Raw genomic sequence first — 66,897 nt, 5'->3', positions numbered from 1 at the left:
TGACTCAATCTTTTATCGTATCATTCATCTTATTTCACATTTCTTACTTTTCTCTTCTTATTTCATTTCTAGTTAAAGAAAAAGTTGTAAAAAACAGGAGTAGGAATAAAAAATATTATAAAAGTGCAAACATAATATAAAATAAATTCACGATACACAAATCCAAAAAATAAAAAATTTCAAGGTAAATTACAAAAACCCACTTCTCTTCTCTCAGCTGAATAAAGGGTTAATTTTTGGTCACTTTCATATCTTCTGTCTCATGTGTTAAATTACAAACGTAGAATTCATTATGCAAGTTGACTGCGAGGAATAAAGTCTTGCTTTCTGTGTGCCACGTGTAAGTAACTAAAGACAATCGAGCGGTTGTTAATGATGTGCTATTTATATGAAGAATCACTTTTATTATTAATGAGTGGTTTTAAAAAATAATTAAATAATAAATAAAAATTATTAAAATATATGTGAAGGTTAGCATAAGTTAACATATTAAATAATTCACAAATAAGTTAATAAAATGATTTGTTATAGTAAGTTTTAAAAATTCAAATATTTAAAAATTAATTCTTATTAAATTTTAGAGATAAAGGATATTAATCTCTTAGATATTTAAAAATAGGTCTTTTTTAACGTAATTTTTTTAAGATTAAAAAAGAATATAATTGTTTATTCACGTGAAACTATATCATATTATCTCAAACTCACTCTTATCTTTGATTTTGAAGAAGTCAAGTAATTCTCTCTTGTAATTTTGTAGTAGAAGTTTGTTCAATTTCTCTTTATTCTATTTTAATTCTTTCTTATTTTTCTTCCTTATCAGTATGCAAATTCGTTTCTCATATCTACCCTAAACTTACATAACCATTCTTCCTTTCAATTGTTATACTTTCAATTGTAAGATTTTCTTATTTGAAACATTATATATTCATCCTAATTATCTTAAAAATCATCATTATTGTTTGATCAGAATAAGAGTAATGACTAAAGAGATTTTGTTGAACCAGAAAAAATGTATGAATTCATTTTGCAATAAATTTAGCTTAAATTAGAGTTATCTGCTTAAGCTAAATTTAGACAAAGATGAATCTAATTTGTTCGTCAAATTTATTTAAACTAACACATATTCGCTTAAGCTAATTAAAGACCGTGATGAATTTAAATTTTTCATCAAAATTAGCTTAAGCCACAACCCATGAGCTTAAACGAATTAAAGACATATATGAATCTAACACACATTCGCTTAAGCTTATAAGTTATGGCTTAAGTTAATTTAAGACAGAAATTAATCTAAAATTCTCATTACAATTCACTTAAGTGTATAATTTAGTTAAAGCAAATTACAATTCAGTTAAAGTGATATCTCATTTAAAAACATTAATTATTTTTCTATAATTAGACTTAAATCAATGTTATGATCAATCACAGTAATAAAATATACTTGGCAAACACAAAGTTGCAAATATTTCATTGTATATGATAATATTTTATGTTATCGGCTTTTGAGGCAAGAATATTGTTTAATTGAATTTAACTTTTAATTGTCATACATCTCCTACATCATGTTAGTTTCTAAAAGATTAATCATCTTATTTATATAGGGTGACATGATTTGGATTTTGTAAAAAGTGTTCAGAACTTGATAAATGGAGAATAATATGAGCAATGTAGCAGGAGGTAACTCGTACAATAAAAGTATTACTAATAATGATTTCACTTATCTTTGATTATTTTCTTAGAATATGAAATGTCATAACTTAGTATGGTTTCTGTAATGAGTTGGGTGTAAGGTTACACAATCCCAATACTACAAGGCTGTTCTTGAATTAGCGAAGAATGTGTGTGCAATTTTGCAACTTACTATTACATTTTTTTATTAAGCTCGTACATATTCGCTTAATCGCATATCATACATAAAGCCTTGAGTATAGAAAACAATCCACTTCAAGCAGTTCATCTCCACTTCAGCGATTCATATGTAGCTTACCTCTTTACTCTATTTCAAAACAATGCTTAATTTTCACACAAGCATCAGCTAATATGTTCTGCATAAGCATATATGGTAACTTTAAGGTTCAGTTTAAACTTATCTTAAGTGCGCTATTTTTAGCTTAAACATGATAGTTTTAGCTTAAGTTTGATATTTTTACTTTAACCTAAAATTTATTCGCTGAAACTCTATTTAATTTGCTTACGTTGGACTTATTTTGTTTAAGCTATATTTATTTTGCTTAAGCTTTAACTTGTTGGTTTAAGCTAGTATTATAAGCGATACACAATCTGTTTAAGTCAAGGACGTAGTAGCTTAAGCTTTATATCTAAAATTTAAGCGATATATGTTTAGCTTCAGTGAAATAGCAAGTCTCTATCATTTACATAAGCGAGATAATAAATTATTAACTACTTTATTTTATGAACTCATTCTTATCTTTACCTAAACTATATATTTAAATTTAAAAGTAAAATATATTTTTTCCTATTTGTTAATCACTATAAAACACAAGTAGTCCAACTAAATGCAATTTAATTAATTTGATATTATGTTACTTAGTTAAGTCATATGTTACAGTCACAAATCTCAAACTCAAAATAGCATAGTATAAAAAGTATATTTGTTTTGTGAATTTTAATCTTTTTATTTATTATAATTTTAATTTGGACATACATTTTAATTTTAAAAGTTGACATTAACCCAAAGAATGTATTTGGTAAAGCTTTTCAATATTCAAAATCTTAATTAAATAGCTTAAATGACTATTGTATAACACATTTTTCATTTGTTAATGGTATAATTAGTATTTTTTACAATAGTATTGAACCTTTTTTACAATTTCAGCAATAGTATTTGAAAGCTTCAGACCCGATTTTGAAGGTAGTTTAGATGTGCGATCGCTTAGGGCTCAAGCTTAAAAAAGGCCCAAAATAAAAATTGTGTCATACTTTTACTTGAAAAAAATTTCAGCTCTTACAATTTATAGTTGGAAAAAATAGAAAAATAAAAAAAACTTTTTAATTTTTCACACTTCACTTGCTATAAATGTAGTCGATTCATTGACCTTTGTAGACTCAAAACTTTATTTAATTCCAAAATTTTACTATTCTTAATATTAAATCTCATGGAGAATTTTAGTTTTTTTTCAAAAAATTAAATAGTTATTGAGTTTGTCAAATTTGCAGATTGTTATTTAAATGTTTTAATCAATTATAGAATTTTTTTTACGGTCTCAATGACTATATCATCAACTGAAAGAAGTTTTTTAAAGTTAAAATTAATCAAAACCCACCTAAAGTCATCAATGTTACAAGAACCGTTGAATTGTCTCACAATTTTATCAATCGATAAAGAATTTTTAAAAAACATTAATGCAAAAACATTAATGATTTTGCATCTCAGAATGCTCGTAAAACTCATTTTTTATGATCTTCTATGTTTTTGTAGTTAATTATAACATAAGAGTTGGTTGAATGAAAGAATATTTTTTTTTATAATTTTATTAGAAAAAATTATAGTTACTTAAGAAAAAGTATTATTTTAATAAAATTATTAATATATAATTTTATTTTGTTTATTACATTTTATAATTTTTTTAAAGGGCCCTAATTTTTTATTTTGCCTAGGGTCTCAAAAAGGTTAAGAACGGCCCTGAAGCTTAAGCTAAATTATCATAAAAACAGTTAACTCATCATTGGATTTATTAGAACAATGAATAGAATAAGATGGAAGGTCATCAAATTTGTTTTAATTTTTTTATGATACTATTTTTAAACATTTTAATTACTTAATCTTATTATGAAAATTTCAAAACAAATTTCTTAAATTGATTCCAATAATTTTTTAATTTTCAAAAGCTTGCGAATATTTATAACTATTGTTGTTTTATTTTGTACTTATTTCAGTAAGTTTTTTAATATAGCTCATTATATAAAATTTCATAAACAAATTTAAGGTAGAATAAAGTATACAAAATAGTTTATTTAATAATAGGTTAATTAAGGTGTGTTCCCAAACAAACCTAAATTTATGGCAAAAGTCTCAACATAAAAAAAATATATTGATTAAGTAATTAATTAAACTATATACTTCAAATATTACTTTTTATCATACAAAAACGACTTGTGACATTAAAATTTGCATTCTCTTACAAATGATCTTAACAAAATTTTCAAGAATAATGTCTGTCATTGCATGAGTTTGCTTAACAAATTCAAATACTTTTAAAGGTTTCTTTAATAGCTTGATTTCTACATATTATAGTCTCCATTGTCCATCCATCCGTGCGATAAAACTTATGGAGAGACACACTCAGAGACCTTGACTGAACTCTTTTTCTTTCATATGGTAACTTTTTCATATAATTACTAATGAGAACTTTTGATATATATTAATTTCAAAATATATTTCATGAATTCATATAAATATTTTTTTTATTTATAACCTAAAATATTAAGAAGTTAAAATTTAGTCATTGTTGTCAACTCTCCTTCTGTTAGTTTCAGGTGCTCTTTTAGTAAGTTCTGTGCATCAACTTCAAAATTCTTAACAAGATGCAAATGCTCGTTGAACTTTTCAAGTTTCAAAAATAGAGGAAGAAGGAGAAAGAAGAGAGAATTAAAAAACATATTTCATATTTCATGTAAGCTGTAGTAATTTCGCTTAAACTATATTGGTTATAATAGAGAAGAGCTTATTTACCTTGAAGTTTGCTTAAGATAATATTCACTGCTTAAGCCGTTATTGTATTGTATTTCACGGCTTAAGCTATTTACGTCCTGCTTAAGCGAATTACTTTCAGTGAGTAATTTTTTGTTTTAAACAAAAAAATTCAGCTTAAGCAAAAGTTGCAGAATTTGCGGGATGTAAACTGACTATTATACAGGGAGAACATGGAAAAGATTTAAAAGAGCATTAAATAATATATCAATACAAATCTCATTTTCATGATAAATTGAGACCGTAAGAGTGAATGTAAAAGTCTTAATTCTAAAAATCATTAATTTCATAAATAGGGTTTGTGAAGAATTCTATAGATCTAACATAGCATTCAACATTCAATTGATTTAAAAATTATTTTTTCTTATATATTCAAACTGCATTTAAATGAGCATCTAAATGCATACTCTCTTAAAATAAGGTTAAAAGATCCAAAATACATAAAGGTGAAGAGGGAAAAATACAATGTGTAGAGTTTTGAAGACAAAAGATAATAGGTTTTCAAGATACAAAATAAATAGTTTTGAAGGTCTAAAGAGAAATTTTAAAAATTTGTACGAAGTATTAAATGATAAATATGCATAAACTTATAGTATTAAGTTATAGATAAAAGATTTGGACCGTTTATAAATTTTAAAATACATCCAACGGTTTAAAAATGATTACTGACTCATAAGTTACTTAATATGCTAACTCATGCTAGCCTCCATCTAAAATGTATTAAAAACTAATATTTTTGAAATGCTAGTTAGTTAGCATTTGTCAAATTTTTTTAAACTCAATTTACTTGGTTTACAAAGCTACACATTTGAGTGGTTAAATTGTGTTTACTTTATATCTTGTGGTATATTTTTCTTTTAACTTTAATTTATATACCTAAACAATATTTATATTTATTTAATTTTTTATTTTTCTTTGTGTACACTGAATAGAGTAAGTGTCTATAATCTTTTTTTTTGTTTCTTAGCTGTGAGAAAAGAACTTAAGAGCTAACAGGGCAAGAAAAAAGACAAGGGGAAAAAAAAATAGAAGGGAGACAAAAGAACAAGGAGCGTGCAAGGTGTATGTGATGGATTGAAAGATTTGGAACTTTATCGACACTCCTATCTATATATTTTTCCATCTTAATTTCTTTTCGAGATTTTGTTTTTGGGTTTTCAGCTAAAAACAAATTAACTTGTATTTAGAAATGTTCTTAATATAAACTAGTTAATTAGGACCAGCCCATACGTATATACGCGTGAAGTGGGCCCAGAAACATAACATGGGTGATGAAGCCAAATTCTGCATGTCACATATTTCCCTCCATGCCTGTTTATGCAATAAAGCTATGTCATTTGTCTCTGTTCCCTTAAAATTTACCCCTAATTATAAATTCACATGTGAAGATTGAAACACCAATGAAAGACAGTGTTAGCTTTTAATTGGAGAGAGAAGGATTACATTTGGTGAAAAAATGATCAACTAATTATTAAAAGATAAAAATTATATTTTGGATAATTATATTTTGAAAAAATATTAACTTCAGTCTTTAAATTGAATTTAAGAACTTCAGTCTTTTTTTTATATATAAAAACTTAGTTAATCTATTTAGATACTTGAACTCAATTCTAAGCATTTATGTTAACAAATCGAATTTTTTTTATTTTAATTTCTTTGATTAAAAATATTTTTTAATAAAAATAAAAATAATCATAGGAGTATTAAATAAAATAAATTATTAAAACAAACAATATAATGTTAAATGAGATAGTCAATGAAGAATTTTGCTAAAATGTTGAAGCTAAAATGGAGAGGGGGGGGGGGGGGAGTATAAACTATAGGTTTAAACACTAACGTATAAAAAATGTTATAATTAATGAAATATATTCATTGATACAATCCAATAAAATTATAAAATAATGATCAAATAAGTGATAAATGGGTTGAAATGACTTGTCCTCAAACACACTTGAGGAAAGAGACAAGAAATTTCAATCTATATTCGATAAACTAGTCTTTCAAAACGTTTCCATCATCTTATAACTTTCACAAGCTCCATATCCAGTCCATGTCACAGACTCTATTCTCCTCACACCACACATGCCTCACACACAAAATTGCCAACATGTATAACATCCATTGAATTCAACTATGAAAATAGTGGGGGTGAGCTTCATGGTCTGGAGACAAATATAACATGGAAATTTCCTATCAATATAGTGACAAATTAAACCCTTAGGTCCTTTTCTCATTTTTCTTTGTTTAGTCCTAACTCTATTAATTCACACACATGACACATGCCTGCATGCATGGACATAGAAGATATTCATTCCCGTGCATCAATTGTCTTTTCTTTTCTTTGTTTTATCTTCGTTAGTCACTATATATTATTATTGTTCAATGAACATGAATCTGATCCAGCACTTTTACCTATAAATCGACCCTGAAATTCTTTTCTTGGACAAAGCAAAGTAAAACTTTTCATTTTGACCATTGGTATAGTCTGGTATACATCTTTATTTTTGCAAAGTGGGTTACATTGACAACTACTTAATTCATACCCATTAAACTATTTTCATTCATATTTGACCATTGAAATTGGATGGAAATGAGATTCACAAGTTGATGTGCAAGCTGACATTACAATTTTGTTTCCTATCCACAATTTGACAGTCAATTTGAAGAAATAAAATTCATGGTCTAGTTGATATATGAATAAACATAATTGATCTTGAACACAGTGGGTGAATCGTGATAGTGATAGTGATAGTGATAGCTACGTTTTAACCTCTAGCTCCCTCTATACCGCACTCCGTGGGATTTTGTCTAAATATTTTTTAAGGGCAAAATCATATTTACACTTCTAGAGATTTAATAAAATTTCATTTAATATTTTGTAAATTAGTTGTTGATATCTTCTAATTCTTATAACTGCTTAAAAAACCAAAACAATTTGTATGATTGAGAAAGGTACATAGGATAAAAAAAAAAGATATTAAATAAAATTTTATTAAATTTCATTTGAGTGTGAGTCTAAGTTGTCCCATTTTTAATGCAATGAACTAAATGAATAAATAAATTGAATAATTGAAAATTAAAAAAATATTTTATCAAAGTTGATTGGATTTATATTTAATTTTAAAACACAACTCAATTTATTTATAAAACTCATCTATACATTGTATTTTAATTGATTGATAATAATATAAATTTTTTATATTTAAAAAATTATTAAAATTTACTAATAAAAAATTAATATTAAACTTTACATAGAATAAATAAGAAATCATCTTTCTCTTAACACAATAAAGTTCCTTTCTTGATAACAATCAAATAATTATTTAGAGATAGAATTTAATATAAATTATAATGAAACTCTTATTTCTTTAAGCTCTTCTTTCTTTCTTTTTAATCTGCCCACTTTTCAAAAAATATTATTTATTTTTAAAATTTGAAGACAATGTTGTTATCTTTTTAGCAATATTTTTTATCTCTATCTGTTTTTCAAATATTTTACATGCATATAAAAATTGAAAAAATTAACAGTAAAAGTCATATAAGAATTAAAAATATTTTTAACACAAATTAGGAGATTAATTATATTTCCTAACAGCATGTCACCCTCGTAAGTTGATAAAAGAAAATAAATGGAGTAAAAAAATATTAAACCACTTTTTCAATTTATTTTTTTATAATTCATTATCTTAATTACATCTTTTCTTAAGATGTACTTTAGTTTCATTTTGGTATTTATTATTTAAGAAATGTTAAGATTATTTTGATTAATATTTATAATTTAGATGTGAAGGTTGATATTTTAAATTAACTTTTTTAATCTATTTGAATGTCTTACTATAAAATAGGATCTCAAGTTAGGTTATGCCTCTAAAACAGTTTGGTAAAATTTTAAAAAATATTCATATTAGACAAGTAGGTCTGGTTCTTTTAAAGTGAATTTGTCTGTAAATTAAGAAAGTGAAAATTTATTTATTATTAATTAATTTAAAGTATATAATAATATTAATTTATTGAAAATTAAGAATAGATAAACTATTTTTTTCTTTTTTATTTTACAAACAAAATTATTTTAGAGGAATTTTTTAGGCAATTTTTAAGCCTTGAAATTTAGAGAAATTAGACACAAAGCTTGCAATAGTTAATTATTTAACCTATTTCCACTCCTAATTACATATTAAAAATAAAAATATAAAAATTAAATCATCCAATTCATTTCAAACTGTCCTTAATCAATTAGATTAGATTAAATTTGATAGTCTACTCAAACCTATTCTAATTGTATTGCACCTATATTTATGATTGAAATGGGGCTAATAATTTTTAATTTAAATCTTTTGTTATTTATTAATATTTGATCTTTCATTTCTCTCATTCAAATTTTGTTTCTTCATCGTCATTCTTCCATTTTTTGTATTCATCTAAATAATATATATATATATATATATATATATATATATATTATTTTTCTCCTATTTATTATTATTTTTCTTTTTCCTTTCTAAATTTTCCATCCTAGTTCTTTTATCAACCAAACAGAGTGGTAGAGTTTTTATGTCATTTAGTTTGACCTTTGGCGCGTGTCCGAGATTTTGTGTCATGTCCAACATATGTATCATTGTCCATGTTTCATAAACAGTACTCTCACTTCTTCTTTTTTTCTCCTTTGAAGTTAAAGATTTTATATAAAAATTAAAAGAAAAAATTATAAAAAAATATTACTTATTTTTTTATTATACATTTTATCTATTATATAAATACATTATTTCTTTACTATTTTTTTTTATTAAACACCCATATATTAATTTTATATAATAATAATACAAAATAAACAAAATAAAATTGCTATGAAAAAAAAGGAAAGAGTATAAATTAAACTCGCATATTGATCAAATGGCAAAGATCTCTGGTGGAAGAAAGACTTTTCCCATCTCTGTGAAAGGACTCTCCCTATCATAGTCCTTTCAATTTGTGAAGCATAGGCTAATACTGAACCTGTTGACTAGCCAAAATAACTCATCATCATTGGCTTGAATGAAAAAGATAAATGCAACTACCATGTGCGTGCATGTTCTTATTTAATTTCTCTGTAAGTAACGTGTGTTTGAAGATGTATTAAAATGCTATTTCTTTACCAAACACCCATATCAAAAGTACAACAATTCCATGCATATTTATGTTTACTATCTCCATCTTTAATATGATTTTAATGAAAATTAGTTTCGAACCTCACCATTGTCGCATGATTAAGGAGTTTAGGTCACCAAATTGTTTATATCAACATGTTTACATAATGTTTATTTAAAGGTTTAGTTGCTACAACAATAAAATAAGGAAAATGTTTATTGAATAATTTCTGGAGACAACCTTTTTTTATACTCTTGAGTGTATTTATAAGATGCGTGTGTGTATATAAGTAATTGTCTATAATATTAATTCTTAGTTATTTAAATGACAAAACTGATAAAATAATAATAGCACGGCCGTGCATTTCCTTTCATCAAATGTGATTTGTTTCAGCAAAATTTTAAATAAATAGAGGTTTAATAGTTTGGTTGAAGTTTTGAGACTTCACTTCACAAAATGGAGGATTTTATTTTGTAAGATATAAAGTGTGTTTGATAATATATTGTATCTAACTAGAAATTTATTTAAGTAAAATAGCTCTTTTAGAGTACCTTCATGCCCTATTTGATTAAGTAACTTTTTCTTTAATATCTTGTAGCGTATTTTAAAATGTTAATTATTTTTAGTTTTTTTCAACTATATAACTCTTAACTGAAAGCATTTTTTTACTCTTGATTTTTTTATAGTTCTTTGTTCAATCATTTATTTTCATAATAGTCAAAATAGTAATATAAAACTATTTGTATTATATCATTTTTAATAAAATTATTTATAAAAATTTATTTAATATGATAAATATTTTAAACTAAATTATAATATAAAAATATAATTATTCTAAAATATTTAATGGTCAAAATTTCGTCTAATAATTATTTATTATTCTATATTTATCAGCTACTTCAATATTTAATTTTATGCAATATTTTTAATACAAACAGCTAAAGTATTAATTTTTAGATAAAATTTTCAATTTTCAACTAACCTGTCAACTTTTATCAAATTTATCCACTAAATTTACTAAACATGCCTGTAGTGAAACAATGTTCATTGAGAAAATAATAATAATAATTAGTAAGGGTTGAGGTTTTAATAATAACACTAGTACATGAATAATAAAATATAAATTGGTCAAAAAATCTCAATTCTTAGTTTTATCATAAATGACTTGTAATAGTTTATTTTATCAAATGCTCGAAAAAATTATTTGTTTAGCTGAATAAACAATGTTAAACTTAAAATTACAATTTTTTGACGTTTAAAGTCTAAAAATAATCCACGTACATATGCATCACTTAAAAATTGTAATTTATTTATATATAATTTTATTTATATATTTTCTGGCAGAATTATAATTTCATCCAAATATTTTATATATATATATATATATATATATATATATATATATCATAGTTACTTTTCTGAATTTAATTTGAATACATCGATAATATAAAAAAATTATTATCATCGAATTATAAATTACTATGTTAAAAAAAATCATTAATTTATATAATAATTAATTAAAAAATTGTATCAACAATGTATTGACAAAGTAATAAATTTTACAATAATACATTAAAATTAACTCTTATATAATTTTATTATTTTGAATGAATAATCAATTACCTTCTCAAAAAATTTCACCACTTCTGTCATTGAAAGTTCATCTTTTATTCTTACATCATCTTCGTTAATACAAGATTAGGTTTTATTTCTCTTTTTATTTTATTTTTTAGTATAAAAAATTTTTAAACATTAAATTAATAAATTTTAAAAATGATTAAATAAAAAATTAAAATCAAAATTTAAAGTTAACTTATTTAAATAAATAAATTAAGTTTCAGCAATTAATTTTTTTAACATGTCAAACCTAAATTAGAGAGCTTGATCTTTTTTTTTTTTCTAGAGTTAATTGTCTCCAAATTCAAAGAACACTACAATCATTTGAACCCAATAAAATCTTATATCTCTGTATCTTTCAAGTAAATTAAAGCGTTTAATGTGAATCAATTTATTTAAGACTTTATTAGTTTTAAATGTCTTCTTAAAACTATAACATCCCTGGGGGACTAAGGTAGTATTTCAACCCCTTATAGAGTTTATAGGTCATGTGAGTTTTGATACATTAAATATTCTTTATTTTGTTTTTATATTCATGTATTTATTTTACATATTATTATTCCAATATAACTAATCATAATTTGTTTTAAATTTTGACACAAGTAAAATTAGTGAATAAATTAAATAGAATTTAAAAAGTTAGTTAGAAGTTAAAAATTGATAAATCAAATGATTAAATTTAAAGTATTTATTAACATTAGTTACCCAACTAACTAATAAATATATATATATATAGTTTTGCTAATAAATAACTAATAAATATTAAAATATAGATAAAAACATAATTAATTACTACTCAAGAAATTAAAGTTTGATACTTATATATTTTTAAATGGTTATAAATTTTATTAAATAAAATGAGATAATACAAATAAATTTGTATTATTATTTTAATTATTTTATATTGTAAAACAATGATAATTTCATGGAATCCTTCTCAAGAGATTAGAGATCTATTACTTTTTTTAAAAAAAATGTTGCGGCATTTATTCAATTTTCGTTGTTTGTAACGCATTTTTATTTTAAAAAATTTAAAATTTAATTAAATAAAAATTATTTTTCTGTATAAATAAAGTTTTAAATCAAATTTCTATAAAAAAAATCGTAATTTTTAAATAATATTAATAAAGATAAAATATTTTGGGATTTGGGTAAAGGAAAGATTGTAAAAAAATATCAAGGATAAAAGTAAAAAAAAAAAATTCAAGTAAGAGAAGAAAATTTTGAATGTTATTTGAAGTAATATTTCAAAAACTATTAATAACTTCTAAATTTAGTTTCTTTATTAAAATGACTATTTTGGTTAAATAGATATTTTAACCAGTAAATAATCTTTTAGCTAGTTTAAAAATATGTCAAATACATTCCATATCAAATGAATAGACATCAAAATATGTGTCTTAATAATGACCAAAAAAAATATGTCTTAATTAAGATAATTAATTTTTATATTTCAAATTTTTTGGTGTTATTTTTAAATATTTTTTAATCTATATTGAATATTTATTATCAATAAATAAATCTCCTATTATTTTTTTACATATAATATGTGATTTATTTTTTATTTAATAATAATAATATTTTTATCTATTATATACTTTTAGTTTTATTATTTACTTAAAATTAAAAAATGTTCATTCAACACCAAAAAAAAAAAAAAACTTGCTAGTTTCTCTTTGAAAACAAATAGTCTAACTAATGTCTAGTCCAATTAACAAGGAGCATAAATTCTTAAAAAAAAAATAAAATAAAATCTGGAGTTAGAATCTTTAAAAAAACATATGGGAGAATTGTATTCTCCCTTAAGTGGGGTCTTGGAATTTGAAGTGATTTTTAGACACAGATCATTTAATACACAAATAAAATGTGATATAAGTTATCGATATGAACAGAGAAAGAATGGAGTTGAATTCATTACTGGCATGTATTCTATATTTTATGGTTATTCTAAATTTAAATAGAATAATATAGCTTAGACTTAAGGATAATTTTTTTAAAAAAAAATCAAGGTTTAGGTAGTCAAAATTAATTATCAAATTACTCTTTAAATTGAGCATATATATGTAATTAACCTTATTGAGGAACCACTCATGGGTAGTGAGTGTACTAGTGTTTTCCATCTAAGAGCTAAAGTTACCTAATCAATGAAGGCACTTTTGAAGTTTCGATGGTTATTTAATATTTCCTTTTTAATTCATATGACTTGTAATATAATTTTGGAAACAATCCACACTATTGCATTGATGAATTAGAGACACGTTTTTTTATGTCCCCACAGCTGTTAGTATAGTCAAAGGTGAAGCACATGCACTGAGTACTGTGTTCCAAACTGCACATTGCTAAGACTAAGAAAGAATCCATATGGTTGGCTGATACATTGAATTAATAAATATAGCATTAACTAGCTACCTTCTTGGCATGTAAATTAATCAATAAAACTTTGAATTACCCATAGAAACTGTCCATTCAAATATCCCTAAGTAGATTTTGGTTAAATAAACAAACAATTAAACACGTTTCAGAGTCATTTTCTGCGGGATTACAGCTTCTAAATGGCTTTGCATTAGGGGCAGTCATTTTAAATTAGGTCTAATTCAGATAATTAAGCAAAGCCATTCCAGAAACGCCTGTGGCTAATTGGCTATATGATACAATTCAAGATTCTCTCCATTTTATTTTGTCTATTTTCTCACATAATCATTAAAATTACTATAATACAAATTTTATTTAAAATTTATTAATACTTTCAAAATTTTTAATAGAGAGAAATTTTTCCATTTCTATGAAAAATGGAGAGGATACATTTTGTGGCTACATGGCCATGTGACTTGTATATGGATGAATACGAGTCTTTTGTCCCAACTTTGATTGCTAGTCAAATTGTCACATAAATGCCAGTCAAATGAGTATGGACAGTGATTAATTATTGAAAGTGAACTTTTTATAACCATAAATAATTTCTTTTAACTATTATTTAAGGACAATATATATAATAATTTTTAATTAAAAATGATATAATATCACCTAATTATATATTAATGGTATTAAATACTACAATTTTTAATAAAAATATTATTTATTAATTTTTATTATATTCCATTAAGTATACATTAAAATATAAATATATAGTATAAGTATTCAAAAGAATAGTTAAAGTGATGGAACTGGTCTCTTTTATTTATGGTCTGGCACCAGTCACTATTTTCCCTTCAATATGTGGCCTAGGGCTAGGAGTTTCGCAGCGTGCATGTGCAACCTTGTCTTTTCTTCTTCAACTTTGGTCATAGTGCGACCAATAGAACTTGCAAATTCAAACTTGCAAATTCAACTTGCCTTCAATTGGAAGGAAGTTTATTTGCAAGACTCAAAATCTCAATAAAAGCTCCTTGTGCCTTGTGGTAAAGGAAAATGCCTAAAGAATTTCTATGACTGATTTCAGCAAAGTTTATTTGCAATAAATTATAAATCACGAAAAAAAGAGAGAGTGGAGATTAAAACAATCACAAATTAATCAATTTCTAAAATTGCTATAACTCAACTTTTAAAATAGTTATTTAAGTATAATTTAAGATACATAACTTTATATATATATATATAATAGTCATAATAGCAGCAGGGTTAAGTTAATCCTCAAAACTTTCCATTTGCCCTAATAGTGGCATGCAACATCATAAGGTGATTAAAGAGTTGAAGCCAAAATATTAATAACTATAATTTTAAACAAAGAAAATTTGTATCCGTTGTTGACTCCAAAATCCAAATTTCTAGACACCAAGTTGATTTGCTTACAAGGTGATGCACGTAGTTTAAAAATCATCTAGACAACATTGAGAATATATGAGTTTACTTGTTGCTTTGAGTTGATGGCATGGTTATAGAGAATAGCATATAGTATAAAAGGAATAGTGGGCACTTTGTACAACATGAAGGAAGTAACATGCAATACATAGCAATAAGCCAAAAATATATGAAACCTTGCAGAGCAAAGTAAACAACAAGTAGCGTATTGCTTACAATGTTTGATTGCATCAAAAAGCACCACCGGCAATAGACTAGTGATGTGAAAAGAGATGAAAGAAAGGATAGATCAATGGGAAAAGTTGGAAAAAGAAAAGAGTTTGGAATTTAGAAGTTTGAATGCATAATCTTAATACAAATATATGTATGTGAAGATTAAGCTCAAACTTTGTCTTAATATGAAAATGTTTGATTGCCAGGATTTGTTTGTTTCTTTTGGAATTGGGTCGTATCTGATTCAAAGCCCTCATGTTGAGGTGACAATTGGGTCAATTTTGTGAAGTCTTACTACTTCATAGCCCAAATAAAAAATCTGACCCAAATTGATACCCTAAGCCCAGAACAAAAACAAATTTAGTTTTCTTACACTTATTTCAAAATGTAATTATTTGACCAAAAAATTGTAATTAGAACAATTTTTATTTTAATATATAATTTTTATTGTTAAAATAGTTTTAAAATGGATAAGAGAAACTTATTATACACACGCACATACAATAGCATAATTAAATTTTATAAACACTTTTAAGATGAAAATTATCAATAAATGATGTGGTAAACAATATAACTGTTATAAATTATTTTACAATTTCATATTCAAATGAATTACAATGTAACACTTATTTAAAAATTTATAATTCGAGTAACCAATTATGCATTATTTAGGCGAAGAGAAGAAAAATAAGTAAAGAATAAAATTGAAATTTATATTTTATATCATTTGCTTAAATAAAAATAAAAATAAAGTAAGAAAGGAAAGAATCTAATTTTAATATAAATCTATATATTTCTTCTTTCAAATTTTTCAAACGAATAATGAGTTATTGAAATGATAAGGAGAAATGGAAGTAATATACATTTTTTTTTTGCATGCATATGAAAAAAATTCTTTTGTTCCATAATAGTAACAATTATGGGACATTATCTCCCGCACCTTAAAATTATATGAATTAAAAATGGTATACAATAGAATAAAATAGAATATTAAGACTATGTTTAAATTAATAAAAGATAATAATAATATTGTAATAAATGGAACATAATAAAACGGGTGGAACAAAATAAAATGTAAAAGGATATTTTATTATTCAAATTTTTTATGACGGAATGGAATAAACCTTCTTTTCTTTATCTAAATAGTAAAAAAAAAAAACGAGAAGAGTTATAAGACGGATACTGTAAACAAATTTTTTATTTTTTTTTGCTAAGTATACTGTAAACATTTTATGTAATAATAATGTATCTGAAAAATTAATTATGGGTTTAGTGTTTTTTATATTAATTTTTATGTAAAAATTAATTAGTGAATTTATTTTATTTAAAATTGCGTGTGTATATATTTTCTTGAAAAAAATATGTTTTTTAATAAATTTACAATGTTGACACAAAGCTTTTTTTCCATAAACACTAGAGAGAGAGAGAGAAAAATATTTTCTCAATAAAAAATAATTATCATTGTAGTGAAGAAAGGAAACAAAGATAACCTGCAAAGTGAGACCAGAGCAAGAGCAAGAGAGACAAAAGTAGAAAGTGGAGTGAGAATGAGAGAGATACACCCTAATCTGATAAGAGATTGAGAAACAAATCAAGGGTAAATTAGTTGTAACATCTGTCAAATATAATTACATTTATATATTAAATATACAGGTGGTTGAATATCAAAATAGTTTGAAAAATTAGAACTGTAAGATTCTTGCTGTAGTGAGAGTAAGGCAGTTAAAGAATTTTCTGAAATCTCAACCTAGAACATTCTAAAACATTCTCATAAGAGTGAGAAAGAAGACAAATCCAAATTGAACTCATTATGAAGAAGACAACTCCAAGTAAACTTTTCATGAAGAAGACAAATTCAAATTGAATTCTTCAAGACAAGTCTAAATTAAATTATACCTCCTCTAAAACTCCATAATAGGTGGTGCTATGGAATATGAAAACTTCATTTCTTATTTTTTCCTTTACGTTCTCAAACCTTAACTCTCTAAACTTTTACCCCTTTCTTTAGATAAAAATTCCTCTAAACTCTATTTACTCTTCAAATATGAGATTATACGTTCATACTAAGAGATTCAAAGAGAAACTTTGGTTCTAGAGCAAAATCTTTGGTTAATCTTGTGTGAATCCTTATTTTAAGGTAAAGGAAGCTCTATTTTATCATTTTAGTTATCTTTATAGTTTATGTTTATGAGAATATGATTTATGATTCTATATGAGATGTATGTTGGACTAATTAGTGTTTTGTGAAGTATAACCAATGATTTATGTGGTTGAATGGTTTTGTAAATGATTATGCTATGTTGGTAAATCATGATAATATGATTAAATAATAGTGGTGAGGTATATTGATTATATATATGTAATTTTGTATCTTATAACATGAGATTTTCCAAGTGATGGACGATACATGTTTGAATATGTCATGGTTTGATGTGAACATAATATGTGTTTGAATATGTTATGGTTGATGTGATGAAAAGAGAATATGTGACTATGATGAAAGGTGAATACATGTGAAAATGATGAAAAGAGACCATTGAATGGTTGTATTGTAAATAGTTACAAAGATACACTAGAGTATGGAAGATTGAAAACGATATGGATATCTTGGAGAATTGTAGGGTGGTGAGTGACATTAGTGGTTGTGTACACTTTATTGTTGAGACGAATGCATCACATGACCACATATTCTTTTTATGACTTGACTCCTTACCATTACTTTTGTTAAGGGGCTGTCTATTGCATATGTTGTATTCGTAATGCATTAGGTCAACCGATGACTATTTACATGGACGTGTAAGACCTCAAAATAGAGGCGTCGGAAAACTATGATCATAAGGTGCAATGAGTGCGGATAAAAGAAAGAGAAATGGTGAATATATGTGACAAATCATATGCATAGGTGTGCTAAGATGAGAATTTGTATTATATGATGCTACGATATGTGATAATAAGATATTTCTTTATCTTGATGATAAACATAACGAGATGTATGATATGACATGATGTTTATGTGTTATGTATGAGTGGTAGAGTAGAGACTCACTCTTACACAATATTTTCAGGAGACGAGGATGAATAGTACCAAGCTCATTATATGGAAATGGATGAGAATTGCTATAGTACTTAGGGTATTTTGAATATGTAATGGTTATTTTCAAGTTCTATAGTATTTTTTTTATTAAAAGTTTGTAAGACTATTATCTTTTTCAAGTTACAAATGAAATTTTAGAAGACTCGTTTTCTAAAGTATTTATGAATTAATGAAATTTTTACACCATAATTTATATATCATTTTAATACTTCTTTCTCATTAGATGAATTTATTCTTTTAATTTATTATGAAATAATCATATATTTGGAAAGGAAAAATAAGGCATTATATTAGTTATTTAAAATCTATTTAAAACTCACTAGAATTAAGGAACTCACAAAATTAAGTTTAAGAGAGTTTTAGGGAGTTTAGAAAAACCTCTTAACCCTTCTCTTCTAAATTAATTAACTCCCAAACAAAAATTAAACCTCTATTAACCTCTCCTTTTCCCACCTAAATATAACTCTCAAACAAAGCTTTAAGCAATTGTAGATACTTGATGTGTTGTAATGAACTTGTTTGTTGTAATAGGGGAAGTGGTGATCTTTTAAGGCAACTTCATGCGTTGGCCAAAGCTGAGTCAAAACTTTTAGTGCATCAAAGAAGGTTATTAAGGATTAAGGCAAAGGTAGACTTTTTTTTTCCCAAAATGGTATGAAACTTAGAAAATGCATTAATATATGAACTTTGTTTTATTTGTCTATCACTGCATTTATAAGTTAATAGAAACAAATGATAAGCCTAGTTAACTTGGATTAGGGGTCAATTGCTTGAAATTAAGATGCTAGGTTGGGGGTCAATTTCTACGCCTGCATATGTAGAAAAAAAGGGAGCAGGGAAGAAAGAACAACTATTTGACTTTGGCACATGAGGTGGTGGGTTTGGTTGGGTAACGTAATGGAAATGTATTGGACTGCAAATCCTGAAATGACGGTTCGACCCCGTCCTTGGCCTCAGAGAGTGGCGAGCAGCACGAAACATTAATTAAATGGCATAAAGAAAGGGGGACTTTCCTTTGTTAGAAATCCATAGACAACATTCTGGAACTTCCAAACCAAAGAAATGCAACATAAGAAGTTAGTTTTATGTTACCCTTCAATAAAATTTGTGGAACCATATTGGCATATATTGAAGTGTACTTCAGAAATCAGATAGTTGATTTAGAGATGACAACAAAACATTGTAACTTTGAATTGTGCGATAAATGTCTAGCTATTGATATTATGTTGTCCAAGTTTATGTTTACATCCTTTTCGTCATTTTTCTAATGAATCTTTGTTCATTGTTATATGATAATAATACTATTCTTATTTTTTCAATTTAGTCATATGATATCTAGTGTTTTTCTCAGCTAACACTATTTGGGTCCTGTGTTCTTATCTTGCCTGCATATTTATATCCAAGAATGAATATAAATGTGCAATTCTAAATGAAGCAATGTTAAATAGACATTAACAATAGTTACAACTTTGAATATTAGTTGTAGCACTGACATTATTTACTTTGTGGTTTATATTTTAAATTTATACTTAAAATGTGTTAACAAGTATAAATATACCTATGAAAAATTAGATATGTAACACGATGTGAACCTGTGTTATTTATATTATGATTGTATTTTAATGAACTTTTCAGTTCTTGTTAATACCTTAGATATAATGGTCAAAAGTGCTTTTAATACATGATTGATAATATATATTTATTTATTTTGCTTACTTAACAAATTTGAATGAGTTAAATATAATTTGAAATGTCTTCCTTTTATTTAGTCTATTAAAATATTTTTCTTTATATTGATTATTAAATGAATGAAAGAGAAAAAAATAAATATTTTTAAAAAAGTGATGTTAATTTTAAAGAAAAGAATTGCAAAAAAATATTTTTTTTTAAAATGTTAGTTTTTAGAGTGAGAATTTTTTTAAAAATATAAAAAATAGAAATATGAATTTTAAAAATATTAATTTTTAGAGGGAGAAAAATATAATTTGTGTATTTTTTGAAAACAATTAGAGAAAAGAATACAATAAATTAATTTTTTTCAAAACATATTAGTTTTAGAGTGATATTTTTTAAAAAATTTATAAAAAATAGAAATATGAATTTTAAAAATATTAATATTTAGAGAGAAAAAAAATATAATTTATGTATTTTTTTGAAAAAAATTAGAGAAAAGAATACAATAAATTATTTTTTTCAAAACATATTAGTTTTAGAGTGATATTTGTTTAAAAATTTATAAAAAATAGAAATATTAACTTTTAAAATATTAATTTTTAGAAAAAAAATTATTAAATTTTTATATTTTTTAAAAACATAAAAAATATAAATAAAAAGTATAAAAAACAATAATTTTATTTTTATTATTAATTCTCTGTCACCTTCCCCTCTCCATATTAAACATTTAAAATAAGAGAGGGATTTAATCCTCTTTCCCTCCCTTCCTTTTCCCTTCAAACTCTTTTTTTTTTTTTCTTTCAAACTCTCAAACAAAATTTAAGACGTATTTGATAATTATGACAAGATAATAGGATAAAATATTTTATTATATAATATGTGTGATGTTTTACTCATTTTAAATATAATTTATTAAAAATAAATAATTATAATTATAAAACTATTTATGAAAATTATTATAATTAGTATCAACTTTTTTATATTTTTCAAACAGAAACACAATTTTTAGTTTTAAATGATTATATATATATATATATATATATATATAATTCAAATTTTAAATTATTTTTAAAATTTCATTAATTTTGATAAATAAGATTTTTATTATTTAAATATAATTTATACCTTATACTATTAATTTTTATTTATCGTAATATTAAATAGAATCACATAAGGTTGTTGTTTGATTTAATGTCCTATAGTATATAAAAAATAAAATAAAAACTTATTTATTTGTATAGTATATTTTATCCATATTCAATTTTTATAGTATATAAAACAAATTTTAGGCTAAATTAGCAAACTTGTCCTTTTTCTATTTTCTTTAGTTTAGTTTTTTAATTTTTGTTGTTTTATTTCTTTTTAACTTGTAAAAATACTCCAAATAAATATTTTTTCATAAATAAACGTTAAATTTTTTAAAAAATTATTATTATTTTTTCTTATGAATTATTATGAAAACACAACACCAATAATGTATTTGGAAATTGGATGTGAGAATTTAATATTATAGTGATCGGTCTTTTCAAGCTCTATGACAAGTTGAGAGGAAAGATTACCCTTAACAATACAATAATATAAGTACTTCGTGCTTATGTCAATAATTTGATGACATGTGAAGCCATTTGATGGAGATTTTATTTTTAATTAATCGATTATTATATGTCTTTGTTCGACAACCAGGGTGTGACAATTAAGTAACTTTTTAAAAAAAAAAGTTTAATTGAAAAAGTCAGCTCTTGACTATTTTTAAAAAGATGATTAACACATTGGTTAAAAAGTCATTGAAAACCGTGAGTTTATTTTGATATATAATATATCAACTACGGTAGTTGACAAATTAAAATGAACATTTTATATATATATATATATATATATATATATATATATATATATATATAAATTAAAATGAGCTAATGGTGATTAAAAGAGGTTACGTAGAGTTCAAAAATTAAGAAAATAAAGATTAAGTATACTTTTTTTTTATGATTTTTATTTTTATTTTTAATATTGTTTTTTATCTTGTTGCTGTTTATTTTAATTTTAAAATTTATTTATATTTTTAATATTAAATATTTTGTAATAAATTCTTGTAAATTTTTTGTTAGAATTTAATTCTAAATTAAGAAATCAAAATTTAGGACCATTAACTCTTTTCTCGTTAAGATTAAACGGAACCTTTACACATGACATATTACATTATTTAAATTTTTAATATTTTATTATTTATAAATAAATCTTTAAATATATATAAAAATGTTTCTCTAACTATTTTTCCTTCTTCTTCCTACACCCATTCCCCTTCTGCAGCGTACCTCCTCCCATTTTCCTTCTTTCTTATACCAACTCATTCAATGTCCATAAAAATTGATGTGTCGTGAGAGATTATAAATTTGATGCATTTTCATACTGAGCTTTGCTTTAAGTGGATTCCACCTCAATGGTTGTCATATCACTCTAGACGATTTTAGGTTCTAGAAATTATACAACTTAAATCAATTCTATTGACTTTTTAATCAGAGATTGAAATTCAGTAAACCAAAATTGATCTCCCCCTTTAATGGGATTTAATTACTTCCCACAACTTACAGTCAGTACCAAAGGAATTCATATTAGGTGTAACAGGCCTCATAATAGACTTTTGAGAGTAAAATTAATCTTAAACATGTTCTCTGATCAACTATTATATCTGATTAGGAGTTTAATAGTAACATATTTCTTTCATAAAATGTATGGTCTTGAGTGTAGAAAGTGTTTTGTTCACCAATAAATTATTGCAAGTGAATCCTCTTCGGAAGCACTAACATTGGGAGTGCCGATGTTGTCATTTCCAACACGAGTGACCAAGTCACAAATGCAAGGTTCTTGGTAGATGTTTATCGGGTAGGGATTAAGTTGGAGAAGCAGCGGGGTGGACAGCAGAGGGATGGGATAAGGGTGGATAGCGGGGGATGGAAAAAAGAAAGAAAAAAAGAAGAAGAATGACTTAATTTGTAAATATATAAAATATATTTATGGATTTATTTATAAATATTAATTTTAAATAATAAAATATTAAAATAGTAAAACAAAAAAATTAAGTCAGCTTAACACTTAATGAAAAAGATTAAATTATAATTTTTTAACTTTTCAAAAATTAAATCTCAACAAAAATAAATTATAAAAACTTATCATAAAATAATAAATATTTATAGAGACAAAAAAATAATTAAATTTAATTTTAATACTTTAATCTCTTTTATTATCTAGTCCTATAAAAAATTATAATAAAAAATTAAGTAACAATACAAATTAATCTACTCTAATTCGTCAAAAAATTACTTAAAAATAAGCTAATTCAAACTTGTTTTATTTAGAAAATGAATTAGATTTTCTATCTCAACTTGTTTAAAGATGAGATAACAAACTAACTAGCCAAAAATAATAAAAAATAAAAAATAGTTAGTAGATTATTGAATTAATGGATCAGTCCACCAATCTTTTTTTAAAAAATAAAAAATATAATAAATAATAAAAATTATTTTTATATTAATAAAAAATAATATTTAATTAGTAAATAATTATTTATTAATTTTAAGAATAAAAAATGTGTCTGACAAGTTAGCGAACTTATTCTACCATTGGTCTACATTTTAACAGGCTAAGACAAAATAAGTTGAATAAGCTGATAGATCCAAAACATGCCAAATTCACTAATTTTGATAGGTTAGATGAATTGGCCCGTTAAGCTAAACCTACTTTAATAATTTATTAAGAACCTTTCCGTTTATTTTATTATTTAATAATAATTCAAAATTAAATATATGTTGTAAAAAATAAAAGACTAAATATATTTAAATTTATAAAAGCTTAAAAATATAAAAAAAAATATGAAAAAAATAAAAATCATATTAAATTTATAAAAGAAAACTAAACTCTTATTGAAAGACACAATTTTAATTTTTTTTTTAATTCTCAACTTTACATTTTATTTAATAAACTATAGATATCATCAAACATATCATATCACAATAATTTTTTTTTGGGTATTTGACATAAAACTACAAATATCTTTGCACTCTCTGTTCAAATATTTAACACAGTGCTAATATCTTTAAGTATTTAACATAACATCACAAATATCTTTTATAACAAAACTTTATCTCTAAGTATTTAAAACAATTACAATCACATATTAAAATAACCCCTTATACAAGTTGATTCCCACTCTAATTAGTTACACTACTTTTGTAAGAGAGGAGATGAATGATAAAATTTATGTTAACTTCACTTAAATATAAAATTATTTTAATAATATAAGTAATAACTTTAACGTTTAATGTACTTAAAATATATTTTATCCTGTTAATAAAATAAAATATAATATTGAAATGACTTTTAAATTAATTGATAATTATTACAAAAGTTAAAGAATCATGATTGATATAATAATTTAATATTAGCCGTGGGTGTATATATCTTAATTTATTTATTTATATAGAAAATATAAGATCTGCAAGCATATACCAAACCAATTTTTCGTTGATAAATCAGTAAGCTGTGGCACTTTGTGCGCGTCGCCCACTGTTTCCTTCTATATCTCTACACTTCAAAAGTGATTCTCTGAAACGTACTTCGATCTCATCGTATTGGGTACGCTAATGCTATTGAAACTCTTTAACCACAGATCCAGAAGTTATTTATAGTTAAAACAGTTGCGTAAATCGTTACAATTTCCTAACCGTTTCTGTTTTAGATGGCTTCTTCGCTTCTCTCCGTAACTTCTCCCTCTTCTTCTCTCTCCATTCACCATATCCACAAGGTAATAATATCTTTCAACATTCCTTCACACATTTTAATTATTGCATTTTCTTAGGATTTAACTTTGGTGTTGAACAGGGAAGACCCAAGCTTGGAGGCAACGCTTTAAGGCTTAAGAATTCAAGGGTATGTGTGAATGACTTAGCTTCTTTTACTTTTATGCTTTTTTTATAAAAAAAAATTTAACTGTTACTTGTTCATGTTCTTCACTAACTAGTTTTATTGTATTGGATTGTGAAAAGTCGATTTGGACCATGATTAAAATTGTGTTTAAAATAAGGATTCAGGAGTGTAAGGACACAATTGAGTGTGCCAATTAGTTATAACGCCTTAGTAATACACTGAATTAGTCCTTGAAATTATATGCATTAGAGAATTTAGTTCCTGGAATTATAAAAATCTTACTTTAGTTCTTGAAGTGATCAAATATGAATCATTTTAGTCCTTATTGTTATAATTCCAGAGATTAAAATGGCTGTCATTTTGTAATTTCATGAACTAAATGGTCATAGTTTGATAATTTGAATGATTAAAATGACATTTTTGGACCGATGCTCATAAATTAGGGACTAATTTGAGTTGTTAGTCCTAATTTCCTTTTCTGTGTCCTAACGTGATGTCTGCCAATTTTATTTCACAGTCCTGTGGTCGGTTCTCTATGGCTGTTGCGGTTAATGTTTCTCGATTTGAGGGCATACCTATGGCTCCTCCTGATCCAATTCTTGGAGTTTCTGAAGCATTTAAAGCAGACACAAGTGATGTTAAGCTCAATCTTGGAGTTGGGGCCTATAGAACAGAAGAACTACAGCCATATGTGCTTGATGTTGTTAAGAAGGTCTTTGTTTGTTTCTTACTTGATGAGTGTGTAGTGATTTGAGTGACCCATGTTTGCACAATACTCCTGTCAAATGTTTATTCTTAATTTTACTTCTGGTTAACAAACCTAAGACTATTTTTCAATTAAGTTAATATTGATTTAGAGGTTCTCGCTTTTTATAGGCAGAGAATCTTATGCTGGAGAGAGGTGATAACAAAGAGGTAATTTCCTTTACATCACATGCCTTTATGTGTGGATTGGAACAACTGGCTTTAGATTATTGACTATGATTTAACTTGTAAATGCAGTATCTCCCCATTGAGGGTTTGGCTGCATTTAATAAAGCTACTGCAGAGTTGTTGCTTGGAGCAGACAACCCAGCAATCAAAGAGCAAAGAGTATGTAGTGGAATCTAGAAAATATAGATGTTTTGAAGGAAGTTATCGGTTATTGGTTATGAGTGAATAGAAAGTAAATAACTAATAGTCAACTTTTTTCTTTTTTTTTTACTTATATTATTCAATTTTGCCCAGGTTGCCACTGTTCAAGGTCTTTCTGGAACTGGTTCTCTGAGACTAGGTGCAGCTCTGATAGAACGATATTTTCCTGGAGCAAAAGTTTTGATATCGGCACCTACCTGGGGTGTGCATTTCATTCCTTTCTGTGTTAACTTGGTTATGTTTGTTTCGAGGGAAGTTATACATTCTGGGTAACATTATTGTCTTGCAGGTAATCACAAGAATATTTTCAACGATGCTAGAGTCCCATGGTCTGAGTACCGATATTATGATCCTAAGACAGTCGGCCTGGATTTTGAGGGCATGATTGAAGATATAAAGGTTACATCCTGATCTTGAATTTAGAAAGTGAAATTGATTATACTCTTATACAGACTATGAACAGTGTTTTATTTTACTTCTATTTGATATATTTTTCCCTCTCTTGATCCCTTCATCTTAGGTCTAAACACTTGTAATATTTTCTTGAAAGGGATATTTTCAAAAACATCTTTCACTTAAAATACAACTGATGTCACTGCTTTGATTAACATGCCGCTACAGTGTAATGGTATTCAATGGGTAATTGATTTGGTAATTGTAACTTGAGCATCTTGTTATGAAGGCACACGTAGAAACATAAATTCTCATTTAATTTGTAGATTCCTTCAATTCTAGATTAAATTGAACTCTTCGTAATTGTATATTTTACTTTTTTTTAGTCATCTCCCGATGGAACTTTTGTGCTACTTCATGGATGTGCTCATAACCCTACTGGTATTGATCCAACCCCTGAGCAGTGGGAAACAATAGCTGATGTAATTCAAGAAAAGAACCACATTCCTTTTTTTGATGTTGCTTACCAGGTACCAATATTTGGGATAATGAACTATCTTTAAGTAAATTTCTGGGTAGTATATTTCAAAACCATTAACATATTCAAAATTATGACAAATAATCTTTATAGAGACCTGGAACCTGATTAGCTACATGGTGACCTCCTTATTAAATTTTACTATTTTAGGGATTTGCTAGTGGAAGCCTTGATGAAGATGCAGCATCTGTGAGATTGTTTGTGTCACGTGGCATGGAAGTTCTTGTAGCTCAGTCATACAGTAAAAATCTAGGTCTCTATGCTGAAAGGATTGGAGCAATCAATTTAATTTCATCATTACCAGAATCTGCAGCAAGGTGTGATAAACTAAGTATGCTGTACTTTTTCCTATCTGAAGTTGAATGGACATGTCTAAGAAAAAAATGAATCTGTCTACTTTCTTCTCATGCATTTTTATTCCTTTTCTAGAAGGGTGAAGAGATCATTTTATCAATGAAGTACAGGTTGAATGAAATAGTTGTAATCTGATGCTATTCTCATGATAGTGATACTGTCTCTTAACATCATGACAAAATGCTTAAGTTTGTTTTAAGAAAGAAAATATTTTAGTCAACTTGATCAGGGCAATATATGCCACAGTAAAAGTTGTCTTTGATTGACAATGTGGTAACTATGTATTTCAGGGTAAAGAGCCAGTTAAAAAGGCTTGCACGACCAATGTACTCCAATCCACCTGTACACGGGGCTAGGATTGTTGCCGATATTGTTGGAAACCCTGCTCTTTTTGATGAATGGAAAGCAGAAATGGAAATGATGGCTGGGAGGATAAAGAATGTTAGACAGCAACTATATGATAGTATTACTTCAAAAGACAATAGTGGAAAAGATTGGTCATTCATACTAAAGCAGATAGGCATGTTCTCATTCACGGGGTTGAACAAGGAGCAGGTAGTTGACTCCCATTGTAACTTCTTGCATGTGATAAATCCCCTTTTAGATTTTTTACACTGTGATTTGATTTTCCTGTGTTGCAACATTGACTGTGTTGTTCTTAAATTTTATGTTGTGTTATCAGAGTGACAATATGACAAATAAGTGGCACGTATACATGACGAAAGATGGAAGGATTTCCCTGGCAGGATTGTCATTGGCGAAGTGTGAATTCCTTGCCGATGCTATCATTGACTCGTATCATAATGTCAGCTGAAACTCAATCAAATATTATGCAATAGAGCCAAGAATATATTTTTGGTGAGTAATATACCCAATCGCAGTGGTTGGAATACATGGAAATAATTCAAGTATGTAAGCATTAATTGTCATGTGTAACTGATTCCTTAGGAAATTTTGTAACCTTGAACTTGAAAGTTGAGTTATAGTATTGACACATCATGAGTCTGCTTCTCAAGCATGAAGCAAGTTGAATTGATGCATGATGAGTCTGTTTCTTATTTCTAGTGGGTAAGATTGAATAAAGCTTGATAACATTAGTTTTGCTGGCTGCATGTGCTTCAGATGTTAGTCAGTATCTTTTTCTTTCTTTTTTAATCCTGCTTCCTGTATGATTGAATAACTTATATTTTATGTTTTGATAGAGAAACGTTGAGAGTTCACCCATGTTGTTTATTGTGATTGGTGATGAGGTAACTAGAACCAAGAATGTAAAATAATTGATTGTAGGATTTTAAGAAGAAAAATAGCATGTTTTGTCATCTTGAACCAAAAAAAGTAAAGGCAAGAAAGATGGAAATACCCACGTGATCTAGAGAGGGGGAGAGAGACCAGCTCGTAGCCATACTAAGCTAAATTGTGTCAAGAGGGATATATATGCTGCTTTACGTAATTTATCAACCCAATTAGAACCACATGGGTCATAGGCACTGTTATCCGACGGAATGGCTCAATCATATGTATTTCTGGAATCTGTACAAGTTACCATGTTGAAATTCCTTTACATAGTATTTGATTGAAGAAAAATGGAGAGAAGAAAGGAAGGAAACGGATTCTTAATAATAAGCGAATTACATTTATTCTTAGCAAAATAAAATTTAGAAGAGCATAAGTAATATACTTTCTAATACTCTCTTTCAAACTCCATATTATTAATTAAAGTTTATTAGAAAATGCAAAATCATGAGTATTGCTCATTAAATACTTGTAGAACCCATGCTATTTCGTAAGTCATTATAAATTTTGGCCACTGATGGAGTTTATTTGGAAGAGAATGTTGTTAGCATTTCTCTAATTCGTAGCCCAATTTGTTGAATTTCATAACAGCCAAAAGAGGGAATGGAAGACAATCAGATCCTCCCTGAACAGTTCAACGTTCAACAAAATCACCACTCTATACACATTTTCACAAAAAGTGAAATTAATTTCTTCTCATTTGTCATTAACAAGCCAAAGATCGCCTACCCCATTAGGCCTACTCTTCCCCTATGAACTTGTTCAGCATTTCAGGTCACTCCTAGGCTGCATCTATTACAGAATCAGTGTGGTTGTTATGAATCATTCTGTAATTTGGAGCCTTGACAAAGCCTCACTAATTTGGTAGCATCACAAAACATGTCCCAGATGGATTCTCACTACGTAATGTCGCAAATTGTTCATTGATTAGAATCCACATGTGGATCAGCTGGTAAAACTTGCTGGGCCATTTGTGGAACTCTCAGTGTTCCTCCAAGCTCCACAGGTACAAGAGGGATGAGCGAGTGAAGAACATCTGCAATCAAAGGACGGTAGCTCGGCTCAGGTTGCACACACAGCACAGCCACAGCAGCAACCTACGAAGTACCAATTTGAGGTTGCAGTTAACCAAAATACATTTCTATAACAACTTTTTCCCATACTATTAATTAAAATTTAGGTGAATCTCACACAAAAGAGAGCATTATGATAACGAAAGTACAAAAGTGACCTCATTTAGTGGGAGTCACATTAACTACAATCAATATAAAAAGTAGGTTAACGGTTTCAAATATCCTCAAACCTGGTACAAGTGCTTGGGGTCCATGGTATTCTTAATTACAGGATCCACGATGTTTGGAAGCTTGGATCTGTCGGTGAGCTGTGGCATGGCCTGTAATGATCATAAATAGCTTTGTCATTTATTTCCAACATCAACCCAATTAAATTTGATCAGGTAAAACCTTACCCATGTGACAATAGATTGGCATTGAGCTGGTGCTAGTTTTTCCACAGGCTTCCTTCCTAATAGAAGCTCCAGAAGCACCACTCCAAAAGCATAGACATCGCTTTTATCGGTCAATTTACCTGTTAAAATAATTAAAATACAATCTCCTCAGAAAATAATTCATGCTTTGAGGGTGATGAATTTCTCACAAAATTTCTCATTGCTCAATGAACTATTACTGATGCCCGTGTGGTTCCTTAGCTCCTAGCTATTTCACCAAGTTTCAAGAAAATCCTCGGAGAACTACTTCCATTCACAATCTTTTAATAATTGAAATAAGACAAATACTAGTTAATGTCTTCAAAGCATTAGTTAAGAAATTAATAATAAATTTTTAATAAAATGAGTCTGATTAACCGCTGTTCTTAGAACACTGGTTAAGAAATTGAAAGTGAAAAAGCTTTCAAAAAATTACAATGGATTGTATTAAAAATCACATGGAGAGGTGTATTGATAACATTTTGAAATAATTTTTTTTTCACTTTTAAATTTTTAACAAGTATCTTAAGAATACTGGTTAACATTTCCTTTATAATAATATAATAATGCCCTCCTCCAATAATTTTTAATTCACTCCTAACGTGATTTTGAATAATTTTTATTAATTTCTTAACAAGTTCCCTTAACAGGACCCTTAAAATAAAATGCCAATCCCCGCCAAATTATCAAAGTTTTCAACTGCATAATAGAAAACTAATAGGCATTTGACCTGAGAAAACCTTCCAATGTTTCCCATCTAAGAGAAGAATCAATTCCACCTCATCGATGCTTGCTGACATAGCAGCTAAGAACAAATAATAGTTCCCACTCTCAAGACATTTATTATCACCATTATTAATTTTTATGACACAGACAAGAAGCAACTGGAGCAAAATAGGCATATGAGACTGCATGTTTAACTGACAGCATATTAATTTAATAAATAATGTATATAACATGCCAGGTCAATTGGGCAGGTACATGCCCAATATGAGCACAGATCACACCTTTCAAACCCACCTTACACTCATCACATAATTAATGCATCAAAGGGTCCAAAAAGACCAATATCTTGGATCTGACTTGTTGAAAGCTTAGGGACATATTAAACATTTAGCAACTTGTCAGACCAATGCATATGTATGCAATATGAAATTATATCAAGTTCAGTTGGCATACCATCTAAAAGATACTCTGGGGCTACATAACCCAATGTGCCTGAAAGCTTGATGTTATTCTTATTTTGGGACCCATTAGTTATGGCAAGACCAAAATCAGAAAGCTGAATCCCCCAGTAGGCGCACACAGGAAAGAAATTTTGGTTAACACAATAAAATAAATGTGTAGTAGAGAAAGGAAACTATAATATATTCACCAAATTCAAAATGGGTCTTTCTGGTTTTACCTTGGCATTGAACTTTGTATCTAAAAGAATATTAGAAGATTTCAGATCTCTATGGATCACCGGAGGGTTACAGTGCTCATGCAGATATTTTAATCCCCTGGTTGACATTAATCAATAGCATGTTAACAAACAGACAATAAACCAAATAAAAAATAATAGGGGTCTTTCTACCAAATGAAAAATAACAGGGATTTTACTAACAATTAGTGAAGAAATTAAAAATATTTTTTATTAAAAATAATTAAAAAGTTCTGAATAATATTTTTTTGAATAGTTTTTTTTTCTTAACCAATCTTCTAAAGACATTAGTTATCATGTACTTAATAATAGTATCCTTATTTTTAATATTTTTATTATCAATTAAAATTTATTAAAATTTGTCCACGTCACCTTTAGACTTTAATAAATTTTAATTAATAATAAACTTTAACTATTATACGATTAAAATAAAATGCATTAAAGAGAATGAATTGCTAATATTGTTCTAACTCAATTAGGAAAATAAACAGAAGCCCAGACACGGAAGATTACCTTGCTGTGTCAAGGGCTATCTTCATCCTCAAATGCCAAGTCAAGGCCGAGCCATGAGAAGGTCCTTCACATAATCATTTTTTGGAAAATAAAATGATTCGCATTATTTATGTACCAAAAAATTATATTAACATTATTTTATAATTGACCTCATTATCTTTCAATTTCTGCCTTATACTAGACAATAAAGCATCAGAAATTCAGAAACGTCTTTACCGTGTAAATGAGTTTCCAATGATCCATTTTGCATCAATTCATAGACAATAATCCTCGTATCGTCATTACTGCTACAACCCAGAAGAGAAATTACATTTGGATGTAGAATTTTACTTAACAAATCCACCTCGTTCTGCAAATTCATCCAAGTCCAACTATTCAGTATGATATTTAAAAGTTGTGATAGAAATATAATATTAAAAATTAAAATATTCATTTAGTCAGTATAGCAACACTTATTTTCAAATTTATTTTTGTGTTAAAAAAATTTACGTTTTAATTTCTATATGACATAACACGTTTACGAAACACTGGTGTAAAAGTTAAACAAATTTTTTTTAAATATAAGAATTAATTTGTAAAGGAGCGTTAATTGTAGGGATAAATATGTATTTAAACCTTAAAAGAAAAAGCGTAGAAAAATGAATAAATTAATAGTAAGCATTACCTCAAATTCCTGCTCAGCATGCTGACTTTCACAGTGCAGTTTCTTGACGGCAACATCCAAGTTATCATCCAAATGAGCCTTGTAAACGCGTCCAAAACCACCCTCACCCAAAATGTTACTTTCCTTGAAATTGCTGGTGGCTTTTTCTATTTGCTTATAATCAATTATTGGAACACACCCTTTCTTACCAACCATCTTGACAGAGCTGAATTTACTCAAAAATGGAGCTGAAGCTAGCCCTTTCTCAGCATCTATGCATTAAAAAAACACATGTGAAAACAAATCTCAGAAAATACCAATAAATCAAATTAAATGTCAGTGTTTCTTGGCATCCCAAAATTGGAATTAATCTTAAAAATTATGTGAGTCACGCATTTTAGTCTCTGATTTTAAAAATCCTTTATTAATTCATAACTTTACAAAAGGATATTCATTTTAGTTATTTTGAAGCTCAAAATAACAATAAAAAAGAAATAAAAAAATGACTAAAATGAATAAGCCTTTTATAAGGTCAAGGACTAACAACCCTTAAAATATTAGAAACTAAAATAGGACTAACTCGAAAGTTTACTCCCCCAAATTGTGAATAAAGCAAAGTAAACAGGAATCTAATAAATGGAATAGTGAAAGAAGACAAACACCTGAACTTTTAACATTTTTCCTGTTGGGTTTTGAAGGATACTTGGTGTAGTAAATCCAGATGCATAAAACACACAAAATGACTGCACCAAGTGAAGTGCTGGCAACAGCAATAGCTATTACCATTTTCTTGTGTGAATCAATTTGTTGCTGTTCAGCTCCCATCACAACACCTGATCAACATGTAGTATTTAACAATAACAGGAGCACAAAAAATACATGGAAACAAAATATATCTCATTCATTCAAATTTCAAAAAACAATTAATGTAGCAGTTAAGCAAAAGGGCATGATCAAAATACAAATAATGAGATATATCATACAAAGATAAGCAATGAATAAAAAGTGTCACTTTATATTATCTGCATTAAGCTTGTCATGATTTCAAATTTGAATTTGAAACTGTTGAATGCCAATAAAACAAACAGAAGATAGAAACAGATAGTGATAGAGACAGCAAATGGAAGAGAGAGAGAGAGAACCTGGAGAAGAAGCAGAAGTTGAGGCGGAAAATGGAGAAAAGGGTGGAACTTCAGGTGAGGGAACAAGAGGGTATGTTGTTGAGGCAAGAATGTAAATGGGTTCGTGAAGAATAAGGAGGAACATGAGAAACATAAGAAGAAGAAGCTTCGTTTTCATTGTTTGTTTCTAAGAGAACATGAAGATAACAGATATGTGAAGGTTAAGGTTTATGCCTGAAAAGGAACACACGCACGCACGAAAGCACTTAGTTTGTGAGCCACTGAAAGAAAGTGAATGTGTTTTGGTTGGAGTGTTTTGGATCTTTGAGACTAGACCTTTTTTAAACTTCAAAAAGAAAAAAAAACCCTTTCTTATCTCTTTTTCAAACTTTCTGTTGAGCACTTTCTCTGTTTTTTTTTTTTAAATTAATTAAACTGTATAGTTTAATTATAAATTGATATATGAGTAAAAATTATTAACTATTAAATGATTATGAATTTTACCTAATTATCCCATGAGATAAAAAATATATCTAAATAAAATATTAAAATAATTTTTTTAATGAAAATTGTATTAAATTTTTATTTAATTTTTATATACAAATTCTCATTAATATCCTATGATGATATTATTTGGTTTATCGAATAATTTAAACAATTTATAAGTAATTAAAAGTTATACTTAATATTATATTATAAGTAGTTGTCAATATACAATTTTATATACTTACAATATATCAAAATTAAAATTTTTATCTTTGGTTCTCTTTATGCACCTGTCTTTCTCAGCGGAAGGAAAAAGGGAACAACAATGGGCATATGAGATTTAATTTTAACGTGGGAGCTGCAGGACAATCATGGGTACTCGTGCATTGTTTCAGTATATGCATTTCGCTCAAAATAATAATAATGAAAAAAAATCTAAGGGATTTTCAGAAGAAAGAAAGGAAAATATTTGAATGTCATATGATACAGAAACAGTTAGCTACTATAGCTTCCTAAAACGAGAGAGAAAATTGACAAAGTTTGAACATTCTCTTCTTGGAGGCCATTCATACGTATTGTAATATATATGCAATATGCAATTATCTTAGTTTAAATCTAAATTCATTTCATTTAATGCGTTATAATTTATCTATTATAGTTTTTTTTTCCGGTACCCAATGACCACCTTAGTCTAACTGTCACTCCTATAAAACAGTGCTGCAATTTTTTACTAATATTAATTGTGGGTAATGAAGAAATTAAAAAAAAAAAAAGATATTGAAGTTATTTAGTTTTAGTAGTTTTTTTTAGGACAAAAAATGACATTGTTTTTTATTTAAAAATTTTGTATAAAAAACAATGCCCACAATGAAAAAATAGTGAAAATAATACTTTTTTACACGTTTCTATATAAATTCTTGAAAACTTGTACATACAAACTTTTAAAACAAAAAATAAAATAAAAATAACATTTTTTTATTATTAAAAATAGAAACAAAAACAATTTTCAGACCAATCAATTCCATATCAACCATAGGTGCTACATCTTTGCTTTAGGTTTAATTTGGATTTATTTTATATTTTTTTTACAAAACCGACCACCAACAAAACTATCATCAATTTGAAATTTATTAATTTTTCTTTAAATCTGACCCACTATGATCAAACCTAATCAAGCAATGTGGGAGGAGAATTCAATTCATATTTCATGTATTAATATATTTAGACGTTGAATCTCAATAAATAAGTTTTATGGGACACTCCACAACTGCTTACATTTCAATGAATTCGTAATCCTTGTCTTTTTATTTTTATGATAATATGAATTTTGATACATGAGTGAATTATATTTAATCCATATACTTTAGAGGGTAATATATTATGAAAATATTCATATTGCACAATTTTTGGACCATTTGATGAAAAGTAGAGAGAGGAGGAATACTAGGAAAAATATTATAACCAATGACTCGATTATTCTAATTAAGTCAATTGCGTGGTAATCTCGCTATGTTTTATTTTCCTCCTCCATTTGGTAGGAAATTCTAACTGTTATTCACAATCACAAACGTTATTGTCACAGCTCATGGATAAGCAAAGTCACCAAAAGTCTTAAAAGCAAAATGCTACATCAAATCATTAATTGCTAACTATTAGAAAGACATAATTGATAAAAATGAATTGCTAACCCAAATCAAAGCATATTGTTCCACCTACGAACCTACTATTATCTGTGAACTTCCAAGAACGTTAGAAAATCCAGAAAGAATAAAAAAAAAAATGGCACAAAATGCATTCAACAGTGTTCTTAAAACTTGTGCTTTCCTTCCTCCTTTGTATTTTTCCCCCGGTAAATAATCTATTATTTTTCATTAATAACATGACATGCATATTTAGTTAGTTACATCACTAATCTCCTTAGAATAGTCACTAATGTGATATATTCAATGCATATATCAGATTAACAATAAATGACGATGAGAATCATTTTGAAAACTTTAAAATTTATAAAAATAAAAACTAACATATTTTAAATAACTAAATCAAATTTAATAATATTTATAAAGAATAAGAACATAATTAAGTCTGCATTTAAAAATAATAAGAAGAAAGGGTGGGTAGGCCACTTTAGGATAAGACAATGGTATTAGATATAAAGTTAGGAAATATCTGACTGGAAAGAGGTCGAAGGATTACACATAAATAAGGGACAACGGGTTTGAGCTTTGAATATATTGGTAGAAAATAAACACTCGTCACGTGTTAGGTCGATTGTGGATTTGAATTTTAGTAACGAAGCACGTTACTCCAACTATTGTATAAGATTATATGCAGTATATGTATGTCTCTTTCTCTTTTTTATAATAAAATGAAATGATAAGGTCCAAAATAACCATTGGAACGTCATAAAAGAAACGATAAATAACATAAGCAAATTCTAAGTGACAAGATCATATATCCTAATAAGAAAAATTGTCTCTCATGTTTGTAAGGACCCAACACCATAAGAATCAAGGAAGGGAGAACAAGGTAGTCACTCATTGCTACTACAAAGCTCAAATGAAATCAGAACTACCAGAAGAAATTATCAAGCCAAGAAGCTCTTACATCATGTGTTGAAATTGAGTTTTAACATGCTTTAAAATTATGTGTATGTTTAAATTCACATTTACAAATAATTATAAATGTATGCTTATTTTAATGTTATTCATATTTACTTCAACACCACCGATTATAATTTTTGCATTAGATCCACATTTACATTATTTTTAAACATGTAATTAGTTATAATTTTTATATTAGATTTATATTTATATTTATATTTTTTTTTCAATATATTTTCAATTACATTATAACTAATAATATTGGAGCAAATATAAATACATTGGTTAATTAAACATAAATGTCATTGCACAATAAACATAAGAGGCAGGAATTCTCAAGAAAAATAACACTTACCAAAATGAGAAAGGTTAATAACATACTTTTTGTATTTTTATACTTTTAAGCAAACTATTTATTGTTGATTGAAGTTCACGATCATGCAAATTAAAATTAAATGAAATTCATGTAGAATTTATAAAACGGGTGTGCTCAAAGTCTGTTAAAGGATTACAGAGACACAGGGATCGACCACTCTTTATCACAATGTATTCCTAATTTTCCTCTTGGAACTACTATCATGCTTATAAATATTAATTGAATTTATTTACATACATTAGCACAAAATTTTTACAAGTCCATTATGCAGAAAAATAAGAATAAAATGTTCACTAACTATAATATAACAATGAAAAGATTAAAACATGATTTTCTTTGGCCAATAATGATCTATCTGTGCTAGCTAGTCTAGTAAATATATCGAGAGTAAAATGAATGAGTTCTATACATTTAATAAATGGTTAAGATGCCTCAGCTTGTGATCTTTATTATAGAAAAGACAAATGAAAAGAAAGGCAAAGTAATTAAAGAAAGGACAGTGAGATTGAAATAACAACAAACAAATAAGCATTCCAATTAATTTATGATTGGAAATGTACGTTCATCCAGATCATCATGCTTTAAACATTGTCTAATATGTCAATGCCTTAAGTACGCATATATATAATTTCAACTCAGTTATTGTTTAAATTTATCATCTTAACTTTATCTTAATTGATCTTCAAATTTTGTAAAATAATCAAGATTTTCTTTATTGGTAGTAATAATCCATTTAAGCATTTGACACATCAAGAAAAAATGTTCAAGCAAATAAGTTTCTTTTTGTTTTTTACATTCTACTTAATATTATATATAATTATTTTTATCTCTTACTATAAAAAAAATAACTTTTTTATTATCTCACTTGAATGTTCACAACAGATTTTGTGAACATTTTGCTAAATGAATCTATGAATGGGCCTAGCAGCATTAAAATTCCTTTGTTGTCATCTTTCCTTTCGGTACAGGAATTGGTGTAAACAATTTTGGATAGGTAAGCCATTTTTATGAAAGTTGTGAAACATGGGGCTTGGATATAGTTGAAAGTTAATATTGGACAAGTAACATAGGTAACATTTTGTTCAAAGAAAATTCTTCAATATAATCACTAAAATAGATAAAAGTGTTGAATAAAGTTATATTTTTAAGAAGAGAATTATATCATAAAAGGTATTAAAAAATAATTATCAACTGCGAGAGCACCACACAATGATTTTTCTTAGACATGATAAAAATATGCCAATACTAGCATCTTCCTTTCGGATCTAGATTCAATGTAGTTGATGAGGGTGCAGCCAAACACAGAATATTCGTCTTAGTGCCTTGTGATTTATACAAATTATATATAATTCAAATAATATGGTTTCAAAATTACTTATATATTTGAATTATATATGATAAACTATCCCTCTCATAACGCTTTTCACTGCCATAGAAAAAGGGTGTGAAAAGAAAGTAAAGTCAATTAAATAGATTAGGAATTGAAAAATGTTTTCTACTACAAACTTAAGCATGAAGAAATGCAAGTTCTTCTCTCTAAATTTTTTTTTCTTCTAAGGTAGTTTTTCTTAATTGAAAACCTTCGGAAAACTATTAACTACTTCAGAGTTTAGACTAAAATGGCTGTATAATTTTAAGGAAACACAAACTCAAATGAAATAGTTCTAAATTGGACTGCATTAGTAAGCATAGCAAAATCTAGATTCTTTGCCTCCAAAAATGTCCCGGAAAGTAAATGTAACAGATTCATTGCTATGATGGGCATCCAAAGTACTTCAAATCAGGGTAAATATCTTGGATTCCCTCTATTTCATGGGCAATTTGCAAAGCTGTTCAAGAGCTGAAAGATGGTTTTAAAATAAGAGTTGGTGAGGGGAACATATTGGTTTGGTACTAAAAAATGGCATGATCAAGGCCCCCTTTGTATTCGAGCTATAATTGACTGATTCAACGGGAAATCTATAACATGAGACCCTTCAATTCTAGCTGGGTTTAGAAGCTTAATGTTGTGGAAATTATTAGATTCTTTATTTGGATGATCATCATGGATATCCTTCCAAAGAACCAGTTTCATTTTAATAGGTATATTAGTAGGAATTGGTCCTTTCATCACTGTACCCTGTTTGAGACATGGATACACTGCCTTAGTGATTGTCATAGATCTCATAAAATATCATGTTAATTCTTTTGGCAAATAAGTTAGGAGTCTCTTTTGTTTGTTCTTAGCTTTTGCTTTTATATTTTTATGCATACAAAAAAGTGCATTACTATTGAAACAAAATGTCATGTACAAAGAAAAATATTTCATGAAACTTTGGGTAATGGTACAGCTTATATGGATTGCTTTAGCTTCTCTTTCGTAAGTTCAATGCACCGGTACAACCATAACTTAAGTGGATTTAGGGTGCATAATGCTGATTGAAAAGTTCATCATAATCATTGTTCTCAGCTGTTAAACCTGTCACTAAGACTTTGTTTGGAAATTAACTTTTTAGGGAGAAAAGAAGTAAAAGAATTATGTGATATTTAGCCATTTTAAGAGTTTTTAGATAAAAAAAAAGAAATAATTTATAAACCCTTTAAAATTTTCTTAATTTCATATTTTTAAGTTTCTTCAATTTGAAAATTTTGTATTAACCTCTCTTGCTTTTTAAATACTTTCTTTCCCTCTCCTTCTAAATTCCAAACAAAATCTAAAGTATGCAAAGAAAGCAACCATTCATCATAGGCCTTCAATAAACTTCTCCTTGAAAAGACTTTAGAATAATCTATCTTTTTTGTTATCAATGTAACTATCAAACCATCCTAATTAGACTTCAAATTATGTTTAGAAATCACTAATTATCAAACTACAAAGAAAGATGTAACATAATCTTGAACTTTTCAAGAAAAATTATAAAATGAAAATTCTAAAATATTTATACTAAGCATTCAAGTGGTTTTGAAGTTGAAGGTAGGAAAACAACAAAAGGGTTAAATTTGTTTTCTAAAAATTTTAGCTAAAATTTAGTTGATTTTCAGAAAATAAAAAAAGGTATTTTGTTAAAAGAAAAATAGTTTGCTTAATAAAAAGGATTAAGAGTCGAAAGAAGGAAGATCACACAATAATTTATACTAGTTCATTTAAGAATAATAAAGTTATTTCAGTCCTTAACTTCAGTCAAGATTTTTACTATTTAACTAAATATACATTGTATGATAATATGTTCAAGTATTATGTAATACAAGTCTATCCAAACTTAATTTACCACAAGTATTATTGTAAAATATCTCTTCAGAAAAATATTTTTCTTAGTATTATTTACGTCTGTTCAAACTAATAAACAATAAAAATATGAATAATTTCCACACAAAAGACTTTATTATAAATGGTATGAAGTTCACTTATCTTTGTCTTGCCTTTTGTATGGATATGTGTCTTGTTAACTAGTCTAAAGTTGAAGAGTTTACCTTAGACACACCTAAATATAGGTTGACGGTTAACAACAACTTTAGATCATAATACATTCTATGACTTAAAAGCCTTTTCATATAAGAGCCCAAAAGGTGAGAAAGTAAGAGATTGAGAATGACAGACTACCTGATGTCATGAATTGCAATAAACCCAACCTGCAAAGCTGAGAAAAGACTAGGCATACAAGATGATCCCTCAGATTGTTCATCATTGTAGTTTCTGGAGACACCTCCATCTGCAATGCAGAGCAAGAAGTCTATAGCATGTTTCTTTAACTCCTATGGTACATTTACAAAGGAAAGTACATGCTTTAATGTTCCTATTGCTAGCCCCCTTTTGATCTGGATATTATGAAGTTCATCCTGTATGACAATGATATCCTTTTTTGCAGTAAGAACAACCTCCTCAGAGACATGCTGGTTTAGTGAAAGGGAAATGCATAAAAGAAATGGCAAGGATTCAATTATAGTAATTTTCCAAACACAAACCTGAAAGAGCAGCTCCATGTTTGACATCAGATAAACAATCCATATAGTCAGTCATTTTATCTTCTGGGTAATTGCAGGTAGAAAAGAAAAACATTAAGGATTGCTTATTTAAGCAGTTATTCAACAAGTTTTTTTTTTAATGATGACTTATACTATAAATTAAATGATGAAATTTATTGGGATAAGTTGAAAACAACTTATTTTGAGAAGTTATACCAAAAAGCTTGTTAAAATAAGCTAAAAAGAACTTATAGGAGTCATAAGTTGTCTATAAGCTCTTCTTAACAGGCCCTAATCATGCAGTGTAAATAGTGCTTACATTAGCATTGAAATAAATTAACAGCAGACATACAGTAACTCAAGAATACTACCTCCAAAAACGGAGCCAGCCACAGTCTCGACGTCATAATTTGTTAGTAGACTGAGATATGATAAACCACAATATGAAGAAATTTGTGACAGTCCTAATACCAATGAATGACAACGGGAAGCTTTATAGGATATGCTGGCTGAAACAAGAGTGTGGACAGTGCAAGGTAAGATCATATTGGATGGATAAAAACATATCATAAGGAATATTTTTTTCTAAAATGTGAAATACAAATAATCATAATTATAAAGTTTTAATGCATTACAGAGATATCTACCAAGCATTACAGGACATGTCGACCAAGAAGAACATGGAGTTTCTCCTTTGCATCCCTCTCCTGTTGAAAAAATGGAGAACAAAAAGTCAGCAAAAGAATTGACAACAAATCATATATTTAAGATTCTCTAATAAAGAAAAAGATAATTATTTTAAAATTGACAACAAACTTATTGCAAACTTCATATATAGAATTTGCAATCTCAACAGCTCTGTCACATACATTCTCAAGTTCTGCTTCTTCTGACTCCAAAGACACAGCCTTCAATATATTAAGAATAATAGGAACGACTTCTTTTACTTGCTCAAACTGATGCCTCCGAATAGAAATAAAGACTGAAAAGGTAAAATAATTATGAACAAAAGCTTTAAAATGTGGCTTCCAATCACTGACAGAGACAGAGTGCAACACAACTGCTGAGCCCAAAACTAGCTTAGGTGTTTCATCAACAAAGATAACCATACACTCTAACAAAATAGCTTAAGTGGTAAAACAAATTCTCCGTTAGTCTTCAAGCTGAAAAAAATGAGACCAATAGAATCTGCAATATAATTGGCAGCCGAGCTTAAAAGACTACGTGATTTAATATCTTGATGAAGCTAAGGACCTTAAGGTTAAGAATATTTATTTTATATGTGATTAGATATAATAGTCCAGTCTTAAAATATGAATTGTGTATTCGTCACTGCATTAAAAAATAGATTTTATCCATGCTCTCTCATCAATGTTAACGTAATATAATCATAAATTCAATGCAAATCAGGCTTTGAGCAAAAACATGAGCCTGGATTATTAGGCCAGAGAGGGTAACAGCTAAGGAAAGGGTTCTCTACATACCAAGCCTTAGAGCAACTAAGATTCAAGAAGACCAAAAATAAGATAATAAAATGAATCTAATCAAGCGATTCACTTGCCCTACATTGGAAGTGAATTCACAAGGTAATTGCTTCCGTCTTTTTTTCATTAAACAGAGATTATAGTTCTATATTCTATCCATTAATTAGAAAGGTCACTGCAATGAATTACCCTTCGAGAGCCCTTTAAGGAGGGACAATGAAACTAGCAGGCTTGGTCACCTTACTTGAGTAACCTATTGTCTGGTCAGTTAAATTAACAGAAGCATATGATCACTATATTAACCATTCAACAACACTAAGATATGATCATTATATTAACCATAAATAAACAAATTCAATGTCACACCACAGCATCCATTTGTAAATACATATTACAAGCATGATTTAACTCAATCCACAGACCTACTTTCAACTTTACCAAAGTAGTAAGCTGATATTTGAAGATATAGCCAACAAGAAGCATCAATCAAATAAAACAGAAAATGTCCATTTTTGTCTTCAAAGAAATACGTGTTACAATGTTGGTTCCATTAGAATCGAACAACATCTAATTCTCCTTCATTGTCATTTTATGCTATCAAATTGGTTCTTAGAGTGCTATCAAATTGGTTCTTACAGTGATATCAAATTGGTCCCCAAAGGAAGAAACTGATGGCATTTACTCATCAATGCAACACAACCATCCACTTAAATTTTTTTTCAAGCAGTTTTTCCCATATTTCTCGCTAATCATCACTTATCAAAGTTGTTAGCATTATTATTTAAAAAGCCACATTAATCAAATTAAAAAATCAATAATAACGGTAAAAAGTAAAGAAGTGATTGATCATACTTTAGAACATGACCGAAGAATCCTTAGATTATTCTGAGTTTCATAATCCGTAAACGACAGTGTTTCCCGCTCTACGTACACCGACATGAGGGTGATGATAAAGAATGAGAGACTGAAAACTATAAAACCCTGAAACGAGAAACCCCAAAAAGAACAAGACAAGGGTAGAAGGGTCATTTAACGTCCAAATTAGGGGCATTTTGTAATTTGAAAATTTCGGAGATCTTGGTCATGGTAAAAGCAACTAGAAGTGAATCGTTGTTTTCAGAACAAGTAGTAACCACCGCAATGGAACCGGAAGTGAGCATCGAAGGATCGGCGATGATCCAGGTGGCGGTGATTCCCGTCGGAACTGTGCCGTCTAACTTGCTGCGAGACTATTACTCGATGCTGCTGCCGCTGCACACGATCCCTCTCTCTGCGATCAGTTCCTTCTACACGGAGCACCAGAAATCGCCATTCGCGGTTCAGCCGTGGGACTCCGGTTCGCTCCGGTTCAAGTTCGTTCTCGGCGGCGCTCCGCCGAGTCCCTGGGAGGACTTCCAGTCGCACCGCAAAACCCTCGCCGTCATCGGCATTGTCCACTGTCCTTCCTCCCCGGATCTCGACGCCGTTGTCGACATCTTCTCCAATGCTTGCAAGTCCTTCCCTTCTTCTCTCGTCGATCGCTGCTTCGCCTTCTACCCTAACGATTCTCAGGTTCTCCCTTAGTTTTGTATTCGATTTCCTCTGTTTCCGGTAATTCAGTGTAGAAAAGGATAATAGATGATGAAACCTGTCTTATAGCGCCCCCCCCCCCCCCCCCAAAAAAAATCTGTTTTTCTGGTAGTTCAGTAAAGAAATGTGTGGAAATAAAACAATATTATGGTATTTTTTTTTTCCATTAATTTCCTTTGCTTCTGGCAATTCAGTGAAGAAATGGATCGAATGAAACATTCCCATTGGTTATTTTCTTTAAATTCCTCTGGGTTTGGCCATTTAGTGAGGAAATGGATTAAAAAAATGAGACCAGTCTTGTAGATTTTATTTTCCTAATTTTCCACTGTTTCTGGTAATGTAGTGAAGAGATGAATCGAAATGAAAGTCTTATAGGGTTTTCCTCCCCCCCCCCCCCCCCCCCCAACTACTAAATTTCCTATGCTTCTGGCAATTCAGTGAAGAAATAAATTAAAAAAAGTGAAACAGTCGTATAGATTTATTTTCCTTTGATGGCCTCTGTTTTTGGCAATTTAGTGAAGTTGATCGAAAAGAAACAGCGTTATAGGTCTTTCCTTAATTTCCTCCTTTTTTTTTTGACAAATTAGTGAAGAAATGAATAAAAGAAGTCATGGTCTTGTAGTTTTTTTCTTTAATTTCCTGTATTTAATAATTTTGTGAAGAAATGTATCAAAAGGAAACAATCTAATAGTTTTTTTTTTCCTTTGATTTGCTCTATGGCTTTGTAGCTTGAGGATGGGAGTAAGAAAGGAGGGAATTTGAGGTTGTTTCCTCCTGCTGATCGACCAACATTGGAGTTCCACTTGAACACTATGATGCAAGAAATTGCTGCTTCCCTCCTTATGGAGTTTGAGAAATGGGTGCTTCAGGCGGAATCTTCTGGAACTATTCTCAAGACACCTTTGGATTCTCAAGCTAGTCTCAGCTCAGAGGAGGTGTTCATGTTTAGGTGTCCTAATTTTATTTTAATTTATATTTTGTATTTTTTCAGTGGTGTTATGTGAAAAATATTTGTTTTTGGTTTTTGATTTGCTGATTTTGCTTTGGTTGAGTTCAATTATATTCATGTTTGAGTGTGTTGGTTGGAATACAGGTTATCAAGGCCAAGAAGAGAAGGCTTGGACGTGCACAAAAGACCATTGGTGATTACTGTTTGTTGGCAGGATCCCCAGTTGATGCCAATGCTCATTATTTTACTGCACTAGAACTTTCCAGGTTAACTGGTGATTACTTCTGGTATGCTGGAGCATTGGAGGGTAGTGTTTGTGCCTTGCTGGTATTTTCTCTTCTTCTTCTAAATCTCATTTTCATTTTTTAAAATTTAATATTTAATCTTATGGCCTGTGTGGTTATGCAATTCATGTGCTGGGTCTTGTATTGGACTGAGTGTAGTACTGGGAGGGTACATGATGACATCTCTTCATTTTGAGTTTTATGAATCCCATCTCTGAAATTAGTTTTGCAATTTAAAAAACTAATTGAAGACCATTTGTTATGGAAGTGGTTTATTATTATCATACTTTAGTTAACTGCTTGTTACTTGTGTTTATATAATACTTATCTAGTTTCACAAAAATGTTTGAAGAAGTATTCATTTCATATACTATTTAAAAATTCTCAACAGAGTGCCAGAAAAAGGATCTAGACACCAAAATCTCTTTCCTCTCATTAGTACTTTAATTAAAAAAGTTCTTAGTCCTTGACAGAGAAATATTATGTGTGCAGATGACATTCATATGAATCTTTTCCACAATTTTTGTTTTGGTTTGGACATGGTTATATTGTAAGGGTCTGAGGTTGAGGCCGAAATTTGTTGAACTTGAAAATGTTGCATGTTGGGTATATTTTGGTTATTGATTCATTATTTTCATAGTTTCAGTTTCTGATGAATCTAAAGGGAAAATTAGTTATTACTTTTGTTTCAGGAACAACTACTGCATGGCATACATGGTATCTAAGTCTGTAAAAAATAAAAACAAATAGTGGACAGTGTGACTCTTTTCTACATTTACATCTCTATATTTTATTTCTTTTCATTTGTATGTTATCAGATTGACCGTATGGGCCAGAAAGATTCAGTCCTGGAGGACGAAGTTAGATATCGTTATAATAGTGTCATCATGCACTACAAGAAGTCACAAGATAATGCTCAGCGGTAAAATTTCTGCTTTGAGCTTTCATTAATTGATATCTTTGATGCCTATCCCACAACTGTGCTTTCTTTAATTACATTTGTTGTCTGTATTTATCCCTCTAGTAGATTATTCCAATTATTAGTTGTCAGTGCTAAATGTTATTTAATCCTTTTGTGCAGAGTTTCTCCCCTAACTTTTGAACTTGAAGCTACTTTGAAATTAGCAAGGTTTCTTTGCAGGTGTGTTCTTTGCTGAGCTTGAACAATGTAATAAATGAGCTATGCTGATGTGTTACAAATGTGAAATGGAGATAACTTTGGTATTCTTGAATAAAGATAAATGCCATGTGTTTGAGCCTTTATGAATTTTTCATTTCAATTGTTTGACTTACAGAAGTTAGACCAATGTTCATGTTTCATAAATTTGTTAATTTAATGCTTCTGATTAATCAAAGCAGTTGATATTACGCATCTGAATATCCTTACCAGTTTGTTAGCAAATTTTACAGAAAGTGGAGGTGTGCTACTGGACGTAAGCATATGTTTTGCTTTCTATTAATTTTAAAACTATTTTATCTGAATTCTCTCAATCAACAGGAGAGAGCTGGCCAAGGAGGTGGTGGAGTTGTTAACCACTGCTGCGGATGGTGCTAAATCTTTAATTGATGCAAGTGATAGGCTCATATTATATATTGAAATAGCTCGTTTGTATGGAAATCTTGGATACCAGAGAAAAGCTGCATTCTTCTCTAGGCAGGTTGCTCAGTTATATCTGCAGCAAGAAAATAGGCTGGCTGCAATAAGTGCTATGCAAGTTTTGGCAATGACCACAAAAGCATATCATGTTCAAAGTAGATCATCATTCTCGGATCATTCTTTGCACAATGTGAGTTTACAAGCATTACCAATCAGACACTTAATTTTGTTTGACAATTGAAACACATAATTATTATGTATGGGCTGTGCTTTTGCTTGATACTGAAGATATATAATCATTTTATCCATTGGGCAGAATGTTTTGATTGATTTAGCATATTTATGTTGAAACTAAAAATTATTTGTTTCTATTATGGTAGACAAAACTCCTCTTGCTGTTGTTGCTCATCTGTTATTTTGGTTTTCTTTGCTTAAATGATTCCCACCCCCACTCGTTTCCCTAGTTGTTTTTTTACTTGGTTGTAGCTTCAAACTTAATGATTACCGTATATTTGATTGAGATAGCTACTACTCTTAAATAATTAATGAACATTATATACTACATGGCATTAACCTTTTTAGTTTCAATATCCAAGCTTCCATGCAACATAATTTTCTCTGTGCAACATAATATTACAAACTTGCTAATTCTCTGAATGCCTTCATCCTATTTATCTTATTGGTCCACTCTAACAACCTCACTGACTACCCTAACTGTCGCTAACTAATTTTCACTTCCCTTCTGTCCTTAACTCCCAACATTCTCACAAAGATTTAACAATAAGTTTATGGACAGAAGGAAATGTGCTAACTTGCTTCGTTGCGTATATATTTTACATTTTAAGTCCTGTCATTCCATTGCACAAATGTGACTTACTGTTGGCATCTGATATTTAATTTTTTAGTGGATGGCTCACATTATCAAAAGTGATATGTTATGATAAGCAATGGCTAATCAGTCGTGCAGACAAATTTGATATATTAAAGAACTTCTATTGTTAACAAACTTTGGCATAGAATTGTAATTTAAATGTTACGTATTCACAGAAGGGAATTGGGTCAAACAATGTTGATAGTGGGAAAACATATCATCAATCAGCAGTCTCCCTCTTTGAGTCTCAATGGAGTACCCTACAGATGGTTGTATTAAGAGAAATTTTGCTCTCTGCAGTTCGTGCTGGTGATCCTCTTACTGCATGGAGTGCAGCAGCACGACTTCTTAGATCCTACTATCCTCTAATAACACCTGCTGGGCAAAATGGCCTGGCTAATGCACTTTCAAATTCAGCTGAGAGGCTGCCACCAGGGACTCGATGTGCTGATCCTGCATTACCCTTTGTAAGGTACTTGGTTAATAAATTCTTTTCCACTAACTCATATCATACAATTTTTTTCCTGTTGGAATTCCTAATCACCTTCCCCTGCTTTGGGGTCCTCAAGTTTTTCAAATGCTAGTATGGTTGACTGCATAACTTTTGGAGAACTAACACAAGTAGCAATTTAATTATTAATTGCTTTCAGGCTGCATTCCTTTCCTGTCCACCCAATACAAATGGACATTGTAAAACGTAATCCAGCTAGAGAAGACTGGTGGACCGGTACTGCCCCTACAGGCCCTTTCATTTATACGCCATTCAGTAAAGGAGAGCCAAATAATATCAAGAAGCAAGAGCTTGTTTGGATTGTTGGAGAGCCTGTTGAGGTCTTGGTGGAATTGGCTAACCCATGTGGCTTTGATTTAAGGGTTGATAGCATCTATCTATCTGTGCATTCTGGAAATTTTGATGCTTTCCCCGTGAGTGTAAGCCTTCTACCAAATTCTTCAAAAGTGATCTCCTTATCTGGCATTCCAACATCAGCGGGGCCAGTTACAATTCCTGGGTGCATTGTCCATTGTTTTGGTGTTATTACTGAACATCTGTTTAAAGAGGTTGATAATCTGCTTCTTGGTGCCTCACAAGGGCTGGTCCTTTCTGATCCTTTTCGATGCTGTGGATCTCCAAAGTTGAAGAATGTATCTGTTCCAAATATTTCTGTAGTACCACCACTTCCATTGCTGATATCACATGTCGTTGGAGGTGATGGCGCCATCATTTTGTATGAAGGTGAAATTCGTGATGTGTGGATAAGTCTGGCCAATGCAAGCACTGTTCCGATTGAGCAGGCACATATTTCACTGTCGGGGAAGAATCAAGATTCTGTAATTTCATATTCTGCTGAGACTTTAAAATCTTGCCTCCCTCTCAGGCCTGGAGCAGAAGTGATATTCCCTGTGACCTTGAGAGCCTGGCAGCTTGGTATGGTGGAGGCTGATTCTGGTGTGGGGAAGACTGTCTCTGGGAATAATGCAAAGCATTCCAAAGATGGAAGCAGCCCATCATTGTTGATCCACTATGCTGGTATTGTCTTCAGACACAATCAGTAGTGTTTCTTTCTTGTCTTGCTTTCTTGATGAATTTAGCAGTTCAGTCCTCTGTCCTTGCGCTAGAATACATTCAGATCAAACATTTGTGGATTCCAATATTTAACTAACTTAACCAGCATAATTTGCCCCTTTTTCGTTTTTTGTCTTCATCTTCTCCCCGTTGTTACATGAGTGTCATTGTTCTCATGCATTTTATTCTGTCATAAACAGTTGAATTATATGGATTATATTAGCTTCCTCATATAGCTCCCATCTAATGGCACATTGAGACTCTTTATGTTAAAATACATGCATTTTAATGAATTTCTTGGTGTCATTCTTTTATGTCTGCTACCAATGCTCTTTCCACATTTATTTCAGGCCCACTGAAAACCTCTGAAGATCCTCCAACAAATGGATCTACTGGGCCCCCTGGCAGGCGCCTTGTTGTTCCCCTGCAGATTTGTGTTTTGCAGGGTTTGTCTTTTGTAAAGGCTCAGCTTCTTTCAATGGAATTTCCTGCTCATGTTGGTGAAAATCTTCCTAAGTTGGATGACGTAAACAAGTCCAATGGAGGACATGTTGACTCGGAGACAAAAATGGACAGATTAGTGAAAATAGATCCTTTCAGAGGAAGTTGGGGATTGCGATTTCTTGAACTTGAGTTGTCAAATCCAACAGATGTAATGTTTGAAATTAATGTCTCTGTCAAACTGGAGAATTCTAGTAATGAGGACAATCATTTTGCTGATCAGGGTGCTACAGAATATGGCTATCCTAAAACCAGAATTGATAGAGATTGCTCAGCAAGGGTTTTAGTGCCTCTTGAGCATTTTAAACTACCTGTTCTTGATGATTCCTTTTTTATGAAGGACACTCAAGCAGATCGCATCGGCGGAGGAAGAAATGCATCCTTCTCTGAAAAGAACACCAAAGCTGAACTCAATGCTTGTATCAAGAACCTTATATCTAGGATTAAGGTTCAATGGCACTCTGGTCGCAATAGCTCTGGAGAGCTAAATATCAAGGAAGCTATACAGGCAGCTCTCCAAACATCAGTCATGGATGTTTTGCTTCCAGATCCACTGACTTTTGGCTTCAGGCTTGATCGATATGGTTTTGAATCAGAAAAACGTTATCCTGATAAAGAAACTGATTTAGATGAATCTCCTGCTTCCAAAGGTTCTGTGCTTGCACATGAAATGACACCAATGGAAGTTCTGGTTCGAAATAACACTAGGGATATGATCAAAATGAGTCTTAATATTACATGTAGAGATGTAGCTGGGGAAAATTGTGTAGATGGTACCAAAGCGACTGTTCTATGGACTGGTAATTTTTTAATTATTGTTTGGCTCCAGTAACTGGCATGCATTCATGTCGGTCTCTAATATTGTATTGCCTTGACTTAATCAATCTTTTTCAGGTGTTCTGACTGATATTGCTATGGAAATTCCCCCACTTCAACAAATTAAACATTCTTTCTGCCTACATTTTCTTGTGCCTGGAGAGTATACGTTACTTGCTGCAGCAGTAATTGATGATGCCAATGACATTCTTCGAGCTCGTGCCAAGACCACCTCAGCTGCTGAGCCAATTTTCTGTCGGGGACCACCATATCACGTTCGTGTCCTTGGAACTGCATAAAGTTATTGTCCATAAATCTGATGTGAACTTGCTAATCTCTGCAGATTTCAGTTTCCACTCGAAATATGAGGCTTTGCCTTGGTTATCTAGAATGATGTATTTAACTCAAGGTGACGATTCTGGGAGTCTTCTGCTTGAAACTTCTTGTAATTGTACTTTACAAATTAAGAATTCATCGGAAGACACAAGTTGGAGTCATATCTGTAAATCAAGTCGAATATACGGTGATGAGATAGTGGTTTTGGAAATTTTGTTTATTTTAGCCAACACGCTTGTTCTAATTGCGAAGATACCTTTTTGATTTTATTTTATTTTTGTTGTTCGTCCATATTCCTGATACAGCTTTTGGCAGTGGCTTACTTTACACAATAAGAAGCCCTCAATTTTAACAAATTGATCAATAGTGAGTGATAAGCTTGGAAATTTTTTTTAGACATCATCACTAGTAAATTATTTTGCTAGTTAATGGCAAGGTTATATTTCAGGTTTTAATTTTATATATACCGGGTTTACAGAACTAGTCTATTGGCACTAGTAAAGGTATTATATTTAAGGAATGTTTTAACTAGAAGGGAAATTAAGTTTTAAAAACTAAAGATTAAATAGTTACAAATCAAGCTTGGTTACTTGTAAGAAAAACAAAATTATTGTGTGAAGGATATATATAGTTTTGACAAAAAATAATAAATTTATTTATTTAATCTTAAATTTTAGAATTGTTTTTCAAATGACATCGTCAAACAGTTTAAATTAAAAAAAATACGGTTTTAAAAGTAATAAAACAAAGCCTCATAATTACTAAATATAAATGTTAAAATAAATCATAATTACTAGACGCCAATTCCGGTCCAATTTATCTTATATACAAGAGTTCATTGCATCTAGTATATCAAGCATACAATTTCCAACAAAACTAACTTCGGCTTCTTCACAAACCCAGGTGCCAATTAATAAATCCATAAAATAAGAAGAAAAATACATAATGGGGCAGAACACAGAAACCATATAGACATATGTAATCAGAATCAAAGCATGAAGAATTTCAGAATGCTTTTCTTCTTTTGCATTATTGGAACCATTTGTAACCAGTAACCCCAATATAGCAAAGCACTATTCAGATGTATGCATGTTTAACCCTCCAAGAAAAAGCAGTAGACAGCATGACCTTCACTCAATTTTATTTTTTTTCATCCAACTAGGAAGGAGTTATTTATTTAGTTCTACCTTAAGGATTGTCTAAACGAAGTCAAAGGTGATTAACACAACTAATTGCTGCCGTTGGAACATCAACTGCTTTCTATATTTAGAATGAAACTAACACATTTCATAAAACTTCTAACATAAATACTTGATTACTTAAGTGAAAAATTGCAAGTAACAACTCAACTATTATGCAAAGTGTGAAAGTCTGATAAAAGTATTTGAAATGTAACAACACAAAAATAATAAACTCCACTCAAAAGAAATAGCAACAAGCAGGATCAACCAAAATCAGAGTAATGCTATAACACAATCTCTTTTCTCAAACTCTTAACCAGGCTGCATCTAAGTCCAAGTTTATGTAAATGATTGATGATGCACACACTCTTTTCTCCAACTTCTTTGCTTCATATTCTCATATGCAACCATGTCACTAGTTTTCATAGTTCGAGAAAAGAGTTTGTGTATATAACATTATTTAAAGAAAAATATCCACAAAAACAAAGACGGTATTACCTGTGAACTACCAAGACAAAAAGAAAGAAAGAAAACCGAAAAGCAGGTTTCTCACACCATTTCAAGCCATCCAAGTTACGAAGGATGTGTTTGGAAACATGTTACCTACTATAAACAAGGATCATAAACGAAAATTAGTAACGTTGACATTGATCCACTGTAACTTCATGCATACTAACGTGAAATTAAACACATTAAGAGTTAAGATATTGGTGCAAAAGTTCATTTAACCAAATTGGATTGACTTTTCTACATTAATATTGAGCCAAATAAGGCAAAAGAGAATCTAAACCTTATAACAAGATAAGACCTAAATTAGTCTCATATCTCATCTATTATTATCTTATTATTTGTTAGGTAACTTAAAAATGGCACATCTATAAATTAACTACATCTACTTAGCTACTTGTTACTCTATGTATTTATAACAAAATTTATAATTATTAACTTACACATTATTCTATGCATTTGTAACAAAATTTATGATTATTAAAATTTGAACGGTTTAAAATCACTATTATATATATAAATAATAAATTTATATTATTTTATATATTAAAGTCACTTATATTGTTCGTGATATAAACAAATTTATTATAAATTGCACTAAATTAAAATTTATTAAAATTAATTATAATATTTTGCATAATTTAAGAATAAAAATTATAATTTATTTATACTTATTACTTTTGAATTATATTTAAAGAAATTTTATTAGAATTGATAGTTATATAATATTAAAAATGATAATAACAAAAATGTTGTGAATGATATTTAACGAAAAAATTATTAATAGTTATTATATATAAAAATATTTATTAAATTGTACGAAAGTATCTTTGCAAATATCTGATGAAGTTCTTGAATTACCTTTTAATAGAAAATAAAATGATATCATTATTTTAAGTTCAATTTATTTTTTATTTTTTATTTTTTATTTTTTATTTTTTACTTAAAGTTCTATTCAAATTTAAATGTTATTGATTTAAATTATTTTATCAATTAGTTTAATATATTCTATATTTAAATATGTACTTCAAATACTAAAATGTATTTTAATTAAAAAAAACTACATATAATAAATTATTGTTTTATATTGTATATTATTAAATTAAATTTCTAATGAAAAGATAAATAAATTTTAATATGAATGAAAAGACAAGTTTTATTATATTAATTTTTTATTTTCTAGCTTTTCATATATCACTAATTAGGACTTTATTTGCACTTATTGACTTTTGAAAATTTACCCACAGTTCTTTTTATAATTTTTTTTTGTTTTGTTTTAGTATCATGTAATCATGTAAATAGTTAAAAGTTACCTATCCAAGTAAGTACGTATAATTTTTATGTTGATAATTTTTTATTTTGTTTCACTAAATTATATTCATGTATTCCATTTTAAGATATTAAGTAAGCATAAAACTTTATTATTTTTAAGTGATATTATGTATTGAATTTTATTTTTAACTTATTAAATTTTATCAAATCTATCAATATTAATCCAGTAAAATTCTATTTAGTGATATCAATATTTTATTTTAAAATTTGTAAATAAAAATATTTAAAAAATAATTATAAAAAATAATAAAATTTCATGTTATAAATATTTAATTATTTTTATAGCACTCATAATATATTTTAGTTAAATATCTAAAACAATCTTCTTCTTTTTTACCAATGCGAATTGATCATATTCATACGTAGATTCAATTCATATTTATCAAAAATAACTATTTACTTTTATGTTTTCATACTTTTGTAAGATAAATTGACTTTTCTTGACAGTGTAAATTCCATAACAGATTATTAAAAATAAAAGTGTGAATATCACGATCACGGAATATTGTAAAATTAAATTGTAAAAAGAGTTAATTAGTACTAATATATACCAATTGATGAAAAGGTATTAGTATTTATAATTTTCTTATTAAAATTTATTATTTTTAATAAATCCTAGTTGTGTTGTCTTTTATAAGTTGTTGAATATTAACTAATTTCTAATTGATTTATTTTTAATTTTTCTAATTGATTAAAAGAGAAATTACATACATGCTTCATAAGAGAGTAGGACACAGATTCAAAGGTATATTAAAGGAAGAAAAATTATTCTCCATACAAAAATATTTGATATCAAAAAAATATTCAAAAGTTATTTCATGTTATGTTAAGAAATTTGGGTCTAACTCACTCCCAAAAGCTAGCTCGTAAGAGGAGGATTACCCTAATAAGGAGTATTCTATCTCTATTCCTAACCAATGTGGGACATCTTAATACACCTTCCTCACGCCCAAGACTCGACATTTGGTGCATGAAATTTGCATGACTAAACATCTGCATGGGTAGACCCAATAGGACTGGACATCTGTGGGCAGCCCAACATTCAAACTGAACAAGCTTTGATACCATGTTAAGAGAAAAGAAAATGAAAGAGCATTGAGTGAATTCGTGTGTCTCAACTATATAATGAAGCATATATTTATACTAGGAGCATTGATACAAGAATTAATTATACATATATTATGGTTACCTAATTACCATAATTACAATAATATCATTTCCCTAAATACAGCATATCATCTCTCTAATTACAACATTACTATAATTACATGTTTCCATATTTACATATTTCTAATCCTAATATGTGCATTTCTAGTGGGCCCACTGCTCTTCAGTGAAATTTTATCCATAAATCGTGTTTTCTTTTTGATTTTTAGTCTCTTTCCCGGATGGTTCTATTTTTTGGCCACATTTTTGGTGACTGACTCCCAAATCTAAAATGTCTCATCACCAACCCTGCTCCGATTGGAGTAGAAAGGCGTCCTCAATCGTTGTTTCTCTCTCCTGCAATTTTTCTCTCTGGCCATTACTGTTGTCGTGCATGGCGGCACATCTGGCGACTTTTTCGGTCAAAAATTAGACCCCCGGACTTGTCTCACTCTACTTGTTCTGAATTTGGCCTTGATTTTTTGTTCCAAGCCTCTGCTAGGTTGTTTCTGTTTTTTTTTTTTTTTTGTTACAGGTGTTTTCTCTCTCCTCATTGCAACCCATGGCTAGTTCTGCTACTCCCAAAGCTGATGCATCCATTTTTACTAATTATATCACTGCCCCACTCTACACAGAGAAGCTTGACGGCCGCAACTATGATTCTTAGGCCTCCGACATCAAACTTTGGCTTAAGGGCCAAGGCTACGTGGACCACCTTATGACCAAGGAAGATTTTGTGGCTAGTGCTGACCATGACAGGTGGAGTAAGATCAATGCCCAGCTTTGCAACATCATCAAGTCCACCCTTCACCCTTCTCTACGGCAAATTTTTCGTTCTCATGAGACTCGTGAGACTGTTTGGGTGCAAGCTAAGGAACTCTAAACCAATGACACTCAATGTCTTTATGGGGTTTGCCAAGGTCTCATGAGTGTCATTGCTCCTTGCCGTCTTGATGGAACAATGTCTGAATATTTAGGCAAAGTCAATGGTGTTCTTCATGACTTTAATAAACTCTTGCCTCCCGCCAATAGCCCTGCAAAGGAATTGGACCAACGTAAGACCTCCTTTATATTGCTAGCCTTGTATGGGCTACCTATTGGTTACTCTATGGTTCGAGATCAGATTTTGAGCACTCCTACTGTTTCTACTATGAATTTTGTTTAGTCCACCTTTGTGTACCGCCCAAGTCTCCTACTGATACATATGTGGCTCATATCCCCATTGATCCCTCTGCTTTGGTCTTTCAGAATAGTAACTGTAGTCCCCCTGCAAAGCCAATAGAGGTCATCCTAAGTGTAACCATTGTCATAGACTTGGTCACACCATTGACTGGTGTTTTTGCTCTCCATGGCTATCTCCCTCGGACCGTGAATGCTGCCCAAGCTACTCCACCACCTTCGTTTGAAGCTACCACTATGTCGTCTACTTCTCAAGCGCCTCCTGCTATCCTTTCTGATTTTCTTAAGTGGTATGATGATCGTTAGACTACTTCCACTGCTTCTGTTGCACTCACGGGTAATTCCTTTGCTAGTATCTCTCACTCTACCTCTCTTGGTCCATGGGTTCTCAACTCTGGCACCACTAACCACATTACTAGTAATAAGTCTATTTTTTCTTCTCTCTACCTCTGCTTATTTACCTTCTGTTACTATGACTGATGGGTCTCAAACACAGTCCTAGGGCTTTGGTATTGTTCATCCCCTTCCATCACTTTCTGTCAATAATATCTTATATGTTCCTAGGTGACTGTGTGATTTCTTTCACTAAAGACTCTGTATTTCTGCAGGACCGATTTTTGGGGCGGATGATTAGCACCAGATGTGAGTCACATGTACTATATCAACTTCGTCCCCCGGTTCATGTTGGATCGGTGATGGATTCTCCTCTCCTTTTTCATGCTCAGTTGGGTCATCCTAGTCTTGAAAAGCTCTAGCAAATGGTGTCGCGTCTCTCCACATTATCTATTTTGTCTTATGAGTTATGTCAATTAGGAAAACATATTTGTAGTTCTTTTCATAATCATGTCAATAAACAAGCTGTGTCTCCTTTTAATTTGGTCTATTCAAATATTTGGGATCCTAGTCGTACTATGTCTACTTTAGGGTTTAAGTAATTTGTTACCTTTATTGATGATTATTCTTGCTGCACTTGGTTATTTTTAATGAAAAATCTTTCTGACTTATTCTATATTTTTAAGTCCTTTTACCATGAAATTAAAAGTCATTCAATGTTTCCATTCACAATTTATATAGTGATAATGCAAAAGAATATTTGTCTCAATCTTTTCAATCATTTATGCCTTCCAATGGCACTCTTCATCAAACCTCTTGTGCACATACCCCTCAACAAAATGGGGTTGTTGAAAGGAAGAATAAATATCTTATTGAGATTACTCGGACTCTCCTTCTTCATGGTAATGTTTCTTATAAATTTTGGGGCAATGTTGTCCTTATAGCCTGTTATCTTATCAATCGGATGCCCTTTTCTACTCTTAACAACCAGGTACCACACTTTGTCCTATTTCCTCACTAGTCTTTACATCCTTTACCTCTTCGTATTTTTGGGTCCACTTGTTTTGTTCATCATCTTAGTTCAGGAGTTGACAAACTTTCACCTTGTGCTCACAAATGTGTCTTTTGTGGTTACAGCTGATCTCAAAAAGGTTATAAGTGTTACTCTTCCACTCTTAAACGTTATCTTATCCTAGCTGATGTTACTTTCTTTGAGTTTGAGTCCTCTCCACCACCTTCTCAGTCTGTCATATCTCACCCACATGTTCTTGTTATTTTTTAACCCCCAAAAACACCACCTGCACCAACTGACTCTCTTCCAGATGCTCCTCCTCTGCATCCTTTGCAGGTTTATCTCCATTGGTCCCACTCACCTCTTGTGTTACCACCAGCCAATGAAAGGACTTCATCTGACTCACTGCTAGTTCCAACTCATTCACCTCTTCCAGCCTTGCCTTCTAAGACTGATCTTTCTATTGCTCTTCACAAAGGTATATGTTCTACTTACGATCCTTCTCCTCATTATGTTACTTTATCATATCATTGTTTGTCTTCTTTCTATTATATGTGCCTTTTATCTTTGTCTTCTGTTTCTATTCCTAAACATCCAGATGAAGCTCTTTCACATCCTGGTTGGTGTCAAGCTATGCTTGATGAAATGAGTGCACTTCAGAGCAATGGAACTTGGGATCTAACTCCCCTTCCAATGGGCAAAATAGTTGTCGGATGCCAATGGTTTACACAGTTAAAGTTGGCCCTGATGAGCAAGTTGATCACCTTAAAACTAGCTTGGTCGCCAAAGGTTATATTCAAATCTTTGACTTGGATTATGGTGACACTTTATCTCTAGTGGCCAAAATGGCGTCTGTTCACTTATTCTTATTTATGGCTGTCATCTGTCATTGGCCTCTTTACCAACTTGACATCAAGAATGTTTTTCTCTATAGTGATCTCACTGAGGAAGTTTATATGGAGCAACCTCCTGGTTTTGTTGCTCAGGAGAGTCTTCCGGATTAATCTGTTGTCTTCGAAAATCCTTATATGACCTTAAATAGTGGCCAAAATGGCGTCTGCTTACTTATTCTTGTCCATAGCTGTCATTCACCATTGGCCTCTTTATCAACTTCACATCAAGAATGCTTTTCTCCATAGTGATCTCACTGAGGAAGTCTATATGGAGCAACCTCCTGGTTTTGTTGCTCAAGGGGAGTCTTCTAGATTTGTCTGTCATCTTCAAAAATCCTTATATGGCCTTAAACTGACTCTTAGGGCATGGCTTGGCAGATTCAACACTGTAGTCCAACAGTTTAAGATGACTCAAAGTGAAGCATATCATTCAGTTTTCTACCGCCATTCACCCATAGGATACATTTACTTGATTGTTTATGTCGATGACATTGTTATTACTAGCAGTGATCACCATACCATTACAGATAAAGCAACACCTATGTCACAATTTTCAGACAAAAGACCTTGACAGACTCTGACACTTCTTGGGAATAAAGGTGGCACAATCCAAGAATGGTATTGTTATTTCCCAAAGAAAGTACGCATTGGATATTTTAGAGGAAACAGATTTGATGGGTGCTAAACCTGTGGATACTCCTATGGATCCTAATTCCAAACTTTTGCCAAGTCAGGGGGAGTCTCTTTATGACTTAGAGAAGTATAGGAGATTGGTTGGGAAGCTAAACTATCTTACTATCACTTGTCTAAACATCTCTTATGCAGTCAGTGTGGTAAGTAAATTTCTTAATTCTCCCTACAAAGGACATTGGGACGCATTGATTCACATCTTAAAATATATTAAAGGAGCCCCAAGGAAAGGACTCATGTATGAGGACAAGGATCATGCTCAGATTGTAGGTTACTCTTATGTAGATTGGCAGGTTCTCCTGTTGATAGAAGATCTACTTCTAGCTATTGCATTCTTATTCGAAAGAATTTAATTTCTTGAAAAAGTAAGAAGCAAAGTATAGTTGTCCACTCAAGTGTGGAAACAAAATATCAAGTCATGACTTTAGCTACATGTGAACTTATCTGGCTGAAACAACTTCTCAAAGAACTGAGATTTGGGGAGATTACACAAATGACACTTATTTGTGATAACCAAACAGCTTTGCATATTGCCTCAAATCTAGTATTTCATAAAAGGACGAAGCACATTGAAATCAATTATCACTTCATTCGTAAGAAGATCTTATCAAGAGACATCACCACAAGCTTTGTCAAATGATCAACTGACAAATGTTTTTACTAAGTCTTTGAGAAGTCCCCGAATTAGTTACATATGTAACAAGCTTGGTATATATGATCTATATGCTCAAGCTTGAGGGAGAGTGTTAGAAATATGTAAATATAGAAACATGTAATTATAGTAATATTGTAATTAGGGAGATGATATGTTGTATTTAGGGGAAATGATATTCCTATAATTATGGTTATTAGGTAACCATACTATCTCTATAATTAATTCTTGTATCAATGCTCCTACTATAAATATCTACTCCATTGTGTAGTTGAGACACAAATTCACTCAATGCTCTTTCGTTTTCTTTTCTCTTAATATGTTACAATTCTATAACTCAACTATTTTGAAAGAATTAGACCATAATGATAGCATAATTCCTTATCATATTTTTAAGTTTGTGAATTTTAAAGATTTGAAAAGTTGTCGTGAAAATAATATCATTTTAACGTAAAATTTTACTAAAATTTTTTATATAATTTATCAATTATTTTTTAAAATTTATTTATTTTATAAATAAATGTGATTGAAGTTGTCATGTATACAACTTTTGTTAAAAAAAAATAATTATTCAAGTTAAATTAATGCCATAACATTTCAATTACAAGATATAAAGAATAAACAATTATTTTAAAATTAGAAATTATTATTAATTAAGAAATATTTTAAATTTAGTTAAATCATGTGTAGAGAAAATAAAATGAGAGTAACACTATAAGATAATTTTATTGCACTATTTAAAAAATAATAAAAGAAAATCTATCTAAGATTTCAAAATATCAATGTTATAGTATTCACATCTACTATTGTGAATAAATTTTAAGTTAATCAAATTATTATATTTTTAAAATTTATTATTTAAATAAATTTTATAGACATGGTTTCTATTTAATTACAACAAATATATTAGTGTATATATTATAAATAATATTCCTATTTCTATGTCAAAATCAACAAAAATTTATGTCAATATTCATATATAAAAAATTATTTATTTTACAGATTCATTAAAATTATGTTATTTTTTTATTATGATAATTATTAATAATATTTTATATTTTTTTATCAAAATTTTAATTATTTATTATCATTTTATTTTTTTTTAAAATTTTATAATGATGAATAGTATTATAAGATCATCAAATTTAAAAAGAATTAAAAACATATAAAATATACAAATATGTTATATATAAAAAAGTATTTTATGAATTTTTTAATATAATTATATTTAATATAATAAAATTTTATTATCATATATATATATTTATTATATTTGAATTATATATTTTTATTTTAAAATAAATCAATTTAATAAAAAATAAAATAAACATGTGTAAAGCAATTGCATATTTATTAGTCTGCTAGTAATTTAAAATACAATTTAGTTAGTTGTTATTAGTTAACAAAGAGTATTTTATATAAATTTATAAAAGTCCGCATGGAATAATCATAGTAAATTTTAATAAATTTTAAATAATAATAATGTTATAAAATAAATGTAAAATTATAAAAAAAGATAGAGATAATAATACAGAGAGAAAGAGAGAATCTCAATTTTATTTCACACACCCTGAATATAAATGAGACACTTATTTATAGACCTAAATCTATAATTAAAGAATCGCATCTCTTTGAATGAGAATTAAACAGAATGATTACAAAATCATAAGTTACAAAGAATAAGGAAAAGTTATGAATATGGATATTTACTCCCCCTTGAATGTCTATTATTTAAGAATATGTTTCATAACATCTAACTAGGAAAAATCTAAAGGAATAAAAATCTAGTGGAAAGAAAAATATATTATTATTTACATGCTGCCTCATTAAAAACCTTGCCAAGAAAACTCAATGGAAAAAATCATAGCTAAGGAAAAAATAGTGCATAGTATATTTAATTCTCCCTCTCATGTGGACAATCATTTCTAAGACGATGAAGTCAAATCTTGTGAACTAGTTGTACAAAAGTTTTACTTGGAAGTAACTTTGTGAAAATATCTGCTAGATTATCAAATGAACGAATTTGTTGAATATTTATATCACCATTCTTTTGAAGATCATGGGTAAAATAGAATTTTGGTGAAATATGTTTTGTTCTATCTCCTTTAATGTACTATTCTTTCAATTCAGTAATACATGCAACATTATCTTCACATATAATTGTTGGGGTCATTTTTTCTGAAGATAAACCACACGTTTCTTGCACATGTTGAATCATAGATCTTAACCAAACACATTATTGACTTGTCTTATGTAATGCTAAAATTTCTGCATGATCGAATGATGTAGTCGTTGTAGTTTGTTTCATAAATCGCTATAAAATGGTTGTACCACTACATGTATACACATAACCTGTTTGTTATCTATCATTATGTAGGTCGAACAAAAACCCCTTGTCTGCATAACCAATCAACTCATATTTAGATTTGTTTGAGTAAAATAAACTTATATCTATTGTATCTTTAAGGTAATGAAATATATGTTTAACTCTATTCCAATGTCTTCTTGTAGGTGAAGAAATATATCTTGCTAATAAGTTAACAACAAATGATATATCAGGTCTTGTATGACAAGCAAGATACATTAGTGCTCCAATTACACTAATATAAGGTACTTCAAGACTTAATAGTTCTTCATCCTTCTCCCGATGTTTGAAAGGATCTTTGTTTACATATAGTGACCTTACAATCATTAAAGTACATAAGGGATGTGATTTATCCATATAAAATCATTTTAACACTTTTGAGGTATAAGTTTCTTGATGCATAAAAATTCCATTCTTTACATAGTCAAGTTGTAATCCAAGACAAAACTTTGTCCTTCCAAGATCCTTCATTTCAACTTCTTTCTTTAAACAATTTACTACTTTTGAAATATCTTCAAGAGTTCCAATGATATTTAAATCATCAACATAAACAAAAATTAATATAATTTCATTATAAGATTTTTTTTATAAAAATGCATGGATAAATAGGGTCATTTTTATATCATTCCTTCAACAAATATTCGCTAAGGCGATTATACCACATGCGTCCAGATTGTTTCAATCCATAAAGTAATTTATTCAACTTGATTGAATAACTTTCTCTAGAATTTGAATTGTATGCATCTGACAAATTAAAACCTTCAGGGAGTTTCATATAAATATCATTATCAAGGGAGCCATACAAATAGGCTGTAACAACATCCATTAATCACAAATCAAGTCCTCCATTTATTGCTAAACTAACTAAGTATTGAAAAGTATTTGCATCCACTACAGGTGAATATGTTTCTTCAAAATCAATGTCAGGTCTTTGCGAAAGACCTTGGGCAACAAGTTGTGCTTTATATCTCATAATTTCACCTTTTTCATTTCGTTTTCACACAAAAATTCATTTATATCTAACTCGCTTTACATCTTCAGGTGTACGAACTATAGATCCAAAAACTTAACGTTTTGTAAGCGACTTTAATTCTACCTCATTGCATCTTTCCATTTTTTCCAGTCACTTCTTTGTCTACAGTCGTTGACTGATTTTGGTTGATGATCTTCTATATCAATTATCACATCTAATGCTACGTTAAATGAAAAAAATATCATCAATATTGACTTTATTTCGGTTCCATTATATTCCATTAATGACATAATTTATTGAGATCTCTTTATTTTCATCATTTTCAAGTACCTGTATTTCTTCAAGAATTAAAATATTGATTATGTCTGGTGACTCTTCTAGAGTCTCTACATCCTCATTTTGGTTGCCTTGATTCTTAGTTCCTTTTCTTTTTTGAGGATTTTATCTTTGGAACCAAAAGGTCTATCACGCTTCATACGTAATTTAGATTTATTTGCAACATTAGATTGGCTATTTGGAACATTAATTTTGACTGATTATTAGCAATTGGCACATATGATTTAGTCACTATTTTTGGATTCGTAAATATATTTGGTAGTTGGTTGGCTAAACCTTACAAACGAATTAGCTTTTGAATTTCTAATTCAAACTGTTTTGTTTGAGGATCAAAATGAGATAAAGTATATTATTCCAACTTATCTCCTTTTCCAAATACTTATTTTCTCCCCTAAAGTAGGAAAAAGTGATTCATCAAAATGGTAATCAACAAATTGAGCAGTGAATAAATTCTCTATTATTAGCTCAAGGTATTTTATTATAGATGAAGATTCATAGCCAACATATATTCATAACCTTCTTTGAGGACCCATCTTAGTGCGTTGTGGTGGAGCAATGGGAACATACATTGCACATCCATAAATTCTAAGATGAGAAATATTTGGTTGTTGACCAGAAACTAATTGTAAAAGGGAGAACGTATGATAATTTGTTAGCCTAATGCGAATAAGTGTTGCAGCATGCAAGATTACATGTCCCCAAGTAGAAATTGAAAGTTTTTATCTCATTAGTAATGGTCTTGCAATTAATTTTAGACGCTTGATTAATGAGTTAGCAAATTTATTTTGAGTATGTACATGTGCTACAAGATGCTCAATATCAATCCATATAGACATATAATAATTGTTAAAAGCTCGAGATGTAAATTCACCAGCATTATCAAGGGGTATTTTCTTAATTAGATAATCAAGAAAATGAGCTCTTAAACGAATTATTTGTGCAAGTAATATCACAAATGCCTGGTTGCGAGTTGACAACAAACATGTGACCATTTAGTTGATGCATCAATTAAAACTATAAAATATTTAAATGGTTCACATGATGGGTATATTGGTCCACAAATATCACCTTGTATACGTTCCAAAAATATGATATATTCATTTCCAATTTTAGCTGGTGATGATCGACTAATCAATTTTCCTTGGAAACAAGTAACACATGAGAAATTATTAGATTAAAGAATCTGTTGGCTCTTCAATGAAGGTCCATATGAATTTTTAATTATTTTTCGCATCATGATTGATCCAGGATGGCCTAATCATTCATGCCAAATGCAAAAATTATCATGATTTGTAAACTTCTAATTTACAATAATGTGTGTTTCAATTATATTTATATGTGTGTAATATAAACCAGGAAAAAAAAGGTAATTTTTCTAACACACATTTTTTATTTGAGATAATTTTTGTGATATACATGTATTCTTCTTCCTTCATTGTTGTTTCAATATTGTATCCATTTTTGCAAATATCTTTGAAACTTAATAAGTTTCTATGAGACTTAGTGGAGTATAATGCACTAATAATGTGTAATTTTGTTCCACCAAACAACAATATATTAGCTTTACCGGAACCTTTAATAGTATTTGTATTACCAAATATAGTACTCATATTAGCTTGTTGCATTATTAAATGAGAAAAATATTTTTTTTATTTTTTAGAATTGTGTGAGTTATTACCCTATCAACAAGACATATATCTTCATTATTAGTATCGTCCATAAGAACATTCATTATTTTTATTATTATTTATTTACACTGACTATATTAAAATTTAATTTAAATAACAACTATATCAATGAAAGAACTACTATAATACATGATAATTTATTTTAACTATTACTATTTTTTTTATATAGAGAGAAAAAAAGACATTAAATATAAATTAACATATAATGAAAAAAACATAATGACTCAATAATAATAATAATAATAATAATAACTTATTTTTGGACACTTCCATCACCAATGAGATGGTTAATTTTTTCATCAAAATCAGCAAAAAAATCAGCAATATCTAAGTAAGTAACATCCATATGATCATAAATAGAAACATTGTCATCTTCACAAATAAAATTTGTCTCTATCTTTTTTCCTTATTTTTAAGTGATTCTTGATAAATATCAATAACATGCTTTAGTGTACGACAAATACGTGACGAATGACTTTTGCTTTCACAACGATAGCATATATTTTTCATATTTTCGCTATTACCCTTTTTAATTTTTTCACTATTTTTCCACTTCTGCTGTGAAAAAATATATTTCTGATTATCACCACGATCATGTCCATAACCACTACCAAGACCACGATTATTCTTACGTCCACGACCACGACTGTAAGTTTGTGTATAATTACAATAATCACGAGTTGTTACATTCACTTCTGGGAATGGAGCAATACCAGTTGGACGATATTCATGATTTTTCATCAAAAGCTCATTATTTTGTTAAGCCACAAAAAGATAAGAAATTAATTCAGAATATTTTTTGAATCATTTTTTACGATATTGCTGCTGTAGGAGCACATTAGATGCGTGAAAAGTGAAGAATATTTTTTCTAACATATCCTCATCAGTGACCTTTTCTCCATACAATTTTAATTGAGATGTGATTCTAGATAATGTTGAATTATACTCACTAACATTTTTAAAATCTTACAAGCGTAAATGCATTCAATCATAACGAGCTTTTGGTAAAATAATTATTTTTTGATGGTCATATCTGTCTATTAAATTATTCCAAAGCACAAGTGAGTCTTTTATCGTGAGATATTCATTTTTCAAACCTTCATAAAGGTAGTGACGAAGAAAGATCATAGTTTTATCCTTATCTTAATTAGATGCTTTATTTCCTTCTTTAATAGTATTTCCA

At 29.1% G+C, this 66,897-nt stretch overlaps 3 protein-coding genes across 6 annotated transcripts; 2 read left to right on the top strand and 1 right to left on the bottom strand.

Moving 5' to 3' along the window:
- The first annotated feature begins 24,742 nt into the window (after positions 1 to 24,742).
- LOC113845856 (aspartate aminotransferase P2, mitochondrial) lies at positions 24,743 to 28,791 on the top strand. Of its 3 annotated transcripts, XM_027473505.1 has the most exons (12): positions 24,743 to 24,860; positions 24,964 to 25,029; positions 25,107 to 25,154; positions 25,669 to 25,863; positions 26,028 to 26,066; positions 26,154 to 26,243; positions 26,379 to 26,487; positions 26,575 to 26,684; positions 27,065 to 27,208; positions 27,367 to 27,533; positions 27,861 to 28,125; positions 28,253 to 28,791. In XM_027473505.1, exons 2-12 carry the CDS (start codon positions 24,964 to 24,966, stop codon positions 28,382 to 28,384), a joined length of 1,365 nt encoding a protein of 454 aa, XP_027329306.1. In that variant the 5' UTR covers positions 24,743 to 24,860; the 3' UTR covers positions 28,385 to 28,791. The 3 variants fall into 3 exon arrangements, with proteins under 3 accessions (XP_027329306.1, XP_027329308.1, XP_027329305.1); XM_027473507.1 differs by having other exon boundaries at positions 24,758 to 25,029; positions 25,107 to 25,160; XM_027473504.1 differs by having other exon boundaries at positions 24,759 to 25,029.
- Positions 28,792 to 29,429: 638 nt separating this feature from the next.
- LOC113846574 (probable receptor-like protein kinase At1g80640) lies at positions 29,430 to 34,248 on the bottom strand. The gene is made up of 10 exons (XM_027475012.1): positions 34,071 to 34,248; positions 33,591 to 33,761; positions 32,950 to 33,200; positions 32,502 to 32,634; positions 32,286 to 32,349; positions 31,755 to 31,851; positions 31,529 to 31,631; positions 30,332 to 30,450; positions 30,167 to 30,256; positions 29,430 to 29,960 (listed from the first exon to the last, which is right to left on the bottom strand). The coding sequence occupies exons 1-10, from the start codon at positions 34,225 to 34,227 to the stop codon at positions 29,784 to 29,786; spliced, it is 1,362 nt and encodes a 453-aa protein (XP_027330813.1). The 5' UTR covers positions 34,228 to 34,248; the 3' UTR covers positions 29,430 to 29,783.
- Positions 34,249 to 44,028: 9,780 nt separating this feature from the next.
- LOC113846943 (trafficking protein particle complex II-specific subunit 120 homolog) lies at positions 44,029 to 51,699 on the top strand. Of its 2 annotated transcripts, none has more exons than XM_027475722.1 (10): positions 44,029 to 44,491; positions 45,238 to 45,444; positions 45,603 to 45,785; positions 46,561 to 46,664; positions 46,824 to 46,883; positions 47,241 to 47,529; positions 48,387 to 48,682; positions 48,861 to 49,738; positions 50,125 to 51,075; positions 51,170 to 51,699. In XM_027475722.1, exons 1-10 carry the CDS (start codon positions 44,081 to 44,083, stop codon positions 51,388 to 51,390), a joined length of 3,600 nt encoding a protein of 1,199 aa, XP_027331523.1. In that variant the 5' UTR covers positions 44,029 to 44,080; the 3' UTR covers positions 51,391 to 51,699. The 2 variants fall into 2 exon arrangements, with proteins under 2 accessions (XP_027331523.1, XP_027331524.1); XM_027475723.1 differs by having other exon boundaries at positions 44,081 to 44,491; positions 48,390 to 48,682; positions 51,170 to 51,653.
- Positions 51,700 to 66,897: the final 15,198 nt, after the last annotated feature.

This window comes from Abrus precatorius, unplaced genomic scaffold, assembly GCF_003935025.1.
Source record: "Abrus precatorius isolate BTA unplaced genomic scaffold, Abrus_2018 Scaffold8, whole genome shotgun sequence".
In the NCBI taxonomy this organism is placed as follows: Eukaryota; Viridiplantae; Streptophyta; class Magnoliopsida; order Fabales; family Fabaceae; genus Abrus; species Abrus precatorius.
This window is presented reverse-complemented; position numbering and strand designations above follow the sequence as displayed.

Coding starts and splice junctions, on each gene's coding strand:
- LOC113845856 (XM_027473507.1), top strand. CDS start 24,964: ATGGCTTCTTCGCTTCTCTCCGTAACTTCTCCCTCTTCTTCTCTCTCC. Junction 25,030..25,106: donor CCATTCACCATATCCACAAG/GTAATAATATCT, acceptor GGTGTTGAACAG/GGAAGACCCAAGCTTGGAGG. Junction 27,534..27,860: donor TTACCAGAATCTGCAGCAAG/GTGTGATAAACT, acceptor TATGTATTTCAG/GGTAAAGAGCCAGTTAAAAA.
- LOC113846574 (XM_027475012.1), bottom strand. CDS start 34,227: ATGAAAACGAAGCTTCTTCTTCTTATGTTTCTCATGTTCCTCCTTATT. Junction 32,635..32,949: donor ATGCTGAGCAGGAATTTGAG/GTAATGCTTACT, acceptor ATGAATTTGCAG/AACGAGGTGGATTTGTTAAG. Junction 29,961..30,166: donor ACCCCAAGCACTTGTACCAG/GTTTGAGGATAT, acceptor GGTACTTCGTAG/GTTGCTGCTGTGGCTGTGCT.
- LOC113846943 (XM_027475722.1), top strand. CDS start 44,081: ATGGAACCGGAAGTGAGCATCGAAGGATCGGCGATGATCCAGGTGGCG. Junction 45,445..45,602: donor CTAGTCTCAGCTCAGAGGAG/GTGTTCATGTTT, acceptor GTTGGAATACAG/GTTATCAAGGCCAAGAAGAG. Junction 45,786..46,560: donor GTAGTGTTTGTGCCTTGCTG/GTATTTTCTCTT, acceptor GTATGTTATCAG/ATTGACCGTATGGGCCAGAA.